This window comes from Nicotiana sylvestris, chromosome 5, assembly GCF_000393655.2.
Source record: "Nicotiana sylvestris chromosome 5, ASM39365v2, whole genome shotgun sequence".
Taxonomy (NCBI): Eukaryota; Viridiplantae; Streptophyta; class Magnoliopsida; order Solanales; family Solanaceae; genus Nicotiana; species Nicotiana sylvestris.
In genome coordinates, this window is record NC_091061.1 from 129,582,324 (window position 1) to 129,654,412 (window position 72,089).

The 72,089-nt window shown below is 40.1% G+C and overlaps 1 protein-coding gene and 1 long non-coding RNA gene across 2 annotated transcripts; one reads left to right on the plus strand and one right to left on the minus strand.

Annotated features, from left to right (window-relative positions):
- Positions 1–31,801: 31,801 nt before the first annotated feature.
- Positions 31,802–32,431, plus strand: LOC104235013 (uncharacterized). Its single transcript, XM_009788682.1, has one exon. It carries the CDS (start codon positions 31,802–31,804, stop codon positions 32,429–32,431), a length of 630 nt encoding a protein of 209 aa, XP_009786984.1.
- A 6,465-nt stretch (positions 32,432–38,896) lies between these two features.
- On the minus strand, positions 38,897–50,019 carry LOC138891292 (uncharacterized). The gene is made up of 2 exons (XR_011407675.1): positions 49,512–50,019; positions 38,897–39,951 (listed from the first exon to the last, which is right to left on the minus strand). It is a non-coding gene; the product is annotated as an uncharacterized lncRNA (long non-coding RNA).
- Between the last annotated feature and the right edge of the window lie 22,070 nt (positions 50,020–72,089).

Sequence of the window (72,089 nt, forward strand, 5' to 3'; positions counted from 1 at the left end):
TGTCGCTTCTGCCCGGGCATCGATTATCTCGGCTCTGACCTTTGAGAGATCGGATTCAAGTGTCCCAATCATGTCCGCTTTAACTTTGGCATTGTCATAAGTCAAGCTGAGTTGAGCCTCGAAGGCAAGGACCTTAGCCGAGGTGCTCATCTCCTCTAAAGCTCGAGCCTACACCTAAGCCCTTAGCTCATCGCGAGCAAGTCTGACACGATTGACGTTGCCCTTGAGGTACTCCAAGGCCTCCAACTTTTTCTGCAACTGATATGGCAAAAGGGAATTAGCCTTAAGGTTAGAAGGGGGCGAATCACGCACTACAGGAGTTACCTGCTCCATCAAATAGCTCTCATAATCTGAGCTCTGGTACACCTCATATCGCCAACGCTGCAGCTCAACTTCCTTCTCCTCACTAAGGAGCCCGAGAAATTCGCCCTTACCCAGATTTTTTTGAAGCTTAGCCCCTTGACGGAATAACTCAGACCTAAGCCCATCATAGGCCTACACAAGGAAGATTCAATAGAGGAAGGAGGATACGTGATATAGGGAAACTGTACCTAAAACTCACCACAAAGTGAAGCTGACGGACTTCCTCGAAGTCGGAACACACTCCTGTTGGTCCTGCCCCTGTGGCTTCGAAAGAACCGACACGGGCATAGCATATTCGCTCAAAGGAATCGCCGGCTAAGAATCAGGCACTCCGGGAGCAGCAAACTCAGGCGACGCCGTTTCCTTGGAAAAGTGAGCCTGACCAGTGCCACTTAAGGCTCCATCACACCATAGGTGCCGATCTCTCTTATCGCCATCGCCACTCGGCCTGGAAGTCGATGACTCCTTCCCCTTTTCGGAAGAACATTTCCCCGTCCCAGGGAACCGCCCGATATCTGTAAAAAGCACGAACGGAAGGGGAAAGGGTTACCTTGGGTATACAAAGGCAGGATAAGGGCAGCATACGCACATACCTTGGTACCTCGCTCCCCATCCGGTACGGAGTACAGCTCGCCATCTGCGCTCATCAAAGAATGAATAGGTCACCAGCCTCTGGACCCAGCCGGGCAGGTCATGAACCTCACCCGACATCCACGAAGTCGCTGCAGCAAAAGAAACAACATTATTATTTAGCTGATTTTTGCTATGTGCGGAATCGGGAAAAGTGCCAAAACACCTCACTTACGTGCATAATTCCACCCTTCGGGAAATGGCAAAAATTCCACAGAGATAATATCGGTCGTTCGGACCCTGATAAACCAACTAGCCCACTCTCGATCCCCGCCGTCCTCGTCGTCAACAACAAAGGGCATGGACTAACGACACCTCAGAGTTAGCAGGCCTTGATGATGAAATGGCCGATATAACTTGACAAGGTGGTCAAGCGTAAATTCAAGCCCGACCTTCTCCGCGAAGAATCTTATCATGAGTGTCGTTCGCCAAAATGACGGATGAATCTGTGCTAGGGTGACCCGATACGTCAAACAAAAATCAAGTACAACCCTGTCGAGGGGGCCAAATGCGAAAGGGTATAGGTATACGCTCAAGAACCCATTAGTGGAGTCCGCGGTGTCCTCATCTGAGGCAAGCACCTGCAGTGTCGACCCCTCGATCCAGCTGCAGTATCTCCTCGCCATCTCCAAGTGTTTCTCTCTTATCAAGGACGCTGTCTCCAGAACGAAATCCCTCGGTTCCTGAGCACCAGGAGCAGCGCCCCCTGTCACCTACTAAATCGGCCCCAAAGTGGTTCCCATGACTATGGTGAAACTAACTGGTCAAGGAAAGGGCGTGCGCCAACATTTTTTGCGCCTAGAGAGATGAAGTATCTCGTGCCAAAGCAGAAAGGCAGCTATATAAAAGTAGTGAAGTCTTGCTAGGGAGCAGAAGCCGCCCCGCATATATGCGAGAAACATCAACGATTCGCAAGCCCGAGGCAAGCCCTAGAAAGCCAATAGCCTCGATACAGATTGATGGGTCAATATTCAATCTAGAGAGAATCCCCGAACGAGGAGTCAAGACTCAAGGGATCATTCATATTATCTCCATGCTCGGAACAATACTCTATGTCAAAAGCCCCCGGCCCAAAGAAGTCAGACCTCGGTAAACTTTAAAACGCTGACACTCAACGCACGGCAAGCACCTAGTCTTGCTATCCCCTCTTCTTGAAAAAAGGAGTGAACGCAGGAAGCTGCGATCACGAAAGCTCCACGAAGGCCCGAGGAAGCACCCAAATACGAGTGAAACTCCCCAGTGGAAGTCAACCATATTCATCCTAAAAGGGTTATCTACATCAAGGTCAATAGGGAACCCTGAGTACCCGAAGATGACATTCATCCGGGGTAATATCCCTGAAGGCCCCAAAATTCGATGCAAGATCTCCAAACAATTTGAAGGGCCTTGGTAGCTCTGAGCTATCGGAATCAATCCAAGATTGGTCTGAAGTGCGACGAGGGGTCGGAGAAAAGTCATGTCGATCAACACAAGATCAGAGTGAGCGCTCGCGCTCAAGTTAGATATCAGCGATCAACAAACAAAGGAAAACATTCAAGGGGCCTCGAAGGGCATGGGAGCATACAGAAGCAAAGCAAAGTAAGGAAGGCAGAAATCAACAAAGTATATTCTTATTCACAAAAATTTACGTACAAGCAGCCCTCAAGGGGTCGTTACATACAATTACAAAAGCCTACAAGAGTCTACACCTAAAGCAGAGGAACGGAAGGATGTACATGTGATAAAACCCGGACGACCGGTCCATCCTCAAGGATCCATCTCCGGTATCAGCATCCTCGAGCGCCACACCCTCGAGCACGTGTCCTTGAGGGTTACTCCTTCGATCTCTACTTCCCATAGGTTCCCAGCTCAATCCCCCGAGGGATCCCCACCGGAGAAGATGAAGAAGAGGAAAATGAGGGGGCACAGAGGAGGTAGAGAAAAGACACATGGCCCGCCGAAGCCAAAGGTTGAAGATTTGGCGGGCCCCAGTCTCAACGACCGGTAGAGCCACTTTATCCCTTGGGGAAGGAAAAACCCTAGGGATGAAGTGCCACACCAGGCCTGGGTAGGAGAGTTAGCAGCGGTGCATAATCCGAACAACTGTCTACATAAAAAGGAAGCCGAATCCCGGTCCCCCATCACCTCGGGCCAGTAGCAGCAACAAGGGCCAGCATACTGACGACCACAGCAACAACGGGACAACACGCTTATGTTTGACGAAGGGAGACCCCGGCAGGGAGCCATAATGCAGTCTGAGGGAACTCCTCCAAACGGCCTTAAAGTCATAAGCTCGTAACATGATGTTCAAGGGTGGAAGAAAATAAGAGGAAGGAAACAGCAAGCAGGCCAGCAGAAGCATTGAGATAGGAGAAACAAAGCCAAGGCATCCCCTATTTATAGGGGATTACGATATGGTCATCTATGCTTTGGAAGACTGACCAAGGGACACAGTTAATACAACTATGAAAAACTAAACCGGTGGCGGTACATGTACCTTGGGAAGCAAAAATCAAGAAGTGCGATGAATGTGGTTGAAAAGCATGAGCCAGGGGTCGTATCATCGATGTGGCGTCGCCGAAAGAAGCTCGAGGATTCAAGTGTTAGAATCATTTCCCATCACATCGTTATGGGAAATGCGGAGACTATCTGTATGCGGTAAAATCAGAAGACTTGATTTCTCACTGACAAGACATATTAGGAGCATGCCCCGGGACCCCGAAGGTAGGGGGTCGCAACCGAATCCTCGACCTCGGGACTCGTCGAAGCCCGACTCAGAGAAAATGAAGAACGAAGCCAGGACAGAGCGGGAAGTCCTCTAGGCACATTTCTACATCTGACAGACCCAGCCTATCTAGAGCCTATACTGAAGCATCATGTCAAGCCATCCCATTACGGTACTTTGTAGCCAATCCCCACATACTTGTAACCGTGTCTCCCCTCCTATATAAAGGGGACTCGCCCCACATTGTAAGCGGCTGATGTTGCTCCATTTCTCCACAAGTGAAATAGTATCTCTTTTATTTCAGTTTCATTTCTGGACAGCATCAGAGGAGATGTAACAAAGCTGAGCTAGTAACGACCCTCCCTCGTGAGATCCTCCTTGAAAATTTTGTGTTGCGAGTCAATCCAGGCCGGTGTCCCCTTTGCCATTATTGATGAAACCTAGGCACGCTCATTGTGCTTATTGGCTACCTTGGCATCATATTCAGCTGTTCTTGGCCGCCAATCCTTGAAATATTGTTCATTGATCGTCTCCGGACCACAACCCATTTCAACCCCTCGCACTCAGACATACTTTGAAAAGATCCTGTTGCACTTCTATGAAGGAGTCCTCGAGGCACCATAGGAAGAATAAAACTCCCTCACAATTGCCTCATTGTAGTTATCCGGGGCCTCAGTGAAAAACTCCCACTTCTTTTGTTTGACGTTTTTAAGGATGTGAGGGTAGTGCTCCGATATCCCATTCAAGCTCAGTTGCTTTTCCTCAAGAATGTTCCTCTTTGAGAGTGCTGCTTTGTACAAATCTATGGAGCCCTTGACCCCAAACCGGATGTTAAGGTCCTCCCCTAGCTTCCTGCATGCCTCAGCTTGTAGATCAACTAGAGGTTTGAGGTACTCTTTGGCTCCTCCTCATCAGACTGGGAGGAGCTCTCAGTCATAATGCAGAGTGCCTTAGATCATTGCCTCTTTGCTTGTTGTGCTTGTTTTCTAGGATTGGCAGCCCGTTTATGTAGACCACTGGGCGGTGTTCGTGTTGGATTAGACCTCTTTGGTGCCATGCCTGTGTGTGAAACATTGTAGGATTTAGTGAAAGAGCTTAGGAGAAGACATCGGATATAAAAGAAAAAGAACAAAACAATTTTTTTATATATATATATCCGATGGGATATGCGGTTGCATAACAAGTATGCGGACCACAAAACCATCGCATCTGTGCGGAGTAAAAAAGCTATTAATAATTATGCGATCGCAAAACCACCGCATAAGTGGTTATGCGATCGCAAAGATACCGCAGAGTAGACACTAGAAAACCTAAAAGACTGCCTCAGTATGAGGCACCTATGCGGTCCGCAGAACAGATATGCAATCGCAAAGGAGACTGTATAACCCGTTCAAACCTAGGGGCAAAATGCGATGGTTATGCGGACTGCAAAGCCATTATGCGGCCCGTAAAACTCATCGTCCCCAATGAAAATGAGCCCTCTCCCAAATCACGTGGGTTCCTTTTTCTATTCATTCAAAAATCTACATCCACTATGATTTATTTCACAAGAGAGAGGAAGAGAGGGGTACTCAGACTTCCCCCTCTTGGGTTTGTGGCCAAAAGCACACAATCACTCTCTCAATTGACTCCTCACCAACTAAAATCAAAAGCACGAACTCCATTATTATGCTAGTCAAGCAATTCAAATAAATTTGACCCCTTTTAAGCACAAAATTTCAGATATGCATGGCATTGGAAGTTGGTTGTTTTCACAGGGGAAGAAAAAAATCCAGAAAGAGAAATACGAGTGAAGAACAGAGGAGAGAAGTCAAAAATAATCATACCTGAATTTTGAGTATTCTACGATGGAATTGACGAAATATGGTGAGTGTTCTTAGACTCATTCCCTCGTTCATCTTACCGATTTCCTTTTTGCCTCTTCTCTTTTTTTTTTTTTTTGTTTTACTTGTTTTTTTGTTCCGTTGAAATGAGATGTGTGCAGAGAGATGGTAATTTTATACCTGGCAAGTATGCGGTGGAGAAGTCCATCTCATAACACACTATGCGATCGCATAGGTGTTATGTGGTGGCCGATGATTGGGTCGTGTGGGTGCAAATATGTGATGCAAGATCCAATCACATACTTGATATGTGGTCCGCATAAATGACAAACGACCACAAAGTTGAAAATGAAATTAGCCAAACACTCTACCTGGGTCTACGATGACTATGCGGTTCACATAGTCATTATTCGACAGCATAGATGTCGCTTAATTTGGACCTCTTTTTCCTTCAGTTTCTTCAGCACTAAGACCGTGTTCATGATATTTTACCTGCACTCTAGCACACACGTCAACTTGCTCAATATAATCTACATAAATAAATTTAAAAACACTACAAAAGAGTGTTACCACACATGGGTTGCCTCCCAAGAAGTGCTTGATTTAATGTCGCGGCACGACGCAGTTTACCCCTTTTGTTTTAATCTTTGGTGGAAGAAGCTGTTGGATCATCTCGTAGAGCAGTTTGTTCTATCACATGCCTTTCTCCGACAGTTCCGAGGTAATGTTTTACTCGTTGTCCATTTACCTTGAAGGTCTGAGTCCCATCTTCTGACTCAAGTTCAATAGAGACATAGGGAGACACACGCACAACTTTGAATGGTCCAGACCATTTGGACTTGAGTTTGCCCGGAAATAACTTGAGTCTTGAGATGAAAAGTAAGACCAAGTCACCCGAATTAAAATCCCATTTCAGAATCTTCTTGTCGTGGAAAAACTTCATCCCTTCTTTGTACATGGCTGCATTCTCATAGGCATGAAGATGAAATTCTTCCATCTCATTGAGTTGTGTTATCCTTAGGTTAGCAGCCTCAGCCCAATCAAGATTTAGCTTCTTTAAAGCCCACATAGCTTTGTGCTCAAGTTCTACTGGCAAGTGACAAGCTTTGCCAAAAACTAACCTGTATGGTGAAGTGCTAATGGGGGTCTTGAATGTTGTGTGATAGGCCCACAATGAATCATCTAGCTTCCTTGACCAGTCGTCATGTTTGCATTAACAGTTTTCGCTAGAATATTCTTGATTTCTCTGTTCGAAACTTCAACTTGATCACTTGACTGAGGATGATAAGGTGTGGCCACCTTGTGCTTTACACCATATTTTTCAAGTAGCCCAGCGCAAGCCTTGTTACAGAAATGAGTCCCACCATCACTCAGGTTGGCCCTTGGAGAGCCAAACCGTGTGAATATGTTTTTCTTCAAAAATGCGGTCACACTCCTTACTTCATTGTTCGATAAGGCGATTGCTTCAACCCATCTAGAGACATTGTCCATAGCCACCAAGATGTAGGTCATGCCATATGAGCTCATGAAGGGGCCCATAAAGTCTATTCCCCACACAACAAAGATCTCAACCTCGAGTACAAAGATCATTGGCATCTCATGTCTCTTAGAAATTGACCCTTGTATTTGGCATTGGTCACATGACTTGCCCATTTGGTTTGCATCTTGGTAGAGTGTTGGCCAATAATAGCCACATTCAAGCATTTTTGCTGCAGTCCGATTTCCTCCATGATGACCCCCAACCGGCAAATCATGGCATGTCTTGAGAATTGGCATCACCTCATATTCTGGAACACATCGCCAGATGATGTTGTCAGCACAATTATTGAACAAGAAGGGTTCTTCCTAATAGTAATGCCTACACTCCCGCAAAAACTTTTTCTTTTGATAAGCTTCCAAACCTTCGGGAACAAGGTCACTAACAAAGAGGTTAGCGATGTCGGCATACCAAGGAGAAAAAGTGTTAGATAATGCCTATATCTGTTCATCTGGGAAAGCATCGTTGATTTCAAGATCTTCCTTTGGTATCCCTACCCCTTCAAGTCTTGATAGGTGGTTCACAACTTGATTTTCCGTCCCTTTTCGATCTTTGACTTCGAAGTCAAACTCTTGCAACAATAGGACCCACCGAATCAACCTAGGTTTTGCATCCTTATTTGCCATAAGATAGCGAAGAGCAACATGGTCTGTGTACACTATCACCTTGGATCCCAACAAATAAGCCCGAAATTTCTCGAAGGCATAGACAATGGCAAGAAGTTCTTGCTCAGTCCCCGTATAATTTATTTGCGCGCCATTGTGCGTCTTGCTTGCATAATAGACCGGGTGGAGAACCTTGTTATGATGTTTCCAAGAACTACCCTAATATCTATACCACTGTTGTCACACATGAGTTCGAATGGAATAGACCAATCGGGTGTTACAATAATAGGTGTCGTGGTGAGCTTTTGTTTCAATTCCTCAAAGGCTTTGAGGCACTTCTCTTCAAATACAAATTTTTCATCTTTCTCAAGGAGTTTGCACATGGGATTTGCAATTTTAGAAAAGTGCTTGATGAAACGCCTATAGAAATCGGCATGCCCCAAAAAACTTCGGATGCCTTTAACTGAAGTAGATGGAGGAATCTTGGAAATGATCTTGATATTTGCCCGGTCAACCTCTATGCATTGTTTGGAAATTTTGTGGCCCAAAACAATGCCCTCGTCCACCATGAAGTGGCATTTCTCCCAATTTAGCACAAGGTCTGTTTCAAGGTTCGTTTCTTCATATCTCTTAAGCACTTGTCTAAGGTTGTCTAAACAATGCTCAAAAGAATCATGTACAACCGAGAAATCGTCCATGAATACCTCTAAGAAATCCTCCACCATATCGGAGAATATTGGCATCATACACTTTTGAAAAGTAGTCGGACCGTTGCATAGCCCAAATGGATCCGGCTAAATGCAAACGTCCCATATGAACAAGTGAATGTTGTCTTTTCCTGATCTTCCAATGCAATATTGATTTGGTTGTAGTCGGAGTATCCATCCAAGAAGCAGTAGAATGAGCTTCCTGCTAGCCCATCAAGCATTTGATCAATAAAAGGCATAGGGAAATGGTCCTTGCACGTACCACTGTTTAGCTTCCAATAATCCATACACACCCTCCATCTGGTCACCGTTCTCGTTGGGATGAGTTCATTTTTATCATTTTCAATCACGGTCATGCCTCCCTTTTTCGGCACACATTGTACCAGACTTACCCAAGAACTATCGGTAATGGGGTAGACTACCCCGGCATCTAACCACTTGATGATTTCTTTCTTTACCACCTCCTGCATGGAAGGGTTCAACCTTCGTTGATACTCCACACATGGTTTAATCTCATTTTCCAATTGGATCTTGTGTGCGCAAATTCCGATGGGAATCCCTCAAATGTCTGCAATTGTCCACCCAATAGATTCTATGCTCTTTCAAGGCATTCAACAATTGTTCTACTTGCACATCATTCAACAAAGAAGACACGATTATCGGTAGAGTATAATTTGAGCCAAGAAATTTATACCTCAAGTGTGGTGGAAATGGTTTGAGCTCTAGTTGTGGTGGCTCAATAATTGAAGGCTTTGGGGGAGGAGTGGCTCTATTCTCCAAGTTGAGAGAGAGCTTCTTCGGAGCATAAGTGTAGGATCCAAGCCCTTCTAATTCCTTGACTGATTCCATATACCCCTCCATATCTTCACCGTCGAAGTTTACTAAAATAGTCGTTAATGCCTCACCGAGGCATTGTTCTTCCATTTTCTTTTCAGCCGCATCTTTCACTTCATTAACAATATCAATCACCGAGATGCTTTCATATTCATGTGGTAGTTTCATACCCTTGCTTGTTTTGAATGTAATCTCTTCATTATTCACACGGAATTTGATCTCATTCCGTTCCGAATCTATTAATGCTCTTCCTGTGGCAAGGAATGGTCTCCCCAAGATGATAGGGATATCTTTGTCAACTGTACAATCAAGGATTACGAAATCGGTGGGTAAATGAAACTTTCCCACTTTTACAAGCACATCATCGACAATTCCCACCGGTCTCTTTATGGAACGATCGGCCATTTGCAATCTCATACTTGTGGGCCTTGGCATACCTAACCCTGCTTGCTCGTAAATGGCAAGAGGCATTAGGTTGATGCTAGCCCCATTATCACAAATGGCTTTTGCAAAATCCTGTGCCCCAATAGTGCATGGAATAGTGAAAGCTCTCGGGTCTTTTTTTTTAACGGTGGTTGTTGTAATGATGGAACTAACTCGGTGAGTCATATTCACCACTTCATTTTTGGTGATTCTCTTCTTGGTGATCAAGTCTTTCAAATATTTAGCAAAACCTGACATCTCTTGAAATGCTTCCACGAATGGAATGTTTACCGATAACTGCTTGAGAATGTCATAGAACTTTTCGATTTTGCTAACATCAACCTTCCTAGCAAGTCTTTGAGGAAAAGGAGGAAGAGGTCTAGGAATAGGTGTTATAGCTTTTGATGTCTCTTTTACCTTTTCCTTTACCTCTTCCCGATTCACTTCTTGAACTTTCAACTCTTCCGGAACCTTCTCAGTTCAACAACACTTGGCTCTTCAACCTCAACCTCTTGTTCGGACTCTTCTACCTCAACCACTTGTTCAGTCTCTCCTTGTAGTACCTTACCACTCCGATTAGTAATTGCCATGCAATGAGAAGTTCGACCACTCCTACTACCCTTTAGGTTCGCAATTGTGTCACTTGGAAGTGTCCCTTTTTGCTTCAGATTTTGTTCCCTAGAAAGATCTCTCATTTGCATCTCCAATTTTCTAAATGGATGCGGTATGAGAACCAACAAGCTCGGTCATATTCCTCATAGAATTGTCGTACCTCTCTTGATTTTTCAATACCCGTTCAAGCATTCTTTCAAACTTGGAATCTCCATTGTTGGTTGCATTGCCCTTGCGGGTTAGGCCTCCATTGATTTTGTTGTCCTTGAGCTTGGTATTGTTGCCTTTGATAGCCTCCTTGAGAGTTGTTGACATAGTTGGCTTCCTCATAATCTTCACATGATGATGGTTGAACATCTTCCACCAGATTTACCTTCTTCGTTTGGCTTTCAATGAACATTTTTGTCAACACATGACATTGGTGGCAAGCCCTGCAATTACTTGATCTCTTTCTTGGTTCTCCTTAATCATGTTGGTCAAGTAGGGAGAACCATATGCAATTCCACCTGTGGTGTCCTCTGAGTGCCAAGCTTGATTATGTTTTGCCATTTTGTCAATGTTTTGTGTGATCCTTGCGAATGTCTTATCCATAAAAGATCCATCAACTGCATTCTTGGCTATAGATTGCTTCATAGCATCTAAACCCATGTGGAATTTCTCCAACATGATAGAATCCGGAAAACCATGATTAGGAGACCTCACCAAATATAACTTGAATCAATCCCGTGCCTCATATAGATGTTCTCCTGGTACTTGATTGAAAACAAAAATTTCATCCCGGTGCTCAGATTTCTTACTTTGCGGGAACCATTTAGCTAAGAATGCTCGGACAAGTTCAGGCCAAGAATGAATGAAATTTGGCAGCATATTTTGAAGCCATTTCCTTGCGTCCCCAGCTAGTGAGTACTTCAACACCCTCAACCTTAGGGCATCATCTGAGACGTTGCTCTGCTTATGCATCGCGCACACACCCAAAAAGTTTCTAAGATTTTGTATCGAATCATCATCAGTGGAATTCCTGAAAAACCCCTCCGCTTTGAGCATTAGGATTAAACCATGTTCCACCTTGAAAGTTGCAGCGCCAAATATTGGAGGTACAATAGCATTTGTATCCTCGATGTACTCATCTATGTTCGCAAAAGGATTTTCTTCCATTTCATCCTCATATTTGGCCATTTTTTCCTATCAACACCAAGCAAAACAAGCAAAGTGTGAAGGAATAGAATAAGACGTAAAGTAAAGAACACACTAATTAGTAATTTCAAAATCGTATTCCCTGGCAACGGCACCAAAATTTGATACGCTCAAATTACACTTTAATTAAATAGTGTAAGACAGTCAGTGTCAAATATAGTAACCAACAAGGTTGGGGTCGAATCCCATAGGGAATAGGCGTGAAAAGGTTACTCGAGTAGTGCGCTACTTGACTTAGGTCGTAATTCTATTCCGTTAATGTAACAAGAGAATGATATGATTGTGAACTGAATAGATAACTAATTGTGACTTTGAGAATGTAAATGATTTGATTAAGGAAACCAAGGTTGTGTCCCCATTAATAGAATGTAATGCTATCGGTGTTAATATGATATATTTCTAATGGAAAGTCCTTTGATATGCAAATGATTTCTAAATGACTACCCAATACTTTCCAATAGTTGAGTAGTATTTCCCATTTATGATTTTTTCAAATTTAAAAGAGTTGCAAATGAAGAACAACCAATTTATGCCAAGTAGAACCCACTTATGCCTAAGTGATTCTATTAAACAAGAGTTAATGTCTTGAGTTATTGATATTCAATTCTACCAAACCCTAAATCACTTTTCCAATTAAAGAAAGAGTAAAATGGAATAAATTAATGTTTGCTACCACCAACCATAAATAAAGAACAAGAATTGAAAGCATATCAGCCAACCATTATATATATATTCAATGTTAAACAGCCATTAACATTACACTCATTTGGGGGTCCACAACCTTAGTATTTAAAACTAGCTACTCATACTAAAATACAAGAACAAAGTATTTAAAAAAGCTATAAAGCTTACAAAAGTGCAAGATTCCTTCTTCACAAACCTCCAAATAAATAAAGAATTTATTGCTCTCTAAGTATGACCTTGTTTCAGACTTGAATGCCCCACAAAACCCTAGTTATTCTCTTTATAGTGGACCAAAAGTTGTAGTCAAAATCGGACAAAAATACCCTTTCAGACAGCTTATGCGATCACATACTGGTCGCATACCAGTTATACGGGCTGCATATTGAGCACTTCGTCGCAGACTTACTGAATCCCAGATCTGGCTTCAGTCGCATAATGGTTATGCGGTCCACATATGTCTTATGTGATTGCATATACCATCGCATATCATGCTGAGGGCTGCCTTCTATTGTGGTTATGTGACCATTATGCGGCTCGCATATGTGTTTTGCAACCGCATAATGGACCGCATATTTGCTTTTTCAGTTGGCCCAAAAGACTGTCTCTATTTGCGATCAGCAGGGCAATTATGCGGTCTGCATGTGAGTTATGCGACCACATACTTGCAGCATATCCGTCTTTTTGTGACTTTTTGACTTCTTTTCTATGTTTTGGGGTATTCAAGCTCATGCACTACATAACAACCAAACTTGATCAGAATTAACTACAAATGCATTAAAAGACAAGTTAAAATCTAAGTAATTGGTATCAATTATTCCGAAATTCAACGGCACATCATCTTCCGCCAGAGCGAGAAGTTGAGTTTGTCATTGACCTACTACACAATATTCATCCAATATCTATTCCCCCCTATATAATGGCCCCCGCAGAGCTGAAAGAGTTAAAGGAACAACTAAGGGGCTTGCTTGAAAAAGGTTTTATCAGACCTAGTACGTCACCGTGGGGAGCACTTGTGTTGTTTGTGAGAAAGAAGAATGGTTCCTTACGAATGTGTATTGATTATAGGCAGTTGAATAAGGTGACGATGAAGAATAAGTACCCGCTCCCGAGGATTGATGATTTATTTGATCAGTTACAAGGTGCCAAGTGTTTTTCGAAGAAAGACTTGAGGTCCAGGTGTCGCGCCCCCTTTTTCTAAGGCAAAATTGGGTTCATGACATTTGGGAGGACAACTCGTTCCCTCTTGGGAATTGCGTTTTTTGGGTTGAAGAGTCGCCACCTAATGATTAAAGTGCATTAGGACACTAAAGGAGAGTTTGAGTTGGAAAACCAGAGTTCGGGTAAGGGCTAGAAATTATCTCGAGGGGAAGGTGTTAGGCACCCCCCAAGATCTACTAGTGTGGTTCCCGACCATGTTACAATTGTGACTTTGAATGACAAGTAAGCAAATAGAAGTTTCAAGTATAGGGGGGTTTTCACATAATATTGCGAGCAAGTTGAGAGTTTGACGAAAGTAAAGAAAGCAGAAATTTTAAAGAAATAGTTTGAGAATAAAATAAACAAATAAAGGAAATAAGGTCCTAGGTTTACAAATAATATGGATCACATCAATGCAATACCCGGTAATCACTCCTCAAAAGAGGGGATACACGTGGTATTAGCGCACTGGTCATCATATCCATATCTACCCTTCCCACCCCATTAAGGTATTAAAGCACGGAATAGTATCATTTCTTATTGCTTGCTATTACCCGTCCCGATCCTATCAGTCCCGGAGGCATTTGAGACTACTAATCCTAAAGGGGAGGGAGTTAGGGCTTTTCAAAGTTTTAAAAGGAGAAAAAAGTCTAGGCAACAAACAAAACACATAAGCAATTAGGGGGAAAACAAATAGCAGTTAAGGCTCAAATAAGCCTCCTCACCTAGAGGAGCAAATATATAGCATGACTTCAAATACTGGTTATAAAGCGTTAGGACAGGTTGATTTATCACATATTTCTCAGATGAGGAGTCTGAATTAGCCTTGTTTGATTGTAGTTTATCAAAACTGACACAGTTAATTGATCACCTAATGGTTTGCCTAGGTGAGACCTATAGGCATGACATCTAACAACACTGATTTTAAAGAAAGGATTACTGGTTTTATAAACAAGAGTTCTGCAGATTGTAAACAATATTAATACTGATTTTAAACTCAGAGATGGAATAGCGAAACTGATTCAATTGATTACTCCTATAGGCATGATTTCTAAGCGTTATTGATTTTTAAACGATTGTAAAAATGCAAGAGTCCTATAGGTATGATATCTAGAATGAAGTTGATTATTATTAAACCTATGATTGTTTGCCTAATGACATGTATATGCAGAAGTGTAGAAAACCTATGATCATGATTTCTATATGCAGAAACTTAGAGACAGGATTTCTATATGCAGAAATGCAGAAACCTAGATACAGATTTCTATATGGAGAAATGCAGAAACCTAGATACATGATTTCTATATGCAGAAATGTAGAAACTTAGATACAAGATTTCTATATGCAGAAATGCAGAAACCTAGATACAGGATTTCTATATGCAGAAATGCAGATCTTATAGGCATAATTTCTAAGATGCAGAAATTTATAAGTAACCTATAGGCATGTTGTTTATGTGAATGCAGGAATCAGAAAATCCTATAGGCAAGTTATCTACCCCTTTGCATACATTCATCCCATCCCTTTCCACTAGCCATCCAGAATAGTTATTACAAATTATTACAGACCCGAATGACTCATAAAAAAGGTAAAAAATTACATCAGAAGTTCCAGCTACAACCAAATAGCCTAATTTAGACTCAAAGTCCAACAATATGAGATAAACCAACTTTCAGGATCGGATTTCCAAAAGCCTTTCTCATACTTGGGATGTGTCAAAGTTCCTAAGAGTCTCAAAGGGGCTCCAGGCAGTGCTTACACCACAAACACATTGCAGATTTAAGATCATAGTGCAGTGTGGAAGGGCCAACCCTCAGATGTCCAAGTTCAGAGGGAACTCAAGGTCCCAAAGCAAGGCTCATAAGGGGGGGGGGCAGAACATAAGAGTCTAAGAGTAAGTGTAAGTGCATAGGGGGGATCAGGGAAAGCCATGGCAGGCTGGTGGTCATGCCTAGCAGTTGGGAATGCTGGCACATCCGTGACCAGCCTGTTAGCCAAATCTTAGGAGTTAGGATACATTGTGGATCAGGTTATGACCTAGGCAGTAACTTGGATACTGCCTGGCCAAGAACCTTAACTCAAACACATAGAAGGGAATAGGGGGTAGGGATTCACAATAGAAACAGATGCAAAGAAAGGACATACGTAGTTTAATCACTGAACAACAATAGTAAAGTAGACAGGAATGCTGAAGCTATGAAGTGAACACATAGGGGTGAGCCAGAAAATTAAACCAGAACATACCAGTTTCAGGAAAAACAAGTAAAAACAGTACTCTTGAAAGAGACAAGTTGCAAGCAAAGCAGTTCCAAAAGATCTCAAGCAAAGTAGAGTATTGAAATAAGTATTGAATTCAAAGCAATGTTGTAAGTATTGAATTGAAAGTTTAAAGATTGGTATTGTGAAGGTGTTCTGTATTGAACTCGAAGTGGTGTCAAAAGTGCAGAAGGATAGTCCCTTTTATAGTGCAGAAAACGAGTAAGAAAGGTAAGGAAATAACTTTGAAATCAGTCTCATATGATCTCCCTTCAATTAATGGATTTGATTTCAAACGGGTAGAATACAATTGAGGAAAGAAATTCGATTAAAATCTTTTCACAGTAGCATAAAAAGGGTAAATACATAGAGTTTATTTAAGGCAAAAGTCCATTGGTACTTGGTTTGTAAAGAAAAAGGAAATGGAATCAATCATACAGCCAGTAAAACCAAAATTACAGGTTCAATTCGAATGAACCAAGTCAAGAAAGGTAAAGGAGTTTCAATCGAAGAAAAATCAGTGACAATTCGTCAGCCTTATTAAAAAGATTTCAGAATCAATCAATCAGTTGGTAAAACCCTTTTGAAAGAGAAATTTCACATATATAAAGCATACCAATCAAACGAAAGGAATCGTCAGGTTACTCAGAAAAAGAGTCTAACATTGAAAGCCTTAGAGTCACAAACAAAAGGGAATCGAGTTCAGTTACAGACTCATAGTGAGTCTGAAAGCCTAGGGTCCCAAAGTGGAACCCTAATATCACTTGCCAAAGAAACCCCCAAATCCTAGGGTTTCGAATTGAGTCAGACATAGAGGTGAGAGAGCAGGTCATTGAAAGAGGCTCAGAAGTCTCTTCCAAAGACTTTATGAGAAACAAACATACATGATAGAAAGAACTGATTCAAGGTCATGAGAACATGTTTGAGAAAACTTGGAGTATAAACAAGTTCAGAAAAAAGAGATGATACGAGTTTAAACAAAAGCAGGTGAAATATGCTTAGCAAGAACACAAACAGAGCTAAATAAAGTGAACAAAATCGAAGAACTCAACCATAAACACGTATAGCAAAGAATAAGGATTAACAACACGGATTAACATGTGAGTACAGGAATAACAACAAAGTAGAAGAATCTTGCATAATAGAAAGGAAACAAGAGAGAAAACTCAAGCATAGTAGAAAAGAAAGCATACGAGCATAACATAGGTAAACACACATGAAGAAAGAACAGAAAGAATAGGAAAGATATTTGAAGAAACTTTTTCAGAAACCCTAAAATTCAAATTGAGCGATTTTGAAAAAGAAATTTGGGGAAAAACCTTTTTAAATGTCATGTAAAGCCCAGACATATCACAGATCTAAGAAAAAATAGGCGAGCACAGAACCTCAAACGGCTTAGAGTTGAAGAGAAAACCATAGAAATGAGAAAGGTCTTGAGAAAAGTCAGATCCTGAATCGAAAAGTCTCATATTGCTTGAATATGCCGGGGTAATGGCTAGAGAAGCCATAGATCTATAGATCTGAGAAGGATATGAAGAGAGCCATTGAAGTCGGGCTTCAAAACCTTGAATAGTTTAGGTCTGATGGGGAGAAAGGATGAGTACAGACCATCCATGGCCGGAGACGCCATGGATTCTGGTGGAAACATGGTGAGATAAGGTGGGAGACGATTAGGGTTTCGGAGAGGCTTGAGAGGATTTGAGAGACAAAGGGGTTTAAAGGCGGCATCTCAAGTGAAATGAATTAGGTCAAGGGGAGTTTGGGAAATAAAAAAGGAAAGGGTGAATTACGGCCGTTGATCAAAATGATCAACGCCCCGGATCAAAAGGGAGCCGGGTGGGTTTTTTTAATCGGGTCAAGGGTTGGGTACTTTGGGGATTGGGCTAGTTTAATTTGGGGGCGGAGTTGGGTCAAATTGAGGGCCAAAATTGAAAGGTGAAAGAGCTGTAATTGAAATAGAAATAGGTTAAGTGTTAGATAGCCTATTTTTCCTTTTTATTTTATAAAAATAGTAATAATAATTTTAAGAGTAAATTAAAAACACTAATCTAATAAATAATATATAAATATTAATTTAAAAATACTGGAAATAATTGTATAAATATAAAATGCTACTAATCGTGAAATAGGCTATACTTGCAATAACATGCCATTTAGCTTAAAAATACCAAATAGATTTGTAAACAATATACAAAAAATCACCTTATGCAATGCAGAGAAATGCAGATGGAGGCAGAGCTTAAACTCGAAAGGCAAAAAGGTAGCCTTATGCAATGCAGAAAATAAAAGGCGAATAGTAAGGAAATCTCTTAGCTGATAGATGATAGCTGATAGCTGATTGCTATATTATGGATGTTGTGGATGTCGTGTACGGATAACAACTGTAAATAGGTGATGATTCCGAGAGTTGTATTCCCGGGAAGTATGAGCGTATAGATATATATGATGATTTTACGACTTGAGTGCCTGCATCCAAAGAAATATCGTGAGTTTTGTAAGAGGGGAAGGTTAGTTCGTTTCCCCATGAGCTTCGCTTCTCCTGCTTGGCGTTGTGTATAATTGGGGTAGCGTTGCTAAACAAAGCAAATTTGATACCAGGCATGCATGATTTAGAAACAATGTAAAATAAATACATAATTTAAAATAGTTTTCTTTAGATGAACCAACGAATGCGACGCGGTTCAAGACATTGCAACCTCTCTCGCTTCGGAATTTTGAGGGTCCTCCTTAAAATTATGCCCCAGTTTACTGGGCTGGTGCTTCTGATGGCTGCGTGCAATATATGGCTGAAATCAACTTCGGAATTTTAAGGGTCCTCCTCAAAATTCTGCCCCAGTTTCCAATAGCGGGGGAAATGAAAATTTTATTGAATTGTGACCGAACCCATCGCGCTGCCTACGTATCCCCTCTTAAACGGGAATCAGGTCAGGCGTAGTTCAAATTACATCGTACAGGAAATCGTAAGAGTTACACATAGTATCGCCTTACTGCATCTGAATTGATCAGCTTCGGCCAAACTTCACCGTCCATTTCTGCAAGTATGAGGGCTCCTCCGATTAGAACCCGGTGAACCATGTATGGACCCTACCAGTTGGGAGAGAACTTCCCTTTGGCTTCATCTTGATGCGGGAAAATCTTCTTTAACACCTGCTGCCCTGGTGTAAGTTGTCTCGGCTTGACTCTTTTGTTGAAGACTCTGGACATTCTGTTCTAATAAAGTTGACCATGGCAAACTGCATTCATTCTTTTCCCCATCTATAAGAGCTAACTGATCGTAGCGACTCCTTACCCATTCTGCATCGCCAAGTTCTGCTTCCTATATGATTCTCAAGAAGGGAATTTCTACCTCGGTGGGAATGACTGCTTCTGTACCATAAACCAACATAAAGGGAGTTGCCCCGGTTGATGTGCGAACTGTGGTGCGGTATCCCAATAAAGAAAATGATAACTTCTCATGCCACTGCTTATGTTTATCTATCATCTTCCTTAGTATCTTCTTGATATTCTTATTGGCGGCTTCTACAGCTCTATTCGTCTAAGGTTTGTAAGCTACAGAATTCTTGTGTTTGATCTTGAAGGTTTCACACATAGCTTTCATTAGGTCGCTGTTGAGATTGGAACCATTATCAGTGATTATTGACTCCGGAATTCCGAACCGACAAACAATATGGTCGCGGACAAAATCTGCTACCACTTTCTTAGTCACTGCTTTGTACGATGTTGTTTCAACCCATTTGGTGTAATAATAAATTGCCACTAGAATGAACTTGTGCCCGTTTGATGCGACAGGCTCGATATGTCCGATAACATCCATTCCCCAAGCGGCGAACGGCCATGACGAGCTTATTGCAGTAAGGTCGTTTGGAGGCACCTTTATCATGTCTGCATGTATCTGATAGCGATGGCATTTCTGGACATACTAGATGCAGTCTGTTTCCATAGTCATCCAAAAATAACCAGCTTGGAGTATTTTCTTGGCTAAGACAAAGACGTTCATATGTGGACCGCAGGTCCCTGCATGAATTTCCTCCAATAGCCTGGATGCTTCCTTGCGTCGACACACCTTAGTAATCCCAAATCAGGAGTCCTCCTATACAAGATTCCTCCGCTATGAAAGAAGTTGTTAGATAATCTCCGAAGTGTGCACTTCTGAGTAGGATTTGCGAGTTCTGGATATTCTCCCTTCGTCAAATATTCCTTGATATCATGAAACCAAGGTTTTCCGTCTACTTCTTCTTCTACATGAGCACAGTAAGCTGGATGATCATAGATATTTACCGGAATAGGATCAATGAAGTTCTTGTCTGGGTGCTATATCATGGAATCGGCAAACTCATTCTGAACTTTGGGAACATGTTGGAACTATATCTTTGTGAACCTCTTCCTCAACTCCTGTACATGATGCAGATAAGGGAGTATCTTGGAGTTTTTGGTTGCCCATTCTTCTCGGACCTGATGTATAAGCAGGTCGGAATCTCCGATCACTAGCAATTCCTGAATGTTCATGTCAATGGCCAGCTTGAGCCCTAAGATGAAGGCTTCGTACTCGGCCATGTTGTTGGTGCACGGGAACCTGAGCTTGGCAGACACCGGATAATTCTGGCCGGTTTTTGATACTAGGACCACTCCTATGCCAACTTCTTTGAAGTTTGTTGCTCCGTCGAAAATATTCTCCAACCATCATAGGATTCTGCAATATCTTCCCCTATGAAAGATACCTCTTCATTAGGAAGATACGTCTTTAGAGGCTCGTATTCTCCATCCACGGGATTTTCAGAATAATGTCAAATTCACTCAGCAGGATTTGCCACTTGGCTAGCTTGCTAGTGGGCATGGGCTTCTGAAAGATGTACTTGAAAGGATCCATTCTTGATATGAGATAAGTAGTATAGGCACAGAAATAGTGCCTCAACTTCTGAGCTATCCAAGTCAGAGCTCAACAGGTGCATTCTAATAGAGAATAACGTGCCTCGTACGGGGTGAACTTCTTGCTGAGATAATAGATGGCCTGCTCCTTTCTTCCCGTTTCATCATGCTGCCCTAGAACACAACCAAAAGCTCCATACAATACTTTAAGGTAGAGTAATAAGGGTCTACTTGGCTCAGGCGGGACCAGGACTGGTGGTGTTGATAGGTACTCCTTGATTATGTCGAAGGCCTTTTGGCAGTCATCAGTCCATTTGGTAGCGGCGTCCTTCTTCAACATCTTAAAGATTGGCTCACAGATAACTATAGACTGTGCTATAAACCGGCTGATATAGTTAAGTCTTCCCAAGAAACTCATCACATCCCTCTTGTTCTTTGGCGGTGGCAATTCTTGAATAGCTTTAACATTTGATGGATCCATTTCTATTCCTAGGTGACACATAATAAACCCAAGCAATTTTCCAGCAGGAACCCCAAATGCGCACTTCGCAGGATTCAGTTCAGGTTGTACCTTCACAATCTATTGAAGAACTTCCTCAAATCTTCCATGTGATCAGTGGCCTTCTTGGACTTGATGATGACATCATCTACATATACCTCAATCTCCTTGTGTATTATATCATGGTAGTCATGGCCCTCATGTACGTGGCCCCTGCATTCTTTAGGACGAACAACATCATCTTGTAATAGTACATTCCCCACGACATAATGAAAGCTGTTTTCTCAGCATCTTCTTCATCCATCCAGATATGATGATAACTAGCGAAACAATCTACAAATGATTGCAACTTATGCTCGGCGCAATTGTCAATTAGGATGTGTATATTTGGCAAAGGGAAGTCATCTTTCGGACTGGCCTAGTTGAGATCCCGGTAGTCAACACAGACTCTGTCCTTCCCATCCTTCTTTGGCACTGGCACGATGTTGGCTAACCATGTCGGGTATTCCACTACCTTGAGAACCTTATCTTTGACTTGCTTAGTGACTTCTTCATTTAATTTCAAACTCATATCAGGCTTGACTTTCTGAGCTTTTGCTTTACCGGGGGACATGTCGGATCGGTTGGCAGTTTATGAGCCACAATAGACGTACTCAGACTAGTCATGTCATCATATGACCAGTCGAATATGTCCTCATATTCCTTTAGAAATTCTGTGTATTCTTCTTTTTTTGATGGCGATAAGTGAACGCTGATTCGTGTTTCCTTGACATTTTCTGCATCTCCCAGGTTAACAACTTCTATCTCGTTCAGGTTGGACTTATGTTTGTTCTCAATGTTCTCAACTTCTTTAACAATCTTGTCAGGTATGTCATCTTCCTCTTAATCAATGTCTGTTTGTTGCATTGTCTCGTTGCATGTCACAGTCATTGGTTCATCAAGATAAGTAATAGTAAGTTGTATAAGTAAAGTAATGAGAGAAAATGATAATGAGTGTTGATTCATAAGAAAAGTCAGCGTGCTTTGATAAATTGCATAACTATTTTGAACATTGAAGATCTTATTGTGGGAATTGAAAAATGCGAAAAGAAAATCATTTAGTAAAATAAAAATTGTGCGTAATGCTTGTTTTAGCCTTGCTACCCCGAGGCTTGCTGGGCTCTGGTTGTCCTGATGATCCAGTTATTGTGGCGTGCCCCTCTACTCACAGCTTGTATGGAAGGGCCTTGTGAAGTGAGATGATGATGCCAGAGTGCACGAACTAACCTTTGGGGAGGGGAATAAAACAAAAAAAATAAAAAATAAAAACAAAGGTAGCAAGTTAGTGTGGGTTATGAGAAGAAAACGTTGCAATATTTAAACACATAATGCAAGAATATAAATCGTGTCCTAATTTGGGAACCTCGTTGTGCCCGAGGTAGGCCTAGTGACAAGTTGATTTGGAGAACTTATAATGCTAAATGACTCATTTTATTGATAAAAATAAGACGAATCCCAAAACGACAATAAAAGTAGCAGAAAATAAAATGTCACTAATGGCCATTGGCCTTATTACATTCTTAAAGCAAAAGAAAAGACTCCTAGCTACTTGGTCCTATAAGGACCTTCTTCAGGTTGAATGTTTTCGTTGATCAGATCCTCCAGCTCGTGCAGATTTTCTAGTAAAAATGCCTTCGCCAGGCGTTCTCCTTTGCCTTCCTCAGCGTTTTGATAGTCGGTGACTCTTTTCCTCACTTTCCCTTCCAACTCCAGCAGACTATATTCCATATATTCCAGCTTCTCACTAGCCCTGGTGACTCTCTCTTTCCATTCGTTGATTTGGTTACTTGATGGGAGGTTCCTCCACTAGGTCAGCAAGAGTGAGGGTATGTTGAGCATACCAAAGTCGGGAACTTTGTCATTTATTTCTGCAAAACAAAAGGGTGAGTCCATACTTCTGACAGACTCAGCTATTAAATATCAACAATTAGCATAAGCAGCATTTAGTTCTCCAAATAAATGCACAGACATGGTAGCGTCCGTTTGGGTTTCAAGGAAACCCAATGGACTTTGGACAAGGCTATCTTAAAGAGTCATTATGCGGACAGCATAACTGACTCGATTAGGACAGTATTGCATGCACAATTGAACAGAGTAAGGTTTCTATGGGGTATTATACCGGTACCCTTGAGCGGACAACTCAAGAGGGAAAGGCACGGAATCGTCGACTGCACTGCTGATCGACTGGTTTTACCTCAAATACGCCTTTACCAAATTTAGGGGGTGATAAAATTGGAAGGGCGCAACCACTCATTATAAGCGTTGCTATGGTATTTTGTTTGGCACGAGTGGAATATGATATTGAATATGCAATTACAAGAATGAAACAAGTTGTCACGTATTTGCACGTTCATAAAGTAATGATTACAATAATTGCTCATAATTACAACGGCATTGAAGGAAAGCGGTAAAAGAAAGCATTAAAGAAAAGAAACAAAGAGCCAAGTCAGTTTCATAGCAGAAAAGAGGTAAAGACATTAAATAAAAGTAATAAAGAAGCAGTGAAGTTACAAGTAACATGAGATGGTAAAAGCCTAAAGCATCCCCAGCAGAGTCGCCATGCTGTCGCGCCCCCTATTTCTAAGGCAAAATCAGGTTCATGACATTTGGGAGGACAACTCGTTCCCTCTTGGGAATTGGGTTTTTGGGGTTGAAGAGTCGCCACCTAATGATTAAAGTGAATTAGGACACTAAAGAAGAGTTTGAGTTGGAAAACTAGAGTTTGGGTAAGGGCTAGAAATTATCTCGAGGGGAAGGTGTTAGGCACCCCCCAAGATCCACTAGTGTGGTTCCTGGCCATGTTACAATTGTGACTTTGAATGACAAGCAAGCAAATAGAAGTCTCAAGTAGAGGGGGGTTTTCACATAATATTGTGAGCAAGTTGAGAGTTTGACGAAAGTAAAGAAAGCAGAAATTTTAAAGAAATAGTTTGAGAATAAAATAAACAAATAAAGGAAAGGGGGTCCTAGGTTTACAAATAATATGGATCACATCAATGCAATACCCGGTAATCACTCCTCAAAAGAGGGGCTACACGTGGTATTAGCGCACCGGTCATCATATCCATATCTACCCTTCCCACCCCGTTAAGGTATTAAAGCGCGGAATTGTATCGTTTCTTATTGCATGCTATTACTCGTCCCAATCCTATCAGTCCCAGAGGCATTTGAGACTACTAATCCTAAAGGGGAGGGAGTTGGGGCTTTTCAGAGTTTTAAAGGGATAAAAAAGTCTAGGCGACAAACAAAAAACAAAACCAATTAGGGGAAAAACGAATATCAGTTAAGGCTCAAACAAGCCTCCTCATCCAGAGGAGCAAATATATAGCATGACTTCAAATACTGGTTATGGTCTGAATTAAAGCGTTAGGACAGGCTGATTTATCACATATTTCTCAGATGAGGAGTCCGAATTAGCCTTGTCTGATTGTAGTTTATAAAAACTGACACAGTTAATTGATCACCTAATGGTTTGCCTAGGTGAGACCTATAGGCATGACATCTAATAATATTGATTTTAAAGAAAGGATTACTAGTTTTATAAACAAGAGTTCTGTAGATTGTAAACGATGTTACTTCTGATTTTAAACTCAGAGATGGAATAGCGAAACTGATTCAATTGATTACTCCTATAGGCATGATTTCTAAGCGTTATTGGTTTTTAAACGATTGCAAAAATGCAAGAGTCCTATAGGCATGATATCTAGAATGAAGTTGATTATTATTAAACCTATGATTGTTTGCCTAATGACATGTATATGCAGAAGTGCAGAAAACCTATGATCATGATTTCTATATGCAGAAATGCAGAAACTTAGAGACAGGATTTCTAAATGCAGAAACCTAGATACAGGATTTCTATATGTAGAAATGCAAAAACCTAGATACAGGATTTCTATATACAGAAATGCAGAAACCTAGATACAGGATTTCTATATGCAGAAATGCAGAAACCTAGATACAGGATTTCTATATGCAGAAATGCAGAACTTATAGGCATAATTTCTAAGATGCAGAAATTTATAAGTAACATATAGGCATGCTGTTTATGTGAATGTAGGAATCAGAAAATCCTATAGGCAAGTTATCTACCCCTTTGCATACATTCATCCCATCTCTTTCCACTAACCATCCCCAATAGTTATTACAAATTATTACAGACCCGAATGACTCAGAAAAAAAGGTAAAAAATTACATCAGAAGTTCCAGATACAACCGAACAGCCTAATTCAGACTCAAAGTCCAACAATATGAGATAAACCAATTTCCAGGATTGGATTTCCAAAAGCCTTTCTCATACTTGGGATGTGTCAAAGTTCCTAAGAGTCTCAAAGGGGCTTCGGGAAGTGCTTACACCCCAAACACATTGCAGAATTAAGATCATAGTGCAGTGTGGAAGGGCCAGCCCTTAGATGTCCAAGTTCAGAGGGAACTCACGGTCCCAAAGCAAGGCTCATAAGGGAGGGGGGGAATAGAACTTAAGAGTCTAAGAGTAAGTGTAATTGCATAGGGGGGATCAGGGAAAGCCATGGCAGGCTAGTGGTCATGCCCAGCAGTTGGGAATGCTGGCACATCCCTGACCAGCCTATTAGCTAAATCTTAGGAGTTAGGATCCATTGTGGATCAGGTTATGAGTTGGGCTGTAATTTGGATACTGCCATGCCAAGAACCTTAACTCAAACACATAGAAGGGAATAGAGGGTAGGGATTCATAATAGAAATAGATGCAAAGAAAGGACATACGTAGTTTAATCTTTGAACAACAATAGTAAAGTAGACAGGAATGCTGAAGCTATGAAGTAAACACATAGGGGTGAGGCGGAAAATTAAACCAGAACATACCAGTTTCAGGGAAAACAAGTAAAAACAGTAGTCTTGAAAGAGCCAAGTTGTAAGCAAAGCAGTTCCAAAAGATCTCAAGCAAAGCAGAGTATTGAAAGAAGTATTGAATTCAAAGTAGTATTGTAAGTATTGAATTGAAAGTTTAAAGATTAGTAGTGTGAAGGTGTCGTGTATTGAACTCAAAGTGGTGTCAAAAGTGCAGAAGGGTAGTCATTTTTATAGTGCAGAAAACGAGCAAGAAAGGTAAGGAAATAACTTTGAAATCAGTCTTATATGATCTCTATTCAATTAAGGGATTTGATTTCAAACGGGTAGAATACAATTGAGGAAATAAATTTGATTAAAATCTTTTCACAGTAGCATAAAAAGGGTAAATACATAGAGTTTATTTAAGGCAAAAGTCCATTGATACTTGGTTTGTAAAGAAAAAGGAAATGGAATCAATCATACAACCAATAAAACCAAAATTACAGGTTCAATTCGAATGAACCAAGTCAAGAAAGGTAAAGGAGGTTCAATCGAAAAAAAATCAGTGACAATTCGTTAGCCTTATTAAAGGGATTTCAGAATCAATCAATCAGTTGGTAAAACCCTTTTGAAAGAGAATTTTCAAATATATAAAGCATACCAATCAAACGAAACGAATCGTCAGGTTACCCAGAAAAGAGTCTAACATTGAAAGCCTTAGAGTCACAAACAAAAGGGAATCGAGTTCAGCTACAGACTCATAGTGGGTCTGAAAGCCTAGGGTCCCAAAGAGGAACCCTAATATCACTTGCCAAAGAAACCTCCAAATCCTAAAGTTTCGAATTGAGTCAGATATAGAGGTGAGAGAGCAGGTCATTGAAAGAGTCTTAGAAGTCTCTTCCAAAGATATAATGAGAAACAAACATACACGATAGAAAGAACTGATTCAAGGTCATGAGGACATGTTTGAGAAAACTCGGAGTTTAAACAAATTCAGAAGAAAGAGATGATACGAGCTTAAACAAAAGCAGGTGAAATATGCTTAGCAAGAACACAAACAGAGCTAAATAAAGTGAACAAAATCGAAGAACTCAACCATAAACACGTATAATAAAGAATAAGGATTAACAACACGAATTAACATGTGAGAATAGGAATAACAACAAAAGTAGAAGAATCTTGCATAATAGAAAGGAAACAAGAGAGCAAACTCAAGCATAGTAGAAAAGAAAGCATATGAGCATAACATAGGTAAACACACATGAAGAAAGAACAGAAAGAATCGGAAATATATTTGAAGAAACTTTTTCAGAAACCCTAAAATTGAAATTGAGCGATTTTGAAAAAGAAATTTGGGGAAAACCCTTTTAAAATATCAAGTAAAGCCCAGACATATCACAGATCTAAGAAAAAATAGGCGAGTACAGAACCTCATATGGCTTAGAATTGCAGAGAAAACCTTAGAAATGAGAAAGGTCTTGAGGAAAGTCAGATCCTAAGTCGAAAAGACTCATATTGCTTGAACATGCCGGGGTAATGGCCGGAGAAGCCATAGATCTACAGATCTGAGAAGGATCTGAAGAGAGCCATTGAAATCGGGCTTCAAAACCTTGAATAGTTTAGGTCTGATGGTGAGAAAGGATGAGTACAGACCATCCATGGCCGGAGACGCCATGGATTCCAGTGGAAACATGGTGAGATAAGGTGGGAGACGATTAGGGTTTCAGAGAGGCTTGAGAGGATTTGAGAAACGAAGTGGTTCAAAGGCGATGTCTCAGGTGAAATGAATTAGGTCAAGGGGAGTTTGGGAATTAAAAAAGGAAAGAGTGAAATACGGCTGTTGATCAAAATGATCAACAACCTGGATCAAAGGGGAGCCGAGTGGGTTTTTTTAATCGGGTCAGGGGTCGGGTAATTTGGGGATTGGGCTGGTTTAATTTGGGGGCGGAATTGGGTCAAATTGAGGGACAAAATTGAAAGGTCAAAGGGCTGTAATTGAAATAGAAATGGGCTAAGTGTTAAATAGCCTATTTTCCCTTTTTAATTTATAAAAATAGTAATAATAATTTTAAAAGTAAATTAAAAACACTGAGCCAACAAATACTATATAAATATTAATTTAAAGATACTGGAAATAATTTTATACTTATAAAATGCTACTAATCGTGAAATAGGCTATAATTGCAATTACATGCAATTTAGCTTAAAATACCAAATAGATTTTTAAAAAATATAGAAAAAATAACATTAATTATATTTTGGTGTAAATATGAGAATAAAATAAGTTATTCACCAAAATGATAATCTTGGGAATAATTATTGGATTTTGTACTGCTAAAAATAGACAATAAATTGATTTTAAAATCTTAAAAATTAGGAAAAAATACCAAAACTCTTGGGCATGCTTATATATGTATGTACATGATATTTTGAAAGTATTTTATATATAAAAATACATATGGAAAAATTGGGTATCAACACCAGGTACCATCAGGTAAGGGTTAAGGAGGAAGATATTTCGAAGACAACATTCAGAACTAGATACGGGCACTTTGAATTTCATGTTATATCGTTTGGTTTGACCCATGACCCAACAGTATTCATGGATTCGATGAACCGTGTGTCCAGGCCCTTTTTAAGATCTATTCGTAATCGTATTTATAGACGATATATATTGGTATATTCTCGTTCAGAGGCTGAGCATGCAGATCACTTGCATACTATGCTCAGAGTTCTACAAAAAGGGAAGCTATATGCAAAATTCCTTAAATATGAATTCTGGTTGAACTCTGTAGCTTTCCTTGGGCATATCATTTCGGGTGAAAGTATTCGGGTGGATACACAAAAGAGTGAGGCATTGAAGACATGGCCTAGACCCACAACACTAGCGGAGGTTCGTAGCTTCTCTGTTTGGTTGGTTAATACAGGAAACTTGTAACAGAATTTTCTTCTCTTCTAAGAACCTTTGACCAAAGTGGTATGTGGTGTCTCGCTTAATGTTCCGGAATAACATAAGGAAATATATGATGCAAGTAAGTTGAAGAAAGGTTACAAATAAGTATAAATAGATATGTGTAGGTCATAAACTAAAGTATGGTAGAGCAGCGAGGTTTTAGGAAGACAGGAGGAATGATAAGAAAAGATGAGTGAAAAGGTGACGATAATGGATAAGTCCTTGGGAATAAGTTCATAAGAGAGATGATGGTTTCTCTAAGTTATAGAAGACTCGGTATAGCCCGAATGAACTCAAAGGATTCTAAGACTAGTAACATTTAGAATAGATGGAACGCTGCCCTAATAGTGGGATAAGGGCGTAATTGTGATGAATAAAGGATGAAGTTTGGGCCTCCGAAGAGGGGAATTTCCTGAATTGTAAAAGATTAGGATACCCATGTAAGTTAACTCAGAAGGGAACTAAGTTTTAATGGACTAATCTTTGTGAATGGAGTTACCGGGCATTGAAGGACAAATTAACTTCAGCACCAGTTCTACCGCTCCCAGAAGGGACATATGGTTATGTTATCTATTGTGACACTTCAAGCATTGGATTGGGTCGTGTGCTGATGCAGCATGGTAAGGTTGTAGCTAATGCTTATAGACAACTAATAAAGCACGAGAAGAACTACCCGACCCACGATTAAGAGTTAGCCCTGGTGATTCATGCACTAAAGATGTGGACGCACTACTTGTATGGCATTCATGTTATATCTATGCGGATCATAAGAGCCTCCAGTATATCTTCAAGAAAAAAAGAATTGAATTTACGTCAAAAAAGATGGTTGGAGCTAATTAAAGATTATGATGTTGATATTTCATGCAATCCGGGGAAAGCGAACGTAGTAGCCAATGCCCTCAGCCGTAGATCTATGGGTAGCCTGTCATATTTACAGCCAGAAAAAAATGGAGAATTGCCCATGAGGTTCACCAGCTAGCTAGTCTTGGAGTTCGGTTACTAGACTTAGGTCATATTGGAATTTCTATTCAGGATAAGGCAACATCCTCGTTAGTAACTGAAGTAAAGGAACGCTAGTACAAGGATCCTGTATTAGTTCATTATAGGGATACCACCCATCAAAAGGATAAGACACCATTTGAAATTATAGAAGATGGGGTCCTCAGATATCGAGTTCATAGCTGGAATGATCATCTACCGCTTATTGAGTTCGCATATAATAATAGTTCCCATTCCAGAATTCAGATGGCTCCATACGAAGCCCTTTACGGATGAAAGTGCAGGTCACCTATAGGGTGGTTCGATGTTGGGGAATCTGGATTACATTGGCCAGACCTTATAGGATCATTCGGAGAGTGGGCCAAGTAGCTTATGAGTTAGAATTTCCTTCAGAATTGGGGTCTGTCCATCCAATTTTTCATGTATCTATGTTACAGAAGTGCATTGGAGATCCTACCCGAGTGGTGCCCACGGATGATGTACATATTACAGAGGACTTGTCATACGAGGAAATTCCAGTTGCCATCCTAGAGCGACAAATCCGCAAGCTACAGAATAAGGAGGTAGCCTCCGTGAAAGTACTTTGGAGGAACAACAATGTGGAAGAAATAACTTGGGAGGCAGAGGAAGACATAAAGTCTAGATATCCCTACTTATTTCCTCCTCTAGAGAAGGTTCCGACTGAGACATCATAACCATAAGGTATGTGTACAAATTCTTTTATTGGTTATTGTCGTTGGTCATGTGAGGCCATTGTCATTAATGATAATTGTGGTCATGTATGGCATTTGATTATTAAACTCTACAGGGAGAATGGGTAGTAGTGTTGTTACAAAGGCGACCCTACCAAAGTTATATAGATCACGGGGAGTTGAACATTCGACGACGAATGTTTCTAAGGGGGGAAGGATGTTACATCTCACATTTTTGTATGTTATAAGTTTCGTCTTCAATTAATCGACGTATTCTCGGGGATGAGAATATCTTGAGTTTAGTGTATTTACGCTAATTGTAACAAGCGAGAAATAAGTATCATGAAGGATAAAAGGTTACATGAATTAAAGAAAATGAGTTTCGTTGAAAATGGGCAATTTGGGATAAAGTACGGGTCGAACGATACTACCTGATAATTATGGACTAGTACTATACAAGGTACCATATGGCCGTGATAATATATATATATATATATATATATATATATATAAAGTATATTAAAAATGAGTAGTATTTTTAGGTAATTTGAGATAATTCTTAATTATACGGGAAATTGGTTAATTACTGGGTAACGGAACATTACCCAGTTAACTAATAAGTGGATAAAAATTACCAAATTTACACCCCAAAAGAAATGTGGCAGCCCCCTTTTAGTTTAAGGTGACTCATTATCCATCTTTACATGTGTCACATTAAGGTTTAAGTGGCAAGAAAGAGACGTTTTATAAGTCTTATCAAAATAAGACTTACTTATAAGCAAAACTCAAACGTCCATTTTCACTTTCATTACTGGTAGATTTTCAGCTTGAAGTTCATTGTGCACCATTAAAGTTGGAGTAAATTCTCCATTTTCTTGCATGAAATCATCCCAATCATTCGAACCAAAGGCTACTGCATAACCCATTACGAGCTTATAAGCATTATACATGAATCATTCCTTCAAAAATGTTCTATCTTTGGTCCACAAGAAATATTACAAACAAAAGCTAAATAACTCACTTTGATTTATATATATATAATCTTCTTCAAAAATGTTAAAAACAGAAGCGGATTCTGTGACCTCGGGTGTGCACTAGGTCATATCTTCAGGTTCTTCCAATCGGGAGTTGGTACCTCCCGTTTTCCTGTTTATCTCTTTATGATAATTAAATTCTGCCTATCTTGTTAGCATTACTTTAAGCATATTATTAGCGCACTTGTAGTTGCTACTTGTTACCTTCTAGTTGGGCCCTATTCTGTGCTAGTGCTTGTCCGTACTCTATCGTGGCTGTAGTTTGGGATGGTAGAGTAAGGTCATGTCCTCAGGGGGTACGGAGGGTGGGGAGGGGGGTGAGGAGGGGGTCAGAGGATAGGATGGGAGGCAATGAGGGTAAGGGGATAAAGGGAGCTTGTAGGTTGCGGATCGGGTCATGGAATATAGGCACGCTGACGGGTAAGTCTATTGAGCTAGCGAAGATTCAACAGAAAAAAGGAGTAAATATAGCTTGTGTCCAGGAAACAAGGTGGGTAGGGTCGAAGGCGAGGAATGTGTACTGGTATAAGATGTGGTACTCTAGAGTCGTGAAGGGTAAGAATGAAGTGGGTATCTTGGTTGATAGGGACCTTAGAGAGTCGGTGGTTGAGGTTAGGCAGGTGCATAACAGACTAATGTTTATTAAGTTGGTGATAGGTGAGTGCACCCTCAATGTCGTTAGTGCCTACGCGCCACAAGCGGGCTTGGATGAGGAGGTTAAAAGGCATTTCTGGGAGAGTTTGGACGAGGTTGTGCGTAATATTCCACCCTCTGAGAGGTTATTTATAGGAGGGGATTTCAATGGCCACATTGGGTCGGTTGCTGGTGACTATGGTGAGGTGCATGGTGGCTTCGGCTTTGGGGATAGGAACAGAGGAGGTTCCTCGCTATTGGATTTCCCTAAGGCTTTCGAGCTGGTGATTGCGAACTCGAGTTTTCCGAAGAGGGAAGAGCATCTAGTAACTTTCTGAAGTTCAATTGTGAAAACTCATATTGATTACCTCCTCCTCAGAAGGTGTTATAGAGGGTTGTGCAGGGATTGCAAGGTTATCCCGGGTGAGACCCTCGCGACCCAGCATAGGCTCTTGGTTATCCCAGGAAGAAGAGGTATGCTCGTGGTCAACCGAGGATTAGGTGGGGAGCCTTAACTAAGGATAAAGCCCAGGAGTTGGAGGGGAGGTTATCGGTTATGGGAGAATGGAGGAGTAGTGAGGACGCCAATGCTATGTGGGCTACGACGGCGAATTGCATTAGGGAGGCAGCAAGAGAGGTGCTAGGGATTTCGAAGGGTCACTCTGGCAGGCACCAAGGCAACTAGTGGTGGAATGACATAGTCCAAGGCAAAGTGGAGGTGAAGAAGGAAGCGTATACAAAGTTGGTAGGGAGCACATGCGAGGAGGAGAGGAGAGCGAATAGAGAGAGGTACAAACACGGAGGCTAAGAATGCACTATTTGGCCGACTGTATGAGGAATTTGGGGAGAAAGGCGGGGATAAAAATTTGTTTCGATTGGATAAAGAGAGGGAGATGAAGGCTTAGGATCTGGATCAAGTGAAGTGCATCAAAGACGAGGACGGTAGAGTCTTGATGGGGGAGTCCCAAATTAAAAAGAGATGGAAGATGTACTTTCAGGGTCTTCTAAATGAGGAAGGGGACTGTGATATAGTGCTAGGGGATCTGGGGCATTCAGAGAGTCTCCGAGACTTTGGGTATTGTAGGCGTATTAAGTTGGAGGAGGTCGTGGGGGCTATGCGTAAGATGAGTCGGGGCAGAGCGACCGGGCCAGATGAAATTCCGGTTGAGTTCTGGAAGTATGTGGGTAGAGCAGGCTTGGAGTGGTTGACTGGGCTATTTAATGTTATTTTTAGGACGAAGAGGATGCCAGATGAGTGGAGGTGGAGTACAGTGGTTCCATTGTACAAGAACAAAGGTGATATTCAGTGTTGTAACAACTATAGGGGTATCAAGTTACTAAGTCATACCATGAAAGTTTGGGAGAGGGTAGTGGAGGCGAGGGTGAGGAATATAGTGTCTATATCTGACAACCAGTTCGGGTTCATGCCGGGTCGCTCGACCACAGAAGCTATCCATCTTATTAGGAGGTTGGTGGAACAGTACAGGGATAGGAAGAAAGATTTGCACATGGTGTTTATTGACATGGAGAAAGCGTATGACAAGGTCCCTAGGGAGGTGCTATGGAGGTGTCTGGAGATAAAAGGTGTGCCGGTAGCTTATGTTAGAGCGATCAAGGACATGTATGATGGAGCTAAGACTAGGGTAAGGACTGTGGGAGGCGACTCTGAGTATTTCCCGGTTGTTATGGGGTTACACCAAGGATCAACACTTAGCCCGTTCTTATTTGCCTTAGTAATGGATGCACTAACCCACCATATTCAAGGGGAAGTGCCATGGTGTATGTTATTCGCTGGTGACATAGTACTGATTGATGAGACGCGGGACGATGTTAATGAGAGGTTGGAGGTTTGGAGACAGGCTCTCGAGTCTAAGGGTTTCAAATTGAGCAGGACTAAGACGGAGTACCTGGAGGGCAAGTTCAGCGCCGAGTCGAGGGAAGTAGGCATGGATGTGAGGCTTGGATCACAGGTCATCCCCAATAGAGGTAGTTTCAAGTACCTTGGGTCGGTTATTCAAGGGGATAGAGAGATTGACGAGGATGTCACTCACCGCATAGGAGTGGGGTGGACGAAATGGAGGCTAGCATCTGGGGTCTTATGTGACAAGAAAGTGCCACCGATACTCAAAGGTAAGTTTTATAGGGCGGTGGTTAGTCCGGCCATGTTGTATGGGGCAGAGTGCTGGCCAGTTAAGAACTCTCATATCCAGAAGATGAAGGTATCTGAGATGAGGATGTTGAGGTAGATGTGCGGGCACACTAGGATAGATAAGATTAGGAATGACGATATTCAAGAGAAGGTAGGTGTGGCCTCTGTGGAATACAAGATGCGGGAAATAAGACTCAGATGGTTCGGGCACGTGTGGAGAAGAAGCCTGGATGCTCCGGTGAGGAGGTGTGAGCTGCTCGCTTTAGTGGGTTCGAGAAGAGGTAGAGGACGACCTAAGAAGTATTGGGGAGAGGTGATCAGGTAGGAGCTGGCACAATTGCAGATTTCCGAGGACATGGCCCTTGATAGGAAGGTTTGGAGGTCGAGCATTAGGGTTGTAGGATAGGGTGGTAGTCGAGCTTCTCCTCATCCGTTCCAGGGGTGAAGCGAGTTTGAGTAGGTTGGTCCTATACATGCTTGTGATTAATGTAGAGTTCACACTAACCTTACTATTTTCCATAGCTCTAGACCTTAGTTGTGGGTTATGGTTCCATAGCTCCTCCATTCCGGGGGTGAAGCGAGTTTGAGTAGATTGGTCCTAGACAGGCTTGTGGTTAATGTAGAGTTCACACTAACCTTACTGTTTTCCATAGCTCTAGACCTTAGTTGTGGGTTATGGTTCCATAGCTCCTCCATTCCGGGGGTGAAGCGAGTTTGAGTAGGTTGGTCCTAGACAGGCTTGTGGTTAATGTAGAGTTCACACTAACCTTACTGTTTTCCATAGCTCTAGACCTTCGTTGTGGGTTATGGTTCCATAGCAAATGCACAATTTCAATAAATTACTCTATTCATAGAAATACTAGGAGTGTCTATATTCTTGATTTCCCATGTAAATTATTATTATCTTATGTTCATGGGTCACACAATAATACGCAGTTGAAAAGGTTTATGCGGAAGGAATATTGAGATTTTTAAATATTTTTCATGCATTTCAACCATTTATACATGTGCATTGACCCCTGACCAGATGACGTTATAAACACGTATATATGTAAATATATGTATATGGGATATGGGAAAAGGTTACGGCGTTATATATGCACCACCACCTGATCAGTTGGTACATGTTGATGATGTTGCCCACAATGGCCGAGACGATATGATGGGATCCCTTAGTGACTTGATGATATTATGTAACCATACCTATGCATGACACGACATTTATACACACGTGCATGACATTATAAATGTTTCAGAATTTACAAAGTCATTCAAATTTAAAGATGTGTTTCTTTATTCCATGTTTCACCTATGTCTTTTACGTACTAATTTTCATGCCTTACATACTCAGTACACTTTTCGTACTGACGCCCTATTTCACGGGGCCTGTGTTTCATGCCCGCAGGTGCAGTTAGACAAGCTGGCGGTCCCCCATCTTAGGATCCCTGATCAACAAGAGTTGGTGTGCTCCACTTGATTCGGAGCTGCTTTTGGTTTTGGTACGATACGTTTTTATATATATACGGGTATGAGGTAGCTTAGTCCCGTCTTTGTACAGTTATGTTTCTATTAGAGGTCTGTAGACAACCTTGTCGGTTCGACCTACATATGTTGTACGTATATGTATGTATGCCTTTTTGGGAAGATTTCCTTCATGTACTTTATTCTTGTAATTCAACAGATGTTATTCAGGTTTATATCTTAGACGCATGCTTAGGGGTGTTTGATAAGTAGGACTCAGGCACCCGTCGCGGATCATCGGTTAAGGTCGTGACAGTTTCAGAGGATAGAGATTCCAAACTGGAAATGGGAGCAGATCACCATGGATTTTGCAGTTGGGCTCCCATGGACTTCGAGAAAGTTCTATGCTATTTGGGTGATCGTGGATCGGCCGACCAAGTCCGCACACTTTATTCTGGTTGGGACTACTTATTATTCAGAACGGTTGGCTGAGATTTATATTTGCGAGAATGTTCACCTTTACGGTGTGCTATTGTCCATTATTTCTAATCGGGGCACGTAGTTTACATCGTAGTTTTGGAGAGCAGTACAACGAGATTTGGGCACCCAGGTTGAGTTGAGTATAGCATTTCACCCTCAGACGGACGAACAGTCTAAGCGCTGTCACACCTCCTTTTTACCTACATCCGCAAGGGCATAAGGGAGTTTTTCCAATTAAAGGATAATCGAAAACGGGATTTATTATTAAAGATTTAGAGTCGCCACTTGGGAGATTTATGGTGTCCCAAGTCACTGGTTGAATCCCGAATCGAGGAGAAGATTGACTCTGTATTACAGTTCGCGAACCAGAAATCTGAGTAAGGAATTCTGTTCACCCGGGAGAAGGTGTTAGGCATTCCCGAGTTTCGTGGTTCTAGCACGGTCGCTCAACTGTTATATTTGGCTTAAATAATCTGATTTTAACAATTATGAATCTATGTGCAAATTTTAACCTTAACCGCTTTTATTCATTTTTAAAGAAAATTGCAACGTCATTAAAACAAGTCTTAAACCACGTCACATAAATGCACTCGTGGTTTTTGGACATACTTTAACATCGTAGGGATTTGGATTTGGGTCACATAAATGCGCACCCGAGTTTAGGGAGGTAATGTTATTAAAATACGCGCCTAAAGAGACTAACGCGTTATTATTTTGGGGAAGGTCGTGAAATTCGCTAAACGGCCCGTCCCGAAATCTAAGTATTTTAATATATACAATTGTCGAGGCACCCGCAATTTATGTATTTTGTTTAGCGAGACTCATCCTGTTTTATTATTTTAAAGTGCAAACCTAGAGCAATCTATAGTTTTCTACTTAATTTGTCTCTAAAATAAAAAGAAAGGCCCTAATTAATTTGTTACTGGACTGATGCAAACTAAGTAATATTTTGCACCAACATCCGACCATTGGGCTCCGATGTGAGCCCAGTAGAGGGAATTAAAACCAGATATACACCATAAAATCGGCCACAACAGACCTTGGCCCATGCCTAAATGAGAAAGAGGCCAAAACTGGCCTGGGCCGTGCATCAATTATCCTGAGGCCCAAACGTTTAGGGACTAGCCTGTTAAGTCCTGTCTTTTACACTAAATGGAATTTCAATTTAATTAAGAACACAAATCTGATGAATCTACTACTAAAATTAACTAGCCAGTAAAATAAATTCAATGCAACATTAAACATGAGCTGGAAAGCAACTGATTTCAGATTTCATGACCCACATAAACTGCCTATGATCACAATTTCAAACATGGTGCATACTAGTTGAAATTTTAAATTTCCTACTATGACTCATTTTTATTAAAATGCTGACTCATGAACTTTGATTAAACACTAACGTGACCACATATGAGAATTGAAACTCAAGAATTAAGGATGCTGGACGAAAATGGATTGCCTAAATTAACCTTACGAATTACATATCTCATATCTACTTTTAACTTTCTGATTTCGAACCCACACACAACCATTCAAACTCAGAATTATAGATTAACTCACATCATCACTACTAAATATAAAGCTCCCATGATCAGAAGAAGTATCACACTACTTTAAAAGTCTACAGCCTAATTAATCACAGCTTGAAAATACCATTTATACAGATCTAGGAAAACCGGAAATTAACTAAACTAATAGAAACTATTCTGTTAGTCCAGCATGGAATTATTACAACGAATACTCAACTAAACTCATATGCATTTCTAAATATCTAACACACACTTAACGGTTCAAATGCACAAACTTATAATTAACAGTCTATCAGTACGGTTATTATAGTATAATGAAAGCAGTAAATCAACAATAGGCCTCCACTTCATTCATTTTCAACTGGATATTTTCATACATCGAGTTTCAGGACATGTACCTGGTATGTAGAACAGAAAAATGGGGTAAGAAATCAGCAACAGCAAACAACAAAATACAGCAACAGAAAGCCCAACACAGTAGCTTCAACACCTCAATCCAGAAATTCCAGCAACACGGAGAAAACCAGTAAAAATGGAGAAAAAAAATAGTCCGGAAATCCAAGTTTAATTACTTTTATCTTATTTAAAATCTCACTTTTTTTACTTTTTAAAAGAGAATTTCACTTTAAACTTTTCTTAAAAAACAATCCACTTTCTTTTGCTTTTCTTTTAAAAATGCTACTTTCTTATACTTTAAATTTTTTAAAATTTTCAGATACCTTTATATTTATTTTTTAATTCCAACTTTCTTTTACTTTTTATTTTTTTTTTAAATTTTCACAAAACTTTACTTTTATTTTTTAAATTTTCTACTTTCTTTTACTTTTTAAAAGAGAATTCCACCTACTTTTACTTTTATTTTTTTTATTCAATACTTTTCTTTTTCTTATTTTTTAAATCACTCACAAAAATTAAAAAAAATAATATTTTTTCGGATTTTTTTTTATTATTTTAAAAATAAAATAATATTAATAGTAATAATTCACCTTTTAAATTTTGTATTTTTACCCTATAATAAAAAGTGTAACAAAGCTAAAAATTGTAGGTTAAAAACCCCTAAAATATTTACATAGAAGAAGTGATAAAAAAATTTAAATATTATCAAAAATTAGGTGCTCACAGCTGCCCCTCTTTGTTTGGAAACATGAAGAGTTTTCAAGCAAAGATAAGGTGAGTCAGATGACTAATTTTTAAACATATTTTTATTCAAAAGGGAAGAAATAAGGATAAGAGAAAAGAGAAAGGGTGCAACCGAGTCTTGGTTTTGGACAACCTACATATCCCGGGTTATAGGGGAATCAGGTTGCGTGTAGTTCAAGAAGTTTGGTAGCTGGGACTACCATGAAGCTGCGATTTTACTGTTACTGTTGTTGCTGCTGCTGATACTTTCTACTGACCTCCTTATTACACCATGACAAAAATGAAGAAGCTAGACTAAGCTATAATCTATGCTTTACAAAGATTTATTTCCAAACCTAATCTTGTGACTGATGTTGCCTTGTTGATTTGTGATTCCTCTGCTGTTTCTTTACTTCTGGCTCGACTTGTGGTCTTCCTTCTGATTTCTGTTGGGGATTTTTGTTGTAACCCTCCGCTTTACTGACTTCAAACTTCAATGTATTTCCTCTGTTATATGGGCGGGCTCCCAACTTCAAAACTTGAAAAATGAAGAGACTGAAATGTATTTCCTGCTCTCCAGGCGGGCTCCTGACTGCTAAACTTGAACTGCTTCTCCCTGTTCTCCAAGCGGGTACCTTATTGCTAGACTTGAAATGTATTCCTTGCTCTCCAGGCGGGCTCTGACTGCTATCTTGAAATGTATTCCCTGCTCTTCAGGCGGGCTTCTGAATTCAACCAAAATAGACGAAAACAAAGGAAATTTTTCTGCCCCAGTTTGGGTATCTGGGAACATATGTAAGTGTAAAACGAATCACATTACCAAATATCAATAAGAACTTGAAAACTAAAACTTGAATTGTACTCCCTTGTTCTCCAGGCGGGCTCCTGACTGCTGAACTTGAATGTATTCCCTGCTCTCCAGGCGGGCTCCTGACTGCTAACTTGAACTGTTACTCTTTGTTCTCCAAGTGGACGCCTGATTGCCAAAACTTGAATTGTATTCCCTTGCTCTCCAGGTGGGCGCCTGATTGCCAAAACTTGAATTGTATTCCCTTGCTCTCCAGGTGGGCGCCTGATTGCTGAAAATTGACTTGCTTCTCCGTGTTCTCCAAGCGGGTCCCTGATTTCAACAAAATAGATAAAACAAAGAAAATTTTCTTCCCCAGTTTGGTAGCTGGGCGCATATGTGAGTGTTAAACTGAATCATATTACCAAATATTACTAAGAATTTGAAATCTATGTCCCATTATCCAGGGGGTCCGGACAACTCTTAACTAAACGACAATTTTAAATTTAAGCTATATCTTTTAAATGTATGACTTCCGCTAAATCTTGTTATCTAAGAGGGTCTCAAACTACTCCCCATTATCCAAGAGGGTCCTGACAACTCTTAACTTAACGACAATTTTAAATCTAAGTTATATCTTCTAAAGGTGTTACTTCCGCTAAATCTTGTTATCTAAAAGGGTCGGTCTTAAACTATTCCCCATTATCCAGGAGGGTCCTGACAACTCTTAATTAAACGACAATTTTAAAGCTGAATTATATCTACTGAAGGTATGTCATATGCTAAATCTTGTTATCCAAGCCAATTTTAAACTACGTCCCATTATCCAGGAGGGTCCTGACAATCAAAAATTAAGTCTTATCTTAAGAGTGACAATTTTACGGCTAAACTATATTACCCTACAACAGAACTTATGTTAAATCTTGTTATCTAATGGAAATCTTAAAGCTAGATCTCATTATTTAGGAGGGTCCTAAAAACTCCTAATTGAATCCTATCTTAAACATGCAATCTTTGAAACTAACTTATATTCCTTTGGGGTACATTTATGCTAGATTTTTCTATTTATGATTGTTTCATTTTTTTAAACTAGGTCCGATTTTCTAGGAGGGTCCTGACAACTCCTAGCTGAATTCTATCTACAGAAAAAAAATTTGAAACCAACTTATATTCTTTTGGGGTACATTTATGCTAGATGTTACTACTCATGATTGTTTTGAATTTTAAACTAAGTCCCATTTTCCAGGAGGGTCCTGAAAATTTCAAATTAAATCTCACCTTAAGAGTGACAACTTCAAAGCTAAATCATATTTCCTAAAGGTAAAACTTACGCTAAATCTTATTTTCTATGAAGGTCTTAGAACTAAATCCCATTGTCCAGGAGGGTCCTGAACACTTAAACTAAATCCCATTATCCAGGAGGGTCCTGAACACTTAAAACTAAATCCCATTATCCAGGAGGTTCCTAAAGAGCCGAGAATGAACTTACCTGAGCCATGCTTTCTTTCTGGAGGATCTCTGCAGAACAGATAAAATTCCTTACCTCTGAACCATGCTTTTCCTCATTGAGGGTTCCTACAGATCGAACAAATTTTCCTTTCCCCTTCTCCAACCGCCTTTGTGCTGACAAAATTTGTGCATGACACTTGAAAAAAAATTCAAACTTCCAAGCTTTGATTTGGACACAATTTTCGTCCCTGTTTCAAACAAAGAAAACGTGTGAGTTTATAAATATGGTGGTTGGTTTGTGGCCTTAACTTTGAGGGCGATTGCTCCTTCACTTCCTATGATAACTTTGGTTTCAACTTGAAAGACATTGCCTGTTTATTGACTGACCACTTTCTCTGTCACCCTTATCACAGAAAATACCTCTGATCCATTCAGACCCAATACCTTCTATCTGTTATATTGCTCATGAACCGACATCTACCAAACCTTTCTGTTTCACATGATCCCCACGGTATATTGATTATTACCAACTTCAATGCACACATTTTTCTTTCCCGATTTAAATCACTAGCCTTGGTCTTGAGATCTATTGCTCCATTACGTTCCATGATAGCTTTGATTTCTGCATGGAAGATCTTGCTTGTCACTGGTTTACCACCTTTTTTTTCTTGTATTTCACATGGATCCCAACGCATGTTGATTGTTACCAACTCAGTGTATATGATGTTCTTCCTTGACTTAAACCACTGGCCCTGGCCTTGAGGTCTACTGCTCCCTCGCTTGCCATGATAACTTTGATTTCTGCTTGGAAGACCTCGCTTGCCACTAGTTAACCACTTTTGTCAATCTTAACACAGAAGATACATTTGATCCGTTCACCTAACACCCTTTATTTGTTGCATTGTCTATGGATTGATATGTACCAAAGCTTTGTATTTCACAAGGATCCCAAAGCAAGTTGATTGTTACCAGTTCAGTGCGCTTGTTATTCTTTACTGACTTATGATGCTTTGATGTGCAAGCCAGATCTCATTTTGTGCACTTGGAAAGATGGTGGCAAATTTTGAAGTCATTTCTCACTTATTTTGACCAAACAGACTCGGGAAGAGGAAGTAAATAAGACAAGAGGAACAGAGTAAAGGACAAAGGAAAGAGATGATTCCTAACAAGAAAATTACAAAGTAGAAACCTATTAGATGTGGATACCAACTCTAATGACCATGACATGCACCTGTGGCCTATTCTGTTGAGCAAGTCTAATGTTCAACTCCTGTTATACCCCTAAACCGTGAAACTGGGCTTCAATGCTCTGATTATCCAATCCAATTCACAGTCCTTATTCGACTTGTAATGCCCGAAGGGTTTTCACCATCAAGCCTCTCTCATTTTGTTCTTTCTCTCAACTTACCGTCGCCTTACGGTGCCCGCGAGGGTTTTCACCTATAAGACTCTCTCATTTTTATTTCTCTCAGCTCCCGTCGCCTTACGTTGCCTATTGAAGGTTTTCACCTCTAAGACTCTCATTTTATTTCTCTGCTTGGACCAGAGTGCTTCCCCTGATATGATTCACCTCTACTCGCTTGACTTGGCATCTCTCGAAAACTGGTCGGAAGGTCTTTCTTTGGACCGTAATGTGGGCTTTGGATAGGGTTAGGAAGAAAGGATATCAAAGGCTCAAAACAATTTGAATGGGTTCAAAATTACAACTTTCGGAATCAGATTTCCTACCACAACCACCACTTCTGCCCCAGTTTCATTGCTTGGGGACTTTTGGATTTTTATTTTGATGAGACCGAACCGTGAGGCTGCCTACGTATCCTTAAAAGGAATCAGGTCGAACGTAGTTCATGTCATAAAAATTACTTTGTTTGTTGTGTTTTTTTTTCTTTTCTCTTTCTTCTCTCTTTTTTCTCATTTGCTTTTCTCTTTTTCTTTTTATTATTTTTCTTCTTCTTTTCTCTTTTCTTTTTTTTTCTTTTTTTTTTCTCTTTTTCTTTCTTTCTTTCTCTTTCCTTTTCTTTCTCTTTCCTTTTCTTTCTCTTTTTCTTTCTTCCTTTTCTTATCTTTCATGCTTGTGTTTCTGATATTCGCTACTGATTCCGAAAGAGAGGTATGAAAGAAAATAAATAAGGCTCAAAAAGGGTGACGAGGGATAAAGGGTTTAGATATAAGAAAAAAATGTCTTCGTCCTTCCAACCTTCAAAACATTCAAGTACAAACAACACAATTAAACAAACCAAGGAAAACATTCGTAACATCTTTTGGTTGCGCCAGACTTGATGACCGTACCCACACATTCGCCTTCTACATTTGTTATATACAAAGCACCATTGGACAACACTCTCACTCTCATTACCACGAACGACCCCCTACAAATTTGGGGCAAACTTGCTTTTATCTTCAAATTGATGCGGCAGGATGTATTTCAATAGGGGTTCTTTATGTTCTATCTGCCCCAGTTTCACACAATTCGGGCTTGAAATGATCTCAAAATGCCTTTACTTATTTCCCTCAAATGTCCTTACATCTTCAACATTGTTTCATTACTTCGTGATTAAACTGACTTTTAAAACCAGGCTGAGAATTACGCGTGCATGTCACGTCACTAGAGTCAACAGGAAATGGACTATAAAAGGAAAAAAGAACTAAACAAAAATGACTAGAAATAATAGAAAACAAAAACTTGCATTAGACAGATGGTGAAAGGATTTGGACAATAAAACAGACAAACTAGACTGGGGTTACAAACCTAGAACAAACCTAGAAAACACTAAGCAGGCTACTAGACTAAACAAACTAGGCAAAATAAGAGGATATAAGGGTTTGAGTCACAAGACAATATTTGGATTACAACCCTGAAATAACCCGGACAACAGAAATGACAACAAAATAAACCACCAAAACTCCTCCCTGGCTAACCAAGAAAGGAGCATCTTTCCAATTGCCAAGCTCGGCATCTTAGCCACTGAATTCCGCATCAACATTACTAGGACCTTCACAAACTTCCATCACATTGTTCTTAACAAATTGCTTTTGGGTTCCCTTTGCTGGCTCGTTCTTAAGAATCAACCTCTGATAGCACTGAAAACTTTGCAGCGCGTGGACCTTCGAGGATCTCAGAAGAATTTTCATATTCCTTTTCAAAACAAATCATACTCACCATATGCGTCTCATTACGAGCAGGCGATGGACTTTGGTTAGTGTCTGCTGCATATGGATTTTGCACGACAATGTCACCTGCATCAATAAGCTTCTGAATTGCTTTCTTCAGATTCCAACACTTCTCTATGTCATGCCCCGGGGCATTTGAGCAATATGCGCACCTTTGAGAAAAATCAAACTTCTTTGACAGAGGGTTTGGCATTTTTATATGAATCGGCTTCAACATGTCCAATTGCTTCAACTTTTGGAACAAAATGGCATATGATTCTCCAATAGGTGTGAAAGCCTTTTCTTTTTTCAGCAACCTCTCATTCTTAAATGCTTGATTGGGCCGGAAACCTGATCCAGGGGGTTTTCGATAGGCTCGTGGGGGTGGATAGGCATTTTGTGGAGCTGGGTACTGAGAGAGTGATGTACAATTTTGGGAGTTCCGTGGAGAGAAGTGGCATTGGGGAGGATCATCTGGTGCATCAGGATATCCCCGGGAATGATATCGAGGCTGGGAGTGTTGATCGGGAAAGCCCATCGGATCATCTTTTCTGTTTCTCTTTCTTCCACCCAAGCTTACTGGGATGTTCTGAATGTCTTTCGAACAACTCATGATTTTGCCTGACTTGATTCCCTCTTCTACTAGCTCCCCCATTTTTAACACATCTTTGAAAGGCTTTCCCAAGGCCGGGATCAAATGACTGAAGTAGGTGGGCCCTTGGGCTCGTAGGAAAAGCTCAACCATTTCTTCTTCACCAATCGGGGTATTGACTCGAGAAGCCTATTCCCTCCATCTGAGCCCAAACTCTCTAAAGCTTTCCTCTGGCTTCTTTTCCATTTTAGATAGGGAGGACCAGTCTAGGGTAACGCCTGATCTGTACTGAAAGTATCGAACAAAATCTTGAGTCATGTCTCCCAATGTAGGCCACTTCCCAACATCTTGACGAATATGTCAGTCCAAAGCTGCCTCAGTTAGGCTCTTACTGAAATATGCCCTCAACAGGACATCTTTCTCTCCAACACTTCTCATTTCACTGCAATAGACCCTCAGGTGGGTTACCGGATCTCCACACCCATCATACAAATTAAATTTTGGCACTTTGAACCCCGCGGGCAGGCGAACGTCATGGGACACATACAGTTCTTTGTAAGCCATGCTACCCTGGTCTTCACTTCCTTGTTTGTTCTTCAAGGATTTTTCTATGCCTTTCAGCCTCTTGGGTATCCCTTCTTTCCCTTCTCTTCCTGTTAACCTTTCATTTTCAACATGAAGCTTATCCCGAGGGCTCTTCTTGTATGAGTCAAGAACCTTGTAGGCAACCTCTGCGGGGTAGTTTTGGTCATGAGCTTTGAGTGGATATTCATTGTTGGGAATAGTGGATATGACAGGAGGGCACTTTTGGGAAAAGATAGTTGGAGGACGAGTGATGGAGCTACTAAGGTGGTTGGGAAAGTTGTGATAAGTGGGTAGATCTGGAGAGTATGGAGGATCATCTGACATTGTGTCCGGAGTTTGGGTAAGGGCAACATCTAGGAAGCTAGGTGGTGGCGGGGGTAGTGTCTTCCTAGTCATCCAAGCCTGATACATGTCCGCCATGTGTTGTCTTAACATCTCTACCTCTTCAACCAACCCATTGTCCTGTTCAACCAACTGCTTTTGGGCACCGGTATCAACCAACTCAGTTTTGTTGTTGTCTGCCATTGCCTTTTGACTTTGTGTTGTAGAGAAGAGTTACCACTTTAAAAACCACAAATCAACCACCCTTCTGCTATGAATATAACAAAATGAGGCCATCACGTTAGTGTTAGGGCATTTAACAACAAAAATATCACATTGCGTGCAATGCACCTAGCCACAATTAACGGTTCTAGAATGACTTCGAGGGTCATAAGGTCACTTGGCATCATCCCAATTTGTTCATTTCAACCTCTCTTTTCTTTGTTTTTCTAGCACTTGCTTGATCATTTTTCTTCCTCTTTTTTTCCTAATTATCACTCTTTTCTTTCCTCTCATTTCTCACATCCCATAATTTCACCTTTTTTTCTTTTCTTTTTTCCCCTTTTTTTTTCCTTCTTTTTTTTCTTTTTAAAAAAATAAAAGGATTCGATCGAACCCTATGTAGGTTGCTTACGTATCATGACGCCGCATGAATCAGATTTTTGTGTAGTTTTGGAAGATCATGAATAAAGTAAATAAACTAACTTTTTTTGAATTTTTTATTTTATTTTTTCGAAAGAAGGACTTATAAAGAAGAAACAGAATATTTTTGAATTTTGATTTTCTTCAAAATTTTTGCAAAGAAAGACTTCTAAAGAAGAAAGAAAATATTTTTGGAATTTTATTTTGAACTTATGAAAGAAATGCTTCTAAAAAAAGAAAATATTTTTGAATTTTGAATTTTCTTTTCAATTTTGAAAGAATAATGAAAATATTTTTGGATTTTTGGATGAAATCAAAAGAAAATATTTTTGTATATTTTTTTTAAAAACAATTAGGGTCTAAAAGAAAGGCTTTCTAAAGAAGCAAGTAATGAAAAATATTTTTGAATTTTTTGAAAATTGGGGTCTAAAAAAAAGACTTTTCTAGAGAGGAAGTAGAGGAAAATATTTTTTGGATTTTTTTGAAAATTATGGGCCGGAACCGATGAGGTTTGCCTACGCATCTCACATTCGGTGAGAATCAGACCCGCGTAATTCGCCCAGTTTTGACGGAACAGGAAAACATGACACTTAAAAATTTTGGCTCGTTTTGAAATGACTTTTTTTTCCTAGAATATTGGCAGATTTTCAGAAATTTCTAAATATTTACCTCACTTTTTGTTTCTTTTTTCTTCTTTCTCCTCTTTTTTGATTTTCTTTATTTTATTTTATTTTTTCATTTTCTTTCCCTATTCTAGAAGCCAGTCAACATGTAAGCCGAAACAGACAGATACGCAAGTAGCACGTAAGATGCATCAGTATGGTCTTTTAATTTGGGTACACCTATCCTAGACGGACTCAACCCCTGTGTTGAGTCCCCAAAGTCAAATGCAAGTGATGCAAACAAGCGTTCCTACTAGGGATCCGACATGAGGCTATGTTATTCTAGGTTTAAAACCTGGGTGTATTATTCTAGACCCGGCTTACCCGAGCGGACAGCTCGAGCCGGGGGGGGAGGGGGCAGCGTACCGGGAATACAGAAGCTTCACCGGCTTTGCAACTTCTCTGAACCTCGTTCTAAATTTGGGATATGACTCTAACAGAAAAGAAGTCACACGAAGAGCACACTTCCCAAATGATTCAGAAGACTCAGAGAGAAGAAGGATTTCGTGACAATTTATATACAGTTCAAGCAAAATCAAAGTGATAAAAGCGGCATTTAGCACATTTGGTTCAAACATGTAAAAATCACATAACAAATAAAAGCCAATCATAAGAGCTATTCTAAGCTCGAATTTTGAACACTGAACCAGAGATTCTGGGTTCGATCACCAGCAGAGTCGCCAGAGCTGTCACACCTCCTTTTTACACTACCCGAAGGTAGAATAAGGGAGTTTTTCCAATTTAAGTGACATTATTCGAAATAGGATTATTTATTCATTTTTATTCAGAGTCGCCACTTGGGATGGTTTGTTTTTTGGTGTCCCAAATCACCGGTTTATTTTTTAAATCCCAAACCGAGGAAATTTCGACTTTCCTTTTGAAGTCTGCGAACCAGAAATTCTGAATAAGGAATTCTGTTAATCCAAGGGAAGGTGTTAGGCACCCCCGGATTCCGTGGTTCTAGCACGGTCACTTAAACTATCATAATTGGCCTATTATCTGATTTTAATACATGTTTTAGTCTATGGTATAATTTTGAATTATTAACCGCTTTTAATTAATTTTTAGGAAAATTCAACGTTATCAAAAACATCTCTTTGAACCACGCCACATGAAATGCACCCGCGGTCCGCGACACATTATATTTAACGTTGTTAAGATTTGGATTTGGGTCACATGAAATGCACACCCGAGTTTAGGAAAGTAATTTTTAAAATAGCGCGCCTAAAACAACTACGCACTTTCAACTTTGCGAGGGCCATGGAAAATTCAACTAATGGCACACCTCAATTTCTAAAGGATTAAAATTAATTAAGTGAGGGCCATGAGTTTAGGGGTTTTATTTGTCATGGCACACCTCAAGTTATTTTAAAGGATTGTACTTAACTAAAGCAAATTAGGATGTTCATGAATTATTCCGTAAGCTACTTTGAGACTTGTTGTGAGGCCAAGAGTTTATACACATGGGTTTATTGAAATAAAAGAGCTTGTTGCTTTCAAAGGATTGCTTGCGTCTTTACCAATTCATTTGCTGCAAAATTTGATGTTTCTTTATTCAACTTAAACATGGCCTAGGTCATACACCCCACTGCCCATATCTACGTATGTATATAAAATATATTCATGTCCCATTATTAACAAGGTGCAATTTTAAAGGAAACTTCTCTATTACAAATGATTTTTAAACATGTACTATTTCATGTCACTACTATTATCTTTACATTTCAAATCATAAATATTTAAAGTATTCCAACAACAAAACTAAGCACAATATTATGAACCTTCAAAATCCAAAGACGCCAAAATTTCAAGTTGTGAGAACGAGGCCTGAGTCTCCTCGAACACATATGGGTCTGTCATGGGAATTCACAGTTGAAGGTTTCTTGGCATGGAACGTTCTCTACCTTTTTGTTTATTTTTCTCTAGCCTATTTTTTTTTTTCAATCGAATACTATGCTTAAGAGAGATTCAAGAACAAATGCTATATGCAAACAGAATAGGAATAAGAGTAGGGCGACTTTGAAGAAGAGAACATTTTCATTCAACGCTATTTTTGTTCAAACACTTGACAAAAGAACATATGACTACCGTGTGGAAATCAGCTAACATCCTCCCTAAGTGCAATAACAATCTTTAAGAAAAGAAAGTAGATACCAAGTTACTCGTTTTGAGTTTCAACCGACCAAATACCTGATTTTAACATTCCAATAATTTCAAAGATTAAACAAGAAAAGAATTTCGGACAAATTTATACTTAGACATGTTAAATCCAAAATCAGAACAAATCTAAAATAATAATTCCAGAACTTAACAGAGAAAGTGAATACAAGTCAAAAATACACATAACGAGTCTATGGATTTGGGCAGAGTCAGCTCATAAGGAAATTAAAATTTTCTCCTGAAAACTAACAGAAGCACTGCATAAGTAAAACCCAACAAATCCATTTTTTAATTATAATTCAAATAAAACTGAACAAAATGGCTAAACACACCTGACAGCAGACCGGCAGATCCGAACAAAGAGCAGCAATAATTTTTCAACCACAGCTTCTTCTTCTTTTTTTTTTTTGAAATTTTCAGATTTGAGAATCCCTTTTGAACTTAGAAAATTCGTGAGAAGGTGAGAGATGGAAGGGGGAGTGCACCGCAACTCTTATGTTTCTGGTGAGTTCGCCGACGACAGAAGCGAAGCAGAAAACGAGGGAGACGGCTGTTGAGGCAACTGAAGGTGTTGGAGATGGAGTTCTGTTCTCTCTCTGTTTTTTCAAGGAAACGACGCCTGGTCTCTAATGGGAAGGGTATCTAATTTTGGATATCATGAAGGAAAGGCTGCTTTTTCGTTTTTTGAGGGGATATCTGTGTGTATCTTTGGAAAAATGAAGAAGAAGAAAGAAGAAGGGAGGGCCTGAGTGTTGCGCCGTTTTTCTCCCAAGGGATACGAGGGTCTTATGATCTGATCTCTTTTTTGCCTTACCTCCCCTTTTGCGCGAGAGATTAGGGTAAAAAAATGATAAAAAAGGGTAATGAGTCAAAATGGTTATTGGTATTGGAATTGGAATGAGGTTTAAAATTAATTTGGGTCATTTTAGGAGTTGACCCAATTTTAGAAGAAACAAGATCAAAAATATATTCTTCCTAATTTCCTTTTCTCCTTTTTTTCTTTTCTTTAATTAATTAAAATCTTAAATTAATCTAATTTTGTAGAAATTAAAATTCTTTATTTATTTTTAACACTCAAACAACTAATTAACTAAAAAATGTTAATTTTAAAGACTAAAAGTTAAATATGTAAAAATGACAATTTTTAGGATTTTTCTATGATTTAAAAATATTAAAAATGCATGAAATGCAAATAAATAAAGAAAAATTCCTAAAATCAATAAAAAATTATTTTTGGTCTATTTTTTAGGAGTTATTTTCATGTAGGGTAAAAATCACGTGCTCACAAGCGCACTATTCAGATATTGGAGGACATGCTACTCTCTTGTGTCATTTTTTTCCGGGGGTTCTTGGGATCAGTTTCTGTTGCTCGCGTAGTTTACCTACAACAATAGCTATAGTCGATCATTCAGATAGCTTCGTATGAGGCTTTGTATGGGAGACGGTGTCGATCTCCGGTGGGTTGGTTTGAGCTAGGTGAGGCTAGGCTATTGGGTACTGACTTGGTTCAGTATGCTTTGGACAAGGTTAAATTGATTGAGTATCGGCTTCGCACGACGCAGTCTAGACAAACGAGTTACACTGATAGGAACGTTCGTGATGTTTCTTTCATGGTTAGGGAGAAGGTACTGCTCAAGGTTTCACCTATGAAGGGTGTTATGAGCTTGGGGAAGAAGGGCAAGTTGAGCCCTTGGTATATTGGGTCGTTTGAGGTGCTTTAGAGGATGGGGGAGGTGGCTTACACGCTTGCCTTGACACCTAGTTTGTCGAGTGTGCATCTAGTATTTCATGTTTATATGCTCTGGAAGTACGTTGGCGATCTGTCTCATGTTTTTGATTTTAGCATGGTTCAGCTGGATGGTGATTTTAACTTACGATGTGGAGCCGGTGGCCGTATTGGGTCGGCAGGTTAGGAAGTTGAGGTCAAAGGATATAGCTTCAGTGAAGGTGAAGTGGAGAGGTCATCCAGTTAGGGAGGCTACTTGGGAGACCGAGCGGGAGATTCAGAATAGATATCCACATTTATTTGAGACTCTAGGTATGTTTCTAGACCCATTTGAGGACGAACATTTGTTTAAAAGGGGGAGGATGTAACGACCCCCCGGTCGTTTCGAGAGTTGTAGACTTGTTCCCCTATTTGCTGCTCATTTTATGCTTTATAGTAGTTATGCGACTTGCGAGGTAGTTGGTTTGAGTCCGAAGAGGTTTTAGAATGAATTGAGACACTTAGTCTCAAGGCTGGAAGCTTATGTTGGAAAGGTTGACCGACTGTCGACTTATGAGTAAATGACTCCGGAATGAAATTTCGATGGTTCCGTTAGCTTTGTTAGATAATTTTGGACTTAAGAGTGTGTCCAGATTGTGATTTGGAGGTCCGTAGTGGAATTAGGCTTGAAATGGCGAAAGTTGGAAATTTGGAAGTTTGACAGAGAGTGGAATTTGAAGTTGATGTGCTCCGATTGGGGTTCCGGGAGTTAAACTAGACCTGTGGTGTCATTTCTAACTTGTGTGCGAAATTTGAGGTCAATCGGACGTTATTTTGATAGGTTTCGGCATCGAATGTAGAAGTTAGAAGTTCAAAAGTTCATTAGGCTTGAATCTATGCGCGATTTGTGGATTTAATGATGTGATTTGAAGGCTCAACTAAGTTCGTATGATGTTTTGAGACTTGACGGTATCTTTGGTTGAGGTCCCTGGGGCCTCGAGTGAGTTTCAGATGGTTAACAGATCAATTTCTGACTTGGGGATGGGATGAAGTTTTCTAGAATCTCTTATCTGGTTTCCTTATACGCGATCGCGTGGGAAAGTCCTCGATCGCGTAGGCTTAGCTGGGCATTGGAGGACTTTTATCAACGCATTTGTGATAAGGAGGTTGCGATCGCGTAGTTGTGGGATGATGTGAGTCACAAACGTGTGGTTAAGGTCATGCTCGCATAGGGTATAGGAGGCAGAAGCTTGGGTCATGCGTTTGTTCTTCACGATTCCGTGAAGAAGGACGCGATCGCGCAGGTTAGAGGAAGTAGTGATTCGCGTTCGCGTGGAGGTCTCCGCATTCGTGTAAGGTAAGTTAGATGGGCAGACTGTTTTGTACTACGCGAACACGGGAAGATGGTCGCATTCGCGATGAAGGATAACTGGGAAACAGTATTAAATATAAAAACAAGGGTTTGAGTTCATAACACAAATTTGATTTTGGGAGCTCGGTGGGAGGCAATTCTTGGATAGATTTTCAAGTGGGTGATTAGGTTAAGTGATTCTTACCTAGTTTTGGTTAGTTTCCATAATTATATCTTTGATTTCATCATTAAATTAGTGATTTGGGGTGAAAAATTTGGCAAAATAGAGGAAAGTTCTCAGGTCGAAGTTTGAGGTTTTGATCGAGATTTTGGTATCAGATTTGAGTAATTTTGGTATGTTGAGACTCATGGTCCAATGAGTGCTCGGGTTTCATGATTTTTCCCGAGTCCGAGATTAGGCCCGTGGGCCAACTTTTGAGTTGACTTTTTGACTTTTGATTAAGAGCTTAGTATTTTTCTTATGGGATTGATTCATTTAGCTCGTGTTTATTGTAACGAATTGTTTATGGCTAGATTCGAGGCATTCAGAGGTTGTTTTGCGAGGCAAAGGTGCGTTGGAGTAGAGATTTGCACGGCTTGAGGTAAGTAAAAGTTCTAAATTTGGTTCTGAGGGTATGAAACCCTGTATTATGTTTCATATGATTGGTGTTGAGGTGACGCACAAACTAGGTGACGTACATGTGGGCATGCACCATAGGAATTGTGAGTTGGTCAATTCCGTGGAACTGTATAGTTTAATAATCTGTTATTAACTGTAAATTTCACATATGTTATAGAAATTGAACTGCAAATCATTTTAGCAATCATGTTTTGGCTATGTGTTGGTAATGTAAGGACCCATAGAGGACGTGTTACAAGTTGCATTATCTTTTAAACTGCAATTTTGTACTCTATCACAATTTTTCTTGCATATTATTTCTATGTCTCTATTATTCTTTATTGATACATTATATCATTGCTGTTTGGGCTGATTATCATGATTATTGAGTGCCCGAGAGGCTGGAGAGATTGATGACTGAGTGAGGCCGAGGGACTGATTGTGATGATATTTATGGGATCGGGCTGCACGCAGCAACATGCTTTACTGACTTATGCCATGATTGGTTGATTATAGCGCTTGGGCTGAAGGAACCCCTTTAAAGTCTGTATACACCCCCAGTGAGTGTGGGTACCTACTAAGTGTGATTGTCGAGTTCCTAGTGCCGAGTGTGAGTTCTGAACGCGAGTGCTGAGTGACCGTGAGGAATAAGTTACTGTGAGGTTGGAGTGAATGGGAGGACTGGGTGTCTGTTGCTCTGAGATTATGCACTTGATTTCATTACTGTTGTGCTTCAGCTAGCATATATTACTGTTATGTAATTTTGGAGAGATGTTATATCCTTTTTCAATTAAACTTGACATGAATTAACTGTTTTGCCTTAACTGTCGAACTTGAAAGCATGCTTATCTTCCTATATTGTGATTTATATGATTGAACGATATCCGTGAAGCTCATCACTACTTTTAGTCCATGAGTTAGTATTGTTACTTATTGAGTTGGTTGTACTCACGCTAAATGCTGCACTTCATGTGCAGATCCAGGTGTTTCTGGATATTGTGGGTGTTCATTATTAGCGCAACTTGATCTTTTAGAGATTTCAAAGCAGCTGTCCGGCGTTCGCAGACCTTGGCTCTCCTTCCCTATCATTTAGCTTTATCTATTTAGTTTCGGTTTTCATAAATAGTATTTTCAGATTATGGTGTACAGATGCTCATGTACTTAGTGATACCCTGATTTTGGGAACTCTAGGTTGAGTTTTGATTTTCTATCTAGTTTATGAGAGCTTTAATTATTTAAACTGTTTTAGCTTATTTTTCATTTAAAAGTGTTGGAAATATTTTGAATGTCGGCTTGCTTAGTACCACGTTAGGCGCCATCACGACAAGCTAAGTTTTGGGTCGTCACAATTTGTTTTTTATTCAAAAACTTATTGCATATATCTCAAACATCAACTGTTATTTCACATGATTCACTCTTATTCTATATTCTGTACGACTTTTTAATAAAAGACGCCAAACACACGTGCATCACACGTATACTGAGACTAGTATATATTAAAGGAATAAAGTTTGCATTGTGGTTAAGCCAAGTGGCTAGCTATTAAGAAGCCATTTGGCAAACTCAAAACAAAGAGGTGATTAATTAATGAAAGCAAAATAAAAAAAAATTAATTCAAATTTTGATTTACATTCTCATATATACCTTTCTTCCATTTAACAATTAATGGAAAGAAAGAGGAAAAATAGTTAACGCAAGTAATCTTTAATCCAAATCCGCATCTTTTCTATAGTAGTTTAAATCAAGTTTTATACTGTAATATAAATGTATAAATATATTAAATTGAAAGATAAGAAAATTTGAATTCAAATTGGATAAAAAGATTGAATTCGGATTAGTAAATGATAAAAGATAGAACTAATATAGAAACTTATGAATTTGAAATGAAATATAAAAAATTTGAATTGAGAAAACCTTTTTTGAAAGATTAAAGTATATCACATTTAAATTTTGCCTCTAAATTCTCGGATTAAAGATAGTTATAAAAATAATTACACACGTAAAACAGATAAAGAGAATTTAAAAATAACTACATACGTCTTAAGCTATATGTATTATATTTATATATTATTTTATTATGTATTATAATAATAATAATAATAATAATCTATATATCTTCTCTCTAGTTATTCTTATGGACCAAATAATCTCAAATCTTCTTCAAGCTTTTGAATTGAAAAACAAAACAAACCAATTATTATCCAAGCTTTTGAATTGGAAAAGAAAATTTTAAGGACGAAAAAAAATACGTTGAGTGTAACGTCCCGACTGGTCGTTTTGAGCTCTAGTTCGTCGTTCGGCGGTTTGAGGCCATCAGCAGCTTCACTTCAGGTATTATGACTTGTACGCGTGGTCGGAATTGAATTTCGGGAAGTTCGGAGTTGATTTGGAAAGAAAATTCTCATTTCAAAAGTTTTAAGTTGGACGAATTGACCAAGGTTTGATTTTTGAGTAAACGACCTCGGTATTGGGATTTGAAGGTTCCAACCGGTTTGCATAATAATTTTGGACTTGGGCGTGTGTCTGGATCAGTTTTTGGATGACTCGGGACCATTTCAGCGCCTATTGTGGTAGCTGGCAGTTAAGAAGAATTTCATAAATTTGTGTTGAAGTGCATTTCAATGTTATCGACGTCCAGTTGGTATGATTGGATAGGGTCCCGGGTGTAACGACCCGGCCGGTCGTTTTAAAAATTTATGCCCCTATCCCCTATTAACTGCTTTTTCCGTGTTTATTTCTGCTATTTTGATTTGGCAGGATGTTTGGTTTTTAGTTTCAGAGTGTTTTGGGACACTTAGTTCCTAAAAGAGAGCTTAAGCTTGAGAATTTGGACCGTAGTCGGAGCAGTGTGAAGACAGCTTCAGAATGGAATTCCATCGGTTCTGTTAGCTATGTTGGGTGATTTCGGGTTTAGGGGCATGTTCGGATTGTGTTTTGGAGGTCCGTAGATTATTTAGGCTTGAAATGCCGAAAATTGAATTTTTGAAGTTTCCGGTTCGATAGTGAGATTTTGATATCGGGGCCGGAATGGGATTCCGGAAGTGGGAGTAGCTCCGTATGTTGAATGTGACGTGCTTGTGAAATTTCAGGTCATTCGGACGAGGTTTGATAGTCTATGATCGAAAGCGTAATTTGAAAGTTTTTGGAGTTCTTAGGCTTAAACCCGATGTTAATTTGGTGTTTTGATGCTATTTTGAGAGTTCCGAAGGTTGGAACAAGTTTGAATGATGTATTAGGATTGGTTGTCACATTTGGTTGAGGTCCCCGGGGCCTCGGGTGTGCTTCAGATGATTAACGGGTCATTTTTGGACTTAGAAAGATTGCAGATTTTCTGCTGTTGTGTTGTAGAGAAAACCTTCATCGCGTTCGCGAGAGGGCTCTCACGTTCGCGTAGGGCATCTGGGCGAAGCATCTGAATCGTGCTTCGCGTTTGTGATGATTTCCCGCGTCCGCGAAGGTTTGAACCCTTTGCTCTTCGTGTTCGCGACATGGTCCTCACATTCGCGTAGGGTACGCCAGTGTAAGCTACGCGTTCCCGAGTGGACCCTCGCGCTCACGAAAGAGGAAGACTGGCCAGTGGATTTTTTGTGCATCGCGTTCACGACAATGGTCTCGCGTTTGCGAAGAAGAACGCGTCTGGGCAGAACATAAATTTCAAAATCGTGGGTTTTGAGTTCATATCACAAAATTGAATTGGGAGCTCGGTAGGAGACGAATTTTGGAAAGATTTTCGGAGGGAGTTTGTGGGTAATGATTCTTAACTTCTTTTTGCTTATAACCCATTAACCTAAACATGAATTCATCATCTAATTTCGGATTTGGGGTGAGAAATTGGGGAAAAGTTTGGAAAAGTTCTTAGATCTAAATTTCGAGTTTTGATTGGGGATTTGATATCGGATTTGGATAATTATAGTATGGTTAGACTCGTGAGTGAATGAGGGTTCATAATCCGTAACTATAACCAATTCCGAGATGTGGGCCCGGGGGAATTTTGTCATTTTACCCAATTTCGCATATTGGCTTAGAATTTATTTGTGAAATCAGTTACTTAAAGTTATATTTACATTATGCAATTGAATTGAATAGATTTGAGCCATTTGGAGTCTGGTACTCGTGGCAAGAACATGGTTTCGAGTTGATTTTGAGCCGGTTAGAGGTAAGTGGCTTGCCTAACCTTGTGTGGGAGAACTCCCCTTAGGATTTGGTATTTGTTGATATTTGAAATACCTTGTACATGAGGTGACGAGTGCGTACTTGTGCTAATTGTTGAAAATCCTGTTATCTTTGAGTAACTTTAATTGTGTTTCCTTTCCTGTTTATACTACTTGCAATTTAAGTGTGCTGTTAGTCTAGGAATGCATGTCTAATTGACTTAACTGCTTTACTTGCTCAAACTGCCTTATTTGGATTATGTGTAGCATGCTAGGATAGAAATACCTGTTTTACCTTGGTATGAAATTGAATTTAATTGAGTATTCTTCGCGTTGCTGTTGTGTGTTTACTTTGGTACTACGGGACTGTACCCCGAGAAACCCCCTGCACATATATTGATTTGGACTGTAGTGCGAGATACCGAGAGATCCCTATCACATATATTGATTTGGACTGTAGTGCGGGATACCGAGAGATCGCCAGCACATATATTGATTTGGACTATAGTGCGGGATACCGAGAGATCCCCAGCACGTATATAGAGGATACTAAGAGAACCTTGGGATACCAAGAGATCCCCAGCATATATATATATTAGGATACTAAGAGATCCTCGGGATACTGAGAGATCCCCGGCACACATATTGAGGATACTAAGAGATCCTCAGGATACTGAGAGATCCCCGGTTGTTATCTCTATGTTGGGCAGTATTCCTTTTGTGATTATTTTGTCTTTGTAATAGTTGTTGTTATTCTTATTATCCTGTATTACTTTTTATTGTTACCCTTTAATTATATTGTCGTATTCTATACTGTTTTACCTTATTTTTTAGCTAAAATTAGTAGGGCCTTGACCTTCCTTGTTACTAGTCGACCGAGGTTAGGCTTGGCACTTAGTGAGTACCACTGTGCTGTACTCATGCCCTTTTTGCGCATATTTTTCATGTGCAGGTCCAGGTACTTCGAGTCAGTCCCACTACCTTTGAGGCGAGGTGATCCTCTAGAGACTTCAAGGTATATCTACCGCGTACGCAGACCGAGGAGTCCCTTTCCATTCTCTCTTATAGTTTTAGCCCTTCTGTATTTATCTTGATTTAGACATTCTGGAGTTAGAGCACAATGTATTATTCATAGCTTGTGATTTCATGAGATTCTGGGTTTTGGGAATTGTTCAGTTTTTGAGATCTTGTATTGGTATATGTTGAGCAACATCTTAAACACTTCTATATTTGTTTATCTTAAGTTTTTATTAGTTTTTTTTTGCATTTTGGTTTTTTTCCCGCAATTGTTAGGCTTACCTAGTCATAGAGGCTAGGTTCCGTCATGATAGTTCACAGAGGGAAAACTTGGGTCGTGACACCGGGGGCCTCGGGTGTGTGTATGGATGGTAACAGATCGAGTTGTGTTTGGTGGAAAGGTTGAGGTTGCTGGTATCAGGTGTAATCGCACTTGCGTGAAAAAGGACCGCAGGTACGGGAAATGGCTCGCAGAAGGCTGCTGAGAACCGCAGGAGCGGAAAAGGTTATGCACCTGCAATGGCACAGGTGCGAGTTCAGTAGCCGCAGAAGTGGCAAGGCCGCAAGTGCAGAATTGAGAATAAATTATATATTTGAGTTAGTAATGTTATGTGTAATGTTTTTCTTCAAAAAATTTCGGAATCCGGGCACGTGGGCCCGAGGGTTGCTATATTGACTTTTTGAGTGGAGTTGGGAATTTGTCTAAATTGATATTTTATGGGTATTAGAGTATATTTTCATTGGTTTGCACATTGTTTGGCTAGTTTTTGAGTGATGGGCATCAGTTTGAGGTGTTAGAGCGGTGTTGGAGCCGATTATGGAACTTCGGAGCGAGGTAAGTCTCTTGTCTAACCTTGTGATGGGGAAATTTCCCCAGGGTGTTGAAATTGAAATGTTCTATTTGGTGTGGGGAACTACATACGCGTGAGGTGATGAGAGTCCATACGTAGCTACATTTAGGTCATTATCCGGGTAGGTTTAGGCTCACATCATGCAACAGCTATACTCTTTGAGCAGTCGCTTCTCTATTAAATTCATCTATTTGACATTACTACTTGAGGCAAGACTTGCTATTGTAGAGTCTTCACGAGTGTCATGATTAGTCACGAAATAATTGTACTCCACTTGCGAAATACTTTCCTCAATATATATAAGTTTCATTGAAAAGTTTTTGTTAAAGAAATTATAACTCACACGTTTATTTGTGACTGGGGTCAAGCACCCATTAAAGCATCTTATTCTAATGGGATCAGGCCGTTTGCCTCGGCAGGATTTATGTACCACACTCTCTTGGGAGCGAGTCGTTCACCACAGCAGTATAATGGATGCATCTATGATTCGTGCTGTTCGACCCTCGACGGTGCACATTTTAAATATTTATATTGGATCGGGTCATACGCCTCAACATTTCTATAAAAATATCCTCATGGAATCTTGCGTAATATTTGGCAAGAAGCCAGTGTATCTGTGACATTTTCTGATTTGAATTATGACAACCTATCTGATGAGATCTCTCTCTCTCTCTCTCTCTCTCTATATATATATATATATACACACACACACATACACACATATGTATGTATATATGTATAAAATTTATAATGGAGAGCTTGAGTTTACTGCAAAGAGGTGGATTGTGCCACATATTTATTCTCGTCTATTTTGTTTATTTGTTCTGCCTCATATTTTCTTATCACTAATGTACTTGATATTATTGGACCACTAGTAAGTGTCGATGTCGACCCCTTGTCACTACTCATCCGGGGCTAGGCTAGATACTTACATGGTACAAGTTCATTTATGTAGTCATACTACACTTGCTGCATATTTTTGTGCAGGTACATTTATGACTGATGATCCTACGGGTGCGGAGGCACAGATGATGCGGGGACTTAGGTGAGTTGCATTCAATATTATCACCCACAACCAACAAAGTCTCCTTTAGAGTATTTATATTTTTCCTGTCCAATTTGTATTATGGACAGATGTTGTATTTTATTTTACTTCCTAGTTGATGCTCATGCACTTGTGACACCGGGTTTTGGGGTGATTATTGGTTATTCTGTATTGAAATTTTAAAATATTATTATTTAGTGTGTACATTCCATCTTTTACTATTAAATTGAAGGAAATCGTGATTTCAAGTACTAAAATGAGTAATTGAGTTAATCAATTATTGTTGGCTTGCCTAACAGTGGTGTTAGGTGCCATCACGACCTTTAATGGATCTTGGGTCGTGACAACATGGTATCAGAGCACTAGGTTCACTTTGGTCTCACGAGTCATGAGCGAGTCTAGTAGAGTCTTGCGGATCGGTACTGAGACTTCTTTACTTATCTTCGAGCGGCTACAGGGCTGTTAGGAGCACTTCCCTTCTTGATTCCTCATCGTGCGATTTGATTTCCTTGAGGCTTATGCCTTCATTTTCTTCCTATTAAATCTTATGCGACGTGAAGTGCTTGCTATAAATTGGGAATCGATGAATAGTAATGGTACTATAGATGTGGTGCAAGATGTTTCTCCCGATTTATTTGATTGGCTAATGTCGTTGCCTTGCAGAAGATGTTCTGTCATTTCAACTCAGTAGCGATATTTCTGATGGTTTTGTGGCTATGCACAGATTGCTATGATGTTCATCAGTTGTTATCGTACCATATTGATGTGATCGTAGGATGCTTGTCTATGTGTCGGGGAAGTGAACGACTTGAAAGGAGGTTTTACGTATTGCATGATTCAGAGATTCAGTATTTTATTTCTGGCGGAGGAAAGGCAATCGGACTAAGAATGCTCAGATTTGGGTTGATGGAGTTACGAGACTTGGTATTTTCGAGCGTGGTGGAATTTCATCTATGATGTGGTGCCGCTGTCCTTGTTGAATGTGCTGATTTCACCGGTGTTATGGTTTTATTCAATTAGCCTTAGGGGCGGGGTATTGTAAAGTGATGTCGGGGAAGCGATTGTCAGAAATCGCTATGTGCAGTGGTTCAGAATCGAATCGGTATTCCTAGTGTTGATTGCTCGAGAAAGATGGTCTTCAGGGAGGTTTAAAGTTGGTAGTGATATATTGATCCAGGTGTTACAGAGATAGATATTGATTTAAGGCAACAACTGGGTAGTGAAGGATGAGGAAGGACATGTGGGAGGTGTCTTGCAGTGGTTATATTTCTAGAAGGCCTAGTGTGAGAAACAGAAGTCGAATAGTTGCTTAAAGGAGAGGGTTTGACCAAAGTAGGAGAGTGGCAGAGTAGCATATGGATTTTGTGGTAGGATAGCTACACGTCTTGAGGATAGCTTAGAGTGATTTGGGATTCATGGTGGATGGTGACTAGGTCTACGGGCTTAATTCGGAATATTGGCTACTATACTAGGGAAGATTGGATACGACAGAAAGGTGTTTGCTTGATATGAAGAGGAATTCAACATGACTATGGATTGGAATGTATTGTCTCACCTGTAGTTGATGTCCATGAGGAGTGAACAGACTTGTACAATTGATGAATGATCCCGAGCTCAGGATTGTTTATGGGTTTCATAGTAATTATACTCAGTGCAGCGTCATTAGAAGGTGTCAGCATGCAATTTCCATAGGAGAGTTATCTCCTATGAGCAGGTTAGCAGTTGTGTGGTGTTGGCGAATCTTCTACGAAGAATTTTATTGGCTATCGATAAGAGCTCAAATATGTAAATAAGGCTATTGATTCAGAGTGTTCATGAAATATTAACTAAAAGATTTCGATGAATTTGGTGGGTTGATTATGCAGGATTATGTCAATGGGGGATAAGGAATCTTGGTGGGTTCCAGGGGCATGTACTAAGTAGCTTCAAGCTAATTGGGAGAGTCCCACCGCCTACGGTTGGATTGCATGGTTTTCTGCTTGTGAGGTTTCTAGTTATCGGCATATTGGTGGGTTATTACGACTAAGGAAAGAGAACATCAGTGGTAATTTGAGAAAAAGATTTGAGGAATAGGTTCTACAATTGCCCTTATCGATTCATGTTCAGGCTTTGAGAAGACTTAGGGTTTATGCTTCGTGTAGATGTGATATACGGGGAAAGTGATCCACTCGAGTGCTTCTTTGAGAGGGTGTTCATGTGCTAGTAGAGCCGTGGGGTTTTGATCATATTTGGGAACAAGTCAGAGTGGTTGACTCTCAACAATGGTCCTAGTGGATTCAAAAGTTAATGTACGGTGCCTAAGGATTTCGAGTCTGTAGTATGGTTAAGCATCGAGCTTTTGTAGTGGATTATGAAAGGGGCTTGGAGTGTTCTATGTTATCTTCGGTATGCGATGTAGAACTGGATAAATGGGAGAAAATAACTTTGGATTCGTAGAGGAATTATTAGAATGGGTGTACCAATTGGAGATGCGAATATGCGCACAAGGAGGGCATGAGATGCTTCGTGGGTTTTGAGACAACGTGGTCTCGTGAAATAAGATCACTCATGATGAGTGCAGATTTAGGTTCGTGATGTTTTGAATGCAGCTATTATTATTCCTAAGGCAAGTCCAGGGTAAATTAGAAGAAGTCAGATCATTTAGCAATGGTTAAATTAGCATGATGGTGGCAATGATCAGTTCCTTCAGCGTGTTAAGTTATGCATGTCACGACCCAAAATCCACTAAGGGTCGTGATGGCGCCGGACACACTGTCAGGCAAGCCAACACCAATGAGTTAATTAAATTCCCATTTTAGTATTTATTGAAATTGTTTTCTTTATACATTAAACAATAAATAATAAAATTCACAAAAATAAACATGAAGTCTTTAACAAACTTAATATTGAATAATCTCATAATCATCCCAGAACCTGGTGTCACAAGTGCATGAGCTATCTCTAGGAAACAATGCAATACAACAACCGTCCGGAATACAAATTGGACAAAAAGTAAATACAGAAATCTGAAAGAGACACTGCCGGTTGCGGGTCATCTCGAGAAGTGCAGCTCACCTAAGTCTCCGTATCAACCATGCTGCTACGCCCACTAGACCACTAGAGATACATGTGCATGTGCAACAAAAAATGCACAACAAGTGTAGCATGAGTACAAAAACAACGTGTACCCAGTAAGTATACCGCCTAACCTCGAAGAGGTAGTGACGAGAGGTCGACTTCGACACTTACTAGTGGTCCAATGACATCAAATACAGTAAAGAAGTGAATAAATATGAAGCAGAGTAAACATATTAAACAAACATGTATAAAATACGTGAAACAATTCTATTCTTTACGACTATACTCAAGCTCTCAACTAGCATGTTCCCTCCGTAATCGGAACATATATATAAAGGTATAGTGGCTTTCATAAAATGGTTGTTACAATTTCAAATCAGGGAAAGATCCTCAGATACACTAGCTGCTAGCCAAATGTTAAGCATGAGTCCCATAAGAATGATGTATATGTGTGTGTGTGTGTATATATATATATATATATATATATACTGAGGCGTGTGGCCCGATCCAACATAAAAGTAAAATGTGCACTGCCGAGGATCGAACGGCGCGAACCATAGATGCATCTAGTAACCTGCCGAAGCGAACGGACCACTCCCTTGAGAGTGTGGTACATAAATCCTGCCGAGGCGAACGGCCTGGTCCCATAAGAGTAGTAGAAGAAAATATCCTGCTCGCGAATCATACGTGCGATGCGGTAAAATATAAATTTAAGGACTCACCCCGTTTGCGGATCATACTTGCGACGCAGTCAAATATAAATTTAATATTAAAATCATATCTCTTTCTTGATTCTTTTCGAAATAAAGGAAATTCAGCTTGTCTTTTTAAAGAAATTACCCCGCTCGCGAAACATACATGCGACACGGTTACACATAGATTTCTTAAGCTATTACAATATTCCTTCAATTCTTTTCAAAAATACTAATTTCAAATAAAAACTTTTAAGATCTCAAATTCCTCAATTTCAACTCTTTTTAAGAGATTTACTAATCAAACTCAATCTCGCATCTTCTCAAGGCAAACAATGAACATAAATCAACAACAATATCAACAAAGCATGGTGTAAACCTAAAACTACCCGGACATAGGTATAGCTAGTAGCTACGTACGGACTCTCGTCACCTCGTGCTTACGTAGCCCCTACAAATAGAGGCATATATTAATTTGGTTCACCAATGGGGATAATTCTCTCTTTCAAGGTTAGAAAGGAAACTCACCTCGCTCCGAAGTTCCATAACCGACATTCCACGCCCTTCTGGAGACTCAAATTGATGCACAACATTCCAAAACTAGCCAATAATTATGTAAACCCATCAATGCATGTTCAATTACTCACAATAATCCAATCTATAACAATTTCTAACCCCGATCGAAAAGTTGACAAAAATGCCCTCGGGCCCACGTGCCCGGATTCTGCAATTTTTCGAAGATAAAGTTTACCCCTAACCTCAGGAACTCAAATATATAATTTACTCTCAATTTCATGCCCAAAATCGTGGAAAATACCAATTTTCTAGGTTTTCCCTCAAACCCCAAGTTCTACCACATTTCATGCTATAATTTATACATAATCAATATATTTAACTCAAAACTAGCGTAAACCACTTACCTCAAGCTTGGTGGTGAAAATGACACTCCTAAGTTGCTACAAATCGGCTCTTATGGAGGAAAAATGGTGAAAATGAGACAAACCCTCGCTTTTAAAAGAACACACTGCCCAGCCCACTTCTCGCACCTACGGTCCACCTGCTGCTTTTATGGCTCCACACCTGCGGAAATCTCTATTGCAGGTGCGGTCTCAGCTAACTCGCCCACGACCACTTCTACGGAGCCAGGACCGCTTCTGCGGTCTCACTTATGCGGAAGCTGCGTTGCACCTGCGCCCCCAGCTAAGCCCAGCCATTTCCGCTTCTACGATACCAAGGCCGCTCCTGCGGCTCCACACCTGCGGCCAAAGCCTCGTAGGTGCGTTTATACCAGATGCTAGCTGCTCCAATTCTTCTTCAAATTTCAAATTTGATCCGTTAACCATCCGGAATCCACCCAAGGCCTCCGGGACCCCAACCAATCATACCAACCAGCACCAAAACATAATGCGGACCTGATCGAGGCCTCAAATTACATCAAACAACATCGAAATTAAAAATTGCACTCGAATTCGAGCTTAATGAACTTTAGAATTTCAAACTTCTACTTTCGATGACTAAACCTATCAAATCACGTCCGGTTGACCTCAAATTTTGCACACAAGTCATATTTGACATTATGGACCTATTCCAACTTCCGAAATCGAAATCCGACCCTGATATCAAAACTCCATTTCCGGCCAAACTTCTCAAAACCTCCAAATTTCTATCTTTAACCAAATGACTCCAAAAATGACCTACATACCTCCGAATTCACTTTCGATTGCGCTCCCAATACCAAAATCACCATATAGAGCTATTCCCAGACTCGAAATACTGAACAGACATCGATAGCATTGAATTGCTTGTCAACCCATATTTATGAAATCCTTCCAAAAATGCTAACTTCCACAATAGGTGCCAAAATGACCGGGTCCCCCAAAACCCAATCTGGGCATATGCCCAAGTCCAAAATCATCATACGAACCTGCTGGAACCTTTAAATCCCAATTCCGAGGTCAGTTACTCAAAAATCCAATCTTAGTCAATTCTTTAAACTTAAAGCTTCCGAAATGAGAATTCTCTTTCCAAATCAACTCCGAACTTCCCGGAATTAAATTGTGACCATGCGTACAAGTCATAATACCTAAAGTGAAGCTACTCAGGGCCTCAAACCACTGAAAAATGTGCTAGAGCTTAAAACAACCGGTTGAGTCGTTATAATGCATGTGATTTGTGGCGATACATGCGAAGTTTGACAGCCTCCATAATTGATTTTATTCGGAGGCATTTGAGTATTATAGACTGTTATGTGTAGATGGATCCCGGGGGAGTTATGGTGGTTTAGACAACTACTAGAGTATTGTATTTTCTACGGTTATGGGAATTCAGTTATGTGTTGCAATGGTTCTCTTGAAATGAGTTAAGTGAGATGTTCCTATATGATGAAGTGTGTATTCTATTATTGGTTTAGGACTTATGATGAATTTCTTATACTCTTGTGCATTGGCATGATTTGATGCAATGAGTAGCATGGGAATTGGTAGTTGAGGATCAAGATTACGGTTCGGTGTTGACAATAATGTCATAAGCTCGGACGAGCAGGGAAAGAGATTCAAATGGTTAGAGTAAGCTGGTATTATCTATAGCATCACCTGAGATCAGTGTCCTATGTAAAAGGCTTTGTGTACTGATTGCGGATTCTTTATTTGCTTTACAATTTTACTGTGGCCGGCGGTATGGATGTGCATATTTGTTATCTGCTGCGGAAGGTCGTGGGAGCATGTACCATGGGAAGATTTTATAAGTATGACATGTACTTACTTGATTAGTTGAATATTGAAACCAAGTGTGGAGATTGTGGTACTATAGCTAATTTGAGAATCTATACGTGAAGGACGCTCAGTTCATTTGGTTGTGGACTGTGGAAGTTTTTTCCGGATTGACGGTTGTTCTTGTGTTTCATGGAAAAAAGGGTTAGTATGGATCCTTGAAAGGCTATTAGCCTAATGCGGTACGGTCAGAATCAACGTGAGGACCGTGGATGGATCTAAATGTGAATGTGGGCTCTATATCAGGCTGGACGTGTTCATTTCGGTTTAGCATTGTTTATGGAGGAGTCTTCGGGCCTTGGAATGTTATCTCTATCATCAACCATTCCACGCAATCTATATTATGCCAGGTGGGTTGTGAGGTGGTTTGAATATTCACACTCGCATTGAGATCCCGTGCAGTTTGTGGTGTTATATGAGCAGGATGGCTCTCGAGATGTAGGACATTTATTGCACCTTAGTTGTGCTTGAGTTTCGTAGTGTATGGCGCTATCCGTTTCCCCAGGATTTGTATTATGCACTTCGTGTGCTTTTGGTTGGCATTCGAGTATTTCACATGTATGCGCATTTTAGCTTAGTAAGTATTTCCTTATAGATTATTATGTGTGGATAGGGTGGCATGCCGCCATGGGTACATTGTTTGGATCGGATGGCATGCCGCCACAGGTATATTGTTTGCATCGGGTTCCATGCTGCAATGGTTTCATGTATGAGTCGGGTTGCACGCCGCAATAGTATGATGTTGAGTACAGTTCCCCATATCTATCATTATGTGTTTTGTTTCTCATTTCCTAAGGAAGGTTCATAACATCCTTTCGGTTGTTTAATTAGTTACATGGGTTGAGTAGTTCTTTCTAGAGTTCATTTTCTTTATGTATCACATTCGAGTTTGTAGCTTGTTGGCACATTCTGGCATCACATGTGACTTTTGGCAGCGTTTGAGGTGGCTTATTGCCTGAGTAGCTTGTACTGGGTGAGACGATATTATTGGAATTGTGATTAGTGCGATCAGATTTATATAAGGTATATTAAAGAGCAAATATCATTGTCCAGTTTAGAATGAAGTAAAGCTTCTTTCGTTTTGGTAGCACTGCATGGGTTGGAACAGAACTTATATGCGTCATGAGGTGTGTCGTGGGCAATGGATTCGTGGAGTTTCGACTATTGTTATCGGAGGATGTTATTATGGTCATGTGAGTAATGCGGTGCATGGTGTGAATTCAGTAAGAGTATACAATCATGTATTGATACATCGTGTAGTGACTGATACGGAGTTCATATGTTGGAAACATGCCTGGTAAAGAATTTCGGATGTTGGAATTTGGCTCGAGCTAATGTGCTCAACTGAGTTGTGGTAGCACGGGTAGGTGTACGAGGTGTTAAAGATTGATTTCAGGCAACTCCAGAGCAGTTCTTAGCACATTCGAGGATGAACTTATGTTTAAGTGGGAGAGAATGTAAGGACCTGACCGGTCATTTTTAGCTCTAGCACATCATTCGGCGGTTTGAGGACATAAGCAGCTTCACTTCAGGTATTATGACTTGTACGCGTGGTCAAAATTGAATTTCGGAAAGTTCAGAGTTGATTTGGAAAGAAAATTCTTGTTTTGAAAGCTTTTAGTTGGAAGAATTGACCAAGGTTTGATGTTTGAGTAAACTACTTCGGAATAGGGATTTGAAGTTTCCAGCCGGTTCATATGATTATTTTGGACTTCGGCGTATGTCCGGATTGGGTTTTTGATGACCCGAGAGCATTTCGCCACCAATTGTAGAAGTTGTCATTTTGGAAGAATTTCATAAACTTGGGTTGAAGTGAATTTCAATGTTATCGATGTACGTTTGGGATTCCGAGTCTGGGAATAGCTCCGTATGCTGATTCTGGTATTGGTAGCGCGTCCGGATGTGGATTTGGAGGACCGTTGGTCATTTCAGGGTCATTTGGCCAAAGTTAGAAATTTGAAGGCTTTTGAGAAGTTTGACCTGGAGTGGACTTTTTGATATCGGGGTCAGATTCCGATTCCAGAAGTTGGAGTAGGTCAATAATGTCGAATGTCACTTGTGTGCAAAATTTGAGGTCTATCGGATGTGATTTGATAGGTTTCGACATCAAATGTAGAAGTTTGAAGTTCTAAAGTTCATTAAACTCGAATTGGGGTATGATTCGTGATTTCGACGTTGTTTGATGTGATTTGAGGCCTCAAGCAAGTTCGTGTCATATTTTGGGATAGGTTGGTATAATTAGATGGGGTTCCGAGGACCTCGGGTATGTTTCGGGATGGTAACAGATCAAGTTGTGTTTGGGGGAAAGGCTGAGGCTGCTGGTATCTGGTGTAATCGCACCTGCGTGAAAAAGGGCCGCAGGTGCAAGCCCGCAGGTGCGGGAAATGGCTTGCAGAAGAGGTTGCTGAGAACCACAGGAGCGATCAAGGCTGCTGAGAACTGCAGGAGCGGAAAAGGTTGTGCACCTGAAATGACGCAGGTGCGAGGTCAGTAGCCGCAGAAGCGGCAAGGCCGCAGGTCCTGAAGAAGTGCCGCAGAAGCAGATGCGCAGGGGTGGCCAAGGAGCCTGTAGGTGCAGGAGTCGCTGCGCAGAGTGCTTAAAAGAGTCGGGCTCAGGCATTTTTGCCATTTCTCTTCAATCTTGGGCGATTTTTGGAGCTTCTTGAGGGGATTATTCACCTAGCAACATGGAGGTAAGTTAATCCCACCTATTTCAAGTTAAATACTTGGTTTGTATATGGATTTTAATATGGAAATTCATGGAAAATTTGTGGAAACTTGGGATTTTGGTGGAACAACCTAGAAAATTAGTATTTTTGGATTTTTACCACGAATTTGGTAATGGAATTGAGAATAAATTATATATTTGAGTTAGTAATGTTATGGGTAATGTTTATCTTCGAATATTTTCGGAATCTGGGCATAGGGGCACGAGGGTTGCTATATCGACTTTTCAATCGGAGGTTGGAATTTGTTTAAATTGATTTGTTATGAGTATTAGAATATATTTTCAATTGTTTGCACATTATTTGGATAGTTTTGGAGCGATGGGAATCGGTTTGAGGTGTTAGAGCGGCATTGGAGCCGGTTATGGAACTTTGGAGCGAGGTAAGTCTCTTCTCTAACCCTGTAGAGGGAAATTTCCCCCACGTGTTGAAATTGAAATGTTCTACTTGGTGTGGGGGCTACATACGCACGAGGTGATGAGAGTCCATACATAGCTACATTCAGGTCATTGTCCGGGTAGGTTTAGGCTCACATCATGCTATAGCTGTACTCTTTGAGCAGTCTCTTCTCTATTAAATTCCCTTGTTTGACATTACTACTTGAGGCAAGACTTGCAATTGTAGAGTCTTCACGAGTGTCATGATTAGTCACGAAATAATTGTACTCCTCTTGCAAAATATTTTCCGCGATATATATAAGTTTCATTGAAAAGTTTTCGTTAAAGAAATATAACTCACACGTTTATTCGTGAGTGGGGTCAATGACCTGTTGAAGCTTCTTATTCTAATAGGATTGGGCAGTTCGCCTCGGCAGGATTTATGTACCACACTCTCATGGGATGGGTCGTTTGCCTCCGCAGTTTAATAAATGCATCTATAGTTCGTGTCGTTCGACCCATGACAGTGCACAGTTTAAATATTTATGTTGGATTGGGTCATACGTGTCGGCATTTCTATAAAAATACCCTCATGGAATCGTGCATAGTATTTGGGAAGAAGCCAGTATATCTATGAGTTTTCCTAATTTGAATTATGACAACCTATCTTATGATATCCGCTATATATATACATATGCTTCGGTTAAGGAGGAAATTTCTAATGGAGAGCTTGAGTTTACTGCAAAGAGGAGGATTGTACCAAATATTTATTCTCATTTATTTCATTTATTTGTTCTACCTCATATCTGCCTATCACTATTGTACCTGATATTATTGGACCACTAGTAAGTGTCAATGTCGACCTCTTGTCACTACTCCTCTGGAGTTAGGATAGATACTTACTGGGTACACGTTGATTTACGTACTCATACTACACTTGCTGCACATTTGTGTGCAGGTACATTTATGTCTGGTGGTCCTACAGGTGCGGAGGCACGGATGTTGTGGGGACTTAGGTGAGTTGCATTCCATATTATGACCCGCAACCAGCACAGTCTCCTTCAGAGTATTTATATTTTTCCTGTCCAATTTGTATTCCCGACATATGTTGTATTTTATTTTACTTCCTAATTGATGCTCATGCACTTGTGACCCAGGATTTTGGGGTGATTATAGGTTGTTCAGTATTGAAATTTTAAAAGATTATTATTTATTCTGTAATTAATCAAAGACAAGTATAGAGAGAGAGATTGATGTATTATTCAACTTCAACTTATGTACATAATTGTAACGACCCGACCGGTCGTTTCATGAGTTACCGCTCTGTTTCTCCCACTTCTACTTCTTATTTTCTTGTTCAGCTGTATTATGTGTTATCGGGTTGGTTGGTTCGGAGAGGTTTTTGGAAGGAATGAGACACTTAGTCTCTTTTGAGTAAGCTTAGGTTGGAAAAGTCAACTGAATGTTGACTTATGTGAAAAAGTGTTCAGATGTGAATTCCGATGGTTCAGATAGCTTCGGGAGGTGATTTGGGACTTAGGAGCGTAATTGGAATGTATTTTGGAGGTCCGGCGTAGATTTAGGCTTGAATTGGCGAAATTGGAATTTTGGCGTTTTCCGGTTTGATAGGTGAGATTTTGATATAAGGGTCGGAATGAGATTCTGGAAGTTGGAGTAGATCCGTTGTGTCATTTGTGACATGTGTGCAAAATTTCAGGTCATTCAGACGAGGTTTGATAGACTTTTTGATCAAAAGCGGAATTCGAAAGTTTTTAGAGTTCTTAGACTTGAATCCGTGGTTAATTTGATATTTCGATGTTGTTTTAGGTGTTTCGAAGATTGGTATAAGTTTGGAAGGTAGTATATGACTTACTCACACCATTGGTTGAGATCCCGGGGGCCTCGGGATGATTTTGGATGGTTGACAGGAGGTTTTGAGTTGGAATTAGCAGCTGAAGTTCCTGTCATAACCGCGCCTACAGCTAGGGGACCGTAGGTGTGGGCCCGCAGAAGCGGAAATGGAGTAGCAGATGCGGACAAGAGAAGGTATGGCTGGCGCCGCAGATGTGGGATTTTGGGCGCACCTGCGATTGCGCAGATGTGGACAAGAGATGGTATGGCTGGCGCCGCAGATGCGGGATTTTGGGCGCACCTGCGATTGCGCAGATGCGGGATTCCTAGTGCAGGTGCGGTGGCTGGGCCAGAACATATATATTCCACCCTTTGCGAATTTGGGTTATTTTCCATCACATTTCAAATGGGAAGAAGCTTTGGAGAGAAAATTCAAGGGAGAATTCAAGAGGGTTTCGTAGAGGTAAGGTCTTTGGTTCCCAAACGTGTTTTTATGATGATTTTTAACGTTGTAAGCTAGACATCTATGGGAAAATTAGTAGCAAATTGGGGGCTAGGGCTTGGAAAATTGGAGACCTAAAATTAGGGAGTTGAGGGGTCATTTATGGTCGGATTTTGGCACTTTTGGTATGAATGAACTCGTGAGAGTGTAAGGATTCCAGTTTTGTGAAATTTATTGGAACCCGAGACATGGGCACAG

Excerpts from the sequence above, each read along its gene's own strand:
- LOC104235013 (XM_009788682.1), top strand. The coding sequence starts at position 31,802 with ATGGGAGGCAATGAGGGTAAGGGGATAAAGGGAGCTTGTAGGTTGCGG.